Raw genomic sequence first — 70,843 nt, forward strand, 5'->3', positions numbered from 1 at the left:
TTATAATTCGAGCACTCCCCAAGCTGACAGATCCCCAGGTTAACCTGCTGTTTTGACCTGATTTAAGAATGGATTTGTCAATTATGGTTCTGAAATGTGACTTTTAAATGCCCTGTCATGTTGTGGCACTGATCAGGGCTGGAGGGCTGTGAATGGAGTGGGGTGGGGCATCAGTCTGGGTGTGGAGGTGCTGTTTTTACAATTCTCAACTCTGAAGAGGTTAACTTGGAGATTTGTCAGCTTGGTCCACACTGTTTCTGAGCTTATTTTCTCTTCTGATCTAACCCTGGAACTAGAAGAATGACAGTGTTCTGGACAAAAACAAAGCAGATGTGGGAAGATTGGAATAGAAAGGAAAGTACAAATTCAGTGTAGGCAGAGCAGAGTGTTTCCAAAGCCCTGGTTTAGTTGTTTCCCTGGCCTAGATAAGCACAAGGCAAAGGGACTTCTGCTCCCTTGTGCTAAGATTTTGTTGGGTCAGCTTTTAGCTGAGCATCTCTTGTACAGCTGAGCTCTATTGCTGTGGCCAAGGGGACTGGCCACAGTCACTTATTAAAATGGTGAGGAGAGGATGTAACAACAGCCTAACCCATTAGTGATTTTTTAAAAAAATTATTCTAGTTATCTTGATCAAAAGCGGGATTGATGGCAAGTTGAAGCATGCATCTGACCAAGGACTTGCCAGGATAGTTACACTCGTGCCTGTGAAGGATGTCCCACGCCTTGGCATGCAGCAAGATATGTTCCCAGCACAATTCTTACATAACACAGGCTGCCCCTCTCCACATCCTTTCCTTGCTGGTTTGTCAAGCCCTGTTTTTAGAGCTGACACTGCCCATGCTGTCCCTTGTCTCTACCATGGGACAAGTCCAGCCTCCTGAATTCTCTTTCCAGCCCCTCAAGGAATAAGCAGCAGTATTTAAAGCCTTGGCTCCCAGGAAGACCATGTTGGTTGCAGTGACTGCACTTAACTACAGCAAGGAGTGAGTACTACAGGTTCCTCTGCCTCACATGATCCTTGATCTGCTCTTCCTCTCTCTTTTCAGATCTCTCCCTCACTCTGCTCTTGGCTGGGGAGCTGAACTCTTAGGACTCTTCTGCTTTCTAACAGAGCAGCCTCAGCAGAGCAGACCTGGCTGAGACACTGTGGCCACAACACAGTTTGTGGCACACCACAAGCTCCAGAGCTGGCCCTGCTCCTCAGGAACTCCTGGGTCCCTCACCCCAGCACAAGTAACGGTGGTGAGGATTCCTCTGAAATTGTGTGAGTGCATACCCAGGGGAGGTGGCTGAGGCACCTCCTGTGGAACAATCTTCAATATTGCATAGTTTTCATTCAATAAAGGTCAGTGTTTGGGGATTAGGTGTCAAGCACGAAACACTGGAGCCCCCAATTCTGTTGTTGTTGACAGGGCAATGCTGCTTTAAGCAATTACCAGGCCTCCACTGTAATTGTGACTCTCATGGTGTCACCACTGCAAGGGTGGTTCAGGCTTGAACCTGGACCTGTAATTTAGTGTCCAGTTTCTGTGGTGTGTTTAATCCAGGCCATCTGGCTCAGCTGGTTTGCAGCCTGCAGCCTGATTCATGTTTTTGTCAGACAGGTAGCCCAGCAGTGCTGCAGTATCACCAAGTGCCTGGATAAGGCAGATGTCCCCCCAGAGACCCTCTAGGGAAGGGGATTTTGGCTTCCTACAGTGCTAACACTCCTGGGCACAGCTTCCCAAAAGCCTTAGCAGCAAAAACTACCTGTGAGCTCTGTGTGCCTCAGACCTGGCAGCTCTACCTGCCCCTGCTTGTGCCAAATTTGCCTCGTCTGCCACAGCAGTGACATGCTCACAGCCTGGGCATGTGGTTACTGGTGATACCTCATGCCCCAGTTTCCAGGATGGGTGAGGAGGGTGTCCTTGTTTGACTTAAGCTACTTATGCAATTCAAGTGGCAAATCTGTAAATAAAAGCTAAATTCACGCTGTGCTGATGGCTTATTTATGCTGGTATCATCCTCTGCCAGGGAAAACATGCATGATTTTGTACTGGAAGTGCTGACATACTTGACCCTCAGTCTGGGGACAGGGTTTGTGTCCCCTGTCCTGAGTGGGACCTGCTGCTGCTCACTTTCCCTTGTGCTTTTTGAGGCAGCAATGCTCTGAGTGCTGCAGGGGTGGTTAAACCAACACACAGCAATCCCCCTGCCTTTCCCCAGAATCTGTGCTGATTCTGTTCCATCTGTTCCCTCTCCCTGTGCATGCTCTGGGTCAAACCATGGCTGACCCAGCTCCAGCACTGCTGGGACCCAGTCCTACCCCAGGATGGGCTTCAGCACTGTCTAACAGGCCCAGAGCAGGAATATTGCAAACCTAAGAGTCCCTTATCATTTCTGCTCAGAAACCTGGCAGTGAAGTGCACAAGGACTGCAGCTTGGGTTTACCAGGCTTGATGGTCTTACTTTAATGCAATAATATAATTCCTGCTGCCTTGCACCATGCTTGTTGGCACTGTTGGCCTTGGGTGGCAGGAGTGATGTGGCATGCAAAATAAACCTCTCTTAGTGCTTTTCCTTCCCCTTCCCCTTCTCTGCCACTTTGCCAGGATCCTCCTTGACAAATTAACCAATACTTTCCTCTGCTGGGGGCTGAAATAATGCTCTTCTTGTTTCCTGCCCTGTGATCTGTGTCCTTTCCAATGTTACAGCAGCAGACAGAGTGATGCTGGGACAATATGCTTGGGGGAGGGAAGATCTGAACCAGGAAAGCTGCAGGCAGAGAGGGCATTGTTCCTGGGCTGGGGGCTCTCAGGCTGGGACTCCTCACCTGCCTCAGGCTGTGCTTCCCACTGCCACGCTGGCTCTGCTGCCTCTGACCTGGGCAGTGCCCTTCAGTGCTCCTGCAGCCTGGAATCACCCGAGGGAGCACCCAGGGGTGCTCATTCCAGCACTCTCAGGAGAACATTTCACCCACTGCAAACACCTGAGGCCGAGCTGGAGCAGCTCTGGGAGCTGTGCTCCAAGTGCACCAGCTCCTTCCATCCTGCCTGGCTCACAGCAGCTGATTTCTTGTGGGGCCCTCTGCTCCACACCATGGGAGGAGACTGAGAATGAAAGGACCCAATTTCCTACAAGGAGCTGCTGTGTATGTAAATGTAATGCTGTGGATGGATCAATGTAAAACAGGGAGCTCTGTAGGAATAACAGCCAGACACTGAATTCTCTCTAACTTGTGCTGCTTTGCTTTCACAGAGCACAGTCAAAAATGCCCTTAGTGGCCACCTTGGTGTTCCCCAGGAGTCCTCTCTGTGCCTGGTCGGCTCTGAGAGCGCTTCCCTGGGAGCTGTCACCGTGCCTGCCTTGGGGAATGGTTTTAGTGCTGTATTTTGCCCTGTATTTCCCAAGACACAGATCCCAGGCCCTTCAAAGTTTGCAGTGCTGAGGAACTGAGCCCCACAGGAATGAAAAAAGGGAGATGAGCACAGAAAAGTGCAATAGACTCGAATGAAGTGAGAGACTGCTGTAGGTTCATTTGAGCAAGAGATGTGCCACTACCCTTAAGAAATAATTGTTAAGGAGGAAGAGAGAAGGGAATGGGAAAACTTAAAGAACCTGAAGTAATTTAAGATGCTAAAATTAATGACTATTAGCTTCTGCTTTGGTGCTCATCCTAGCACCCTGAAGAACAATCAAGTATCTCAATTTTCTACTTAACTAGTGCACTCTCTCCATGCAAATCATGGAAAACTATTGATGCAGCAGCAGCACAAGATGCCCCTTCCACCCACCTCCTTTTGAGAAGAAGACAGGAATGTGTGGGTGCTTCCAAACTGGGAATGGGTTAGATAATTCCTTTGCTGAGCTGAACTCAGCAGGATTGGGGTTTGAGGTACCGGGGTCCACATTGTGCTGTCTGCTGCTGCCAGTATCAAGATTTTGGAGTAAGGAATGGGATGTTGAAAGATATTGTCTGTCTTTGGCACAGGGATAAGAACTATGTTTTATTAAGTAATGGTAGTACAGTACAAAAATATGATTGTATACAATCTGTGAAAAATATGGCACCACTGAATACAGCCTTTTCTCCTTTTGTAAGTTCCTTTCTTTTAATAAATACGCATTGTAAATGCTTCTAACCTTTTTTCTACCAGCATTGGGAAATGAAATAAAGTCTTTAAATCACAGTCAAGATAAAGGGCAGCCAACAGTGTAATTTGAATTGTCTTGGCTTTGCTTTAAAATGAAAGACCTTCAGAAGAATAAGAAAAATCTTCCAGAAAAGTCTGAGGAAAACAAAGCCAAAAAAAGTTCTCACATTGGAAGATGTGAGAATATTCAGAGTTTGAAATTGTTTGATGATTTTAGGAGCAGTCTCCCAGGTCTGACAAGAAAAGGCTTCTAGGACAGGAGGATTGGGGTCACCACCAGGGCCATGGAGGGAATGACCTGAGTGTTCCCAGCAGCTGTGGCTTGGCCAAGGCTGAGCTCTGCAGTTTGCACCATCCCTCGTGCTCACTGCTCTGTCCTGGACCCTCTTCAGCACCTCTCTGATTTCCATGGCACTGGGATCCCAGATGGAGCCGGTGTTTAAGTGGGAGAAACTTTTCTGCCTGATCAAAATATAGTAAGCTGGTGGTTTTTTATTCTCGACAATTGTATTTATGTGTAAGGAAAAAGAATTCCTGCTCACAAAGCATTACATCTCCAGCAACATCTGGAAATAATATTTGGGATAAAGCTCTCTTTTTCCAAAGAAGCTGAGGGCAAATTTTTCTCTCTTTACTGCCAAAAACTGCTGGTTTTTTCAGAGGTTTTTCTTCTGAGACTCATTCTTAAGAAGAGATAACAATTACAGAGTTGAATTCCATCGATATGCCTGGAACTTACCCTGCAATATCAAACCTGTGCATTCTTACTAATAAATATAATTGCTGGCACCATTAAAGCAGCCTCCTTTAAAGATGAGATAAGCTATCAAAATGAGTTCTTTTGCAATACAGAGACTAAACACAACCTGGTACAGACAGCAAAAAAACTTTGATTTTGAAAACTACCCAGACCTGCCAGGGGCTCATAGGACAGTCTAAAGTCTTGTCTAGGTGGTGAAACTCTCTGGCAGGACATCTCTGGGACAGTTGTCTGAGCACTGTCACACCTTCACCGAGACTCCCCCGTTTCTTGTTGGGATGTGAGTGCTGCTCACTGCCACCCTGCAGGCAAAATGGCCCAAATGGAAACTGGCTGCTTAAGGAAGAGAAAATAACACTGCTGATGGTGGGCATCAAATGTGCCCAGAGCTTGGCAAAGCTGAACTGGAAGCCGAGACAGGCTGGTAAGAGTGTGATTCTTATTTCAGTCCCTAAACATCCATGGGCTCCACTGGCAGCTGAAGTGCTTCTGTATGGACAAGAAACAACATCTTTCTGATGATTTTTAGTCCCTACATGCCTTCCTCCAGCCTTATTCAGTGCCCAGAAGTGGCACTGGAGCTCTGGTGAAGCAGGAGCTGTGACATAAGTGCATCTGCACCCAGGAGGTCTAGGATGGACACGGGGTTCTTCCATGTACAGCTGGAGCAGAATGAAGTGAGGAGGAAAAGTCTTCCTCCCCCTCGCTCTGCTCCTGCCCTCGGTGTCTGGGTTTGATGAGGACCAAAACTCAGCTAGGTGGGAGGATGGTGCATGGGATTTGTTGAGCTGCAGGCAGCTCCTTTAGGAAGGAAACCTGCAGCCCTGCTGTGCCCTGGGGGGGTGGAAGGTGTGTGAACCACGGCCAGATTGCCCCACTCCAAAGAGCAAGGTCCAGGCATTGGGACAGGGTATTTTTGCCCAAATGACAGCAATTTGAGGTCATTCACCTGCATGAGGAAGGAGCTGTGGTATGTGGGTTGCCAAGCCTCTGCTGTGCTGCCGGGCAGGGAGGGAAATTCCCTGGGTTTGCCTTTCATCTCAGACAAGGACACACCGTTTGAAGCATCGCAAACCGCAGCTGGCACAGCCGGCCCTGGCGCACGCAGGGAGAGTTCAATAATTCAGCAAAAAAGCCCAGAGCCAGCAGCAGACTTGGGCTCCAGCCAAGGCTTGGGACGTTGTCCCAGCATCAAATAACGCCTCTGCTTGAGATCTCCCTTCCTGGGAAAGCACCGTCTGCCAGGGGAAGGAGAAATCCTCAGCCCACAGGTTTTCTGCTGCTCCGGGGGGGGGAAAGGGCTGATGTGCTGGTTCAAGCTCCCACTGCGTGACCCTGTGACCTCTCCCTGTCTCAGCAGTACAAAGGGACTCACAAAACTGGGTGGCCTTTGCCAGAGCATTTGCCCTAGTCCACACAGTGATCACTGTGGTTTTATTCTTTTTTTCTCCCTTTTCCCCTCTCTCTATTCTTGTCCTTTCTTTCTTTCTTTTTTATTCTTTTTCTTTTTTTCCTCTTAAATAAAGTGTGTTTAGTGCTGGTGAAAGGTGCTGAATTGCAGCCTTGCAGATGGATGTTTCTCTACCCAGCCCCAGCAAGCCCTGGTGTTTTCTCTGGTGTTTCTCCTCCTGGCATCATCCCTGTGCAGGACAGCTGGCAGGTCCCAGGCTCTCCTATCCTCTCACCTGCTTCTTTCTATGCTGGCTGGGACCCCCATGGATAAACACGACTCCAACCTCCCATCCCAAGCTTGGGAGGTGCTGACCTGGGCCAGACTGGACTTGGCAGTGCCCCAGGGCAGTTTGCTGTGAGCTATCCCAGCCTCTGCAGGAGGGAGCCTGTCTGCTCCCACAGCCCAGCTCTGCTCCCATCCTGAGCCTGTCTGCTCCCACAGCAAGCAGCAGACCCCCAGCCCAGCTCAGCTCTGCTCCCATCCTGAGCCTGTCTGCTCCCACAGCAAGCAGCAGACCCACAGCCCAGCCCAGCTCTGCTCCCATCCTGAGCAGGAGAGGGAAGACAATGGATGCACCCTGTGGGTGCCACTTTTCCCTCTGCCTTCTTCTGATGCCCAACCCAGACCTGACCCCAAGTGCTTCAGTGCAGACTGATTGTCTCCTCCTCCGTGCTCTCTTTCCCCTCTCTCCCTAAAGTGCAAACAAACACAACAGAGTCACCCCGGGTGCTGCAGCCAGCTCACACCCAGGGGCCCAGAGGGACAAGTGGGACATCAAGCCCTTGGCTTGCCCACAGGCCCCAAGTCAGGCTTTCAAGTAACACCCTAGAGGCGTTTGGCACATTTGTCCCCACCCCAAACACACCAATGCCAACCTGTGCTACCACCTGGGCAAAGAGAAACCCCTTTGCTCACCCCTTCCCACCTCCCTCCCCCCTTTCCCCATCCCCACCAAGCTGTGCCAGCCTCCCCACACCTCTGCCAGGCAGCAGAGAGGGGCAAAGCAGCCTGCTCCATCTTCCCATCCGTGTTAAAGGTAAATGCAGCACCAAAATAGATACAAAAATAGAATTTTGGGTCCGTCGGCCCCGCTTCACTATTAATATAACTGCTATGAAATGTCAGAAAATAAAAGCTACTCTCTCTATACACACCTGCCCCCCACCCCCTATACTGACAGTATTGCCACACGCCCGGTCCTGTCAAAACAGGGCATCAAGATGCCTGTTTTCTCTATATTTTAAATACAATTTCTTCCATCCCCCCATTGTAAACAAACATGGCAGAAAGGGGTTTGGAAAAAAAAAAAAAAAAGAAGAACAAACAATCAAACAAAAAACTATTTTAAAAATCCTTCATCGTTTCTAGTGTTCTGAATAAGATTTCTGCCTCCTGGGACTGGAGTTCTGCCAGGTTGTTTAAAAGGACAGAAGGTACCTGTGATTTCTGATGAAGGCCCTGATGTCCTTCTCGGGTTTCCTTTGGATGCTCTCTGGTGGGGATGAGAGAGATAATGTATTTGCTTTCCTCTATGCAAAAGTCACAAAGTGTTTGATCGGCAAACTCGTGACTAAAAAAAGTAAATATATAAAATAAACAGCAATCCACAGCCTCTTTCTTAAGTTTCCCCATCTATCCAGTTTTCAAAGTGCAAAACCTAGAGAAGCACAGAATTATTTTCTTGAGGTGCTTTTCCCCTTTTGTTAGGGCTTTTTCCCCCCAAGTGCTTGACTGGAATGGCCTTTCTATAGCAAAAGTCAGATAAAGCGTAATTGCAGTAGTTTCTGCACATGGAATCATGAATCATTCCAGTGACTTGAGAATCTAAGCTGTTAATAGGCTAAAAAAAGGATTTTTTTTGTTGGTATTTTTTTTCTTTTGTTTTCTTTTTGCATTATAATTAAGCATGAATATATATTACTATATTACACTGCTTGGATTGCTGGAGCAATCCACACCTTCCTATGCTGTAAAACTAACTCCCACCCTGCGCTCCCCAGATCAAGAGCTTCTTTTCTCCTCCCTGTGCCAGTTGCCCTCAGTTCACATGATTAAAAGTCCCTCCCAGCCCCCCTCCCCACTCTTTTTTTTTTTTTTTTTTTAGTAGATATTGCCGCATTCTTAAATTCATGCATTGCTGCATTGCTATTGCACATATATAAAGGATCGCTCGCTCCCTCCCGGCTGCTGCTCTCCCCTCACTGGTTGTGCACGTCCTCTCTGCGGACGATCTTGTAGATGATCCAGTAGAAGATGTTGAAGATGAGGAAGGCCATGGGGAAGCCGATGCGGGAGATCTTGTCGATCTTCTTGGCCCTCTGGATGAAAAGCTTCCTCATCTCCTCGGGGGAGCGCGACGGCGGCGGCACCGGGTTGGCCGTGTTGTTGTTGTTGGCTCCCTTGACAGAGATGCCATCCTTGGCCTGTAGGCAAGCTGGCCCCATCCCGTAGGCCGTGAAGTTGAACCTGCCTTCGCCGGCTTCGTCCTCCTGGAACAGATTGAGCATGGGACTCTACTTAAAATGAGATATAGGCAGTGCACCCTCGCTATAAGGCTCTCCGCTGACAGCGTCCTGCTCTGCACGGGGGAGGTGCTCCCACCGTGCCCCGGCCTCAGCACCCCCGGGCAAACCCCCTGCTCTTGGGAGACCAGCCTTATAGAGGGGTGCCAGCTGTGTGATGCACAGATGCAAATCAGGGGATCCAGGCACCCCGTGGAGAACAGGACTGGTTATTTCCACCCCGTTGAGGTCTTGGACATATTGAAGGGCTTTGTGGCACTGCTTTCATTTTTCCAGTTGCATCCCCTGTTTTGCTTCTGCCTCTCCCTATCCCCCCCCACCTCCTATCAGCACCTTCTTTGCTTTGCCTGTGTGATTTTAGCTTGCCCAGAAGGAGAGGGCTCCATGTAACTCACGTAGCCAAAGCTGCAGCTGCTTCCTACAGAGTTACATGGATGTGCAGGAGCCAGGAGCTGTCCAGGAAAAGAGCTCTGCAGGCAGCGTGCAACCAGCCCTCACTCGCCTGCCCACAGCACCCCAGAGCCATCCCCATGAGCCAACTTTTAGGTGAGGAACTGAAGTGCCCTTCTGTGGGTCAATGGTAAGACGTGGCTGCTTGTGGTAATGCCATTTTTTGAGAAAAAGTAGAATTTGTGTTCCGATCTAAAGGCAAATGGTGTTGCTGGTTTGTTTTTCTTTTTGGTGAACACTTTTCTGGAATCCCAGAATGATTCAGCCCTATTTTGTTGAACACAGGCATGTAATGACAGGGAAAACCAAGTTTGGCCCAAGTAATTCAAGCAGTGAGTTGCAGAGGCAGAGTCAGAATTCAGAGTCTCTTGACTACAGGTCACCAAGGCTAATTGTAGACCAGTGGCACCAATTAATCATTAACAGAGACTGATCCATGCTGTGTCCCCCAACATTGACCCAGCTGCCTGCCCACTGTGCCCTGCTGCCCCTGCCCCTGTCCTTTGAAGTGTCTTTTCTGGATGGCCCCTGCATCCCACGGGCAGCTGTGTGGGATGGAGGAGCAGGGCACAGAGGACGTTGCCATATCTGAGCAAAACAAAACTGCCCAAATAAAATCAAGTTCTGGCTTTCTGCAACATCCAGAGCTTATGGACTTTCTCATCATGTCTGTAATGCAGGGGTTCAGGTAAATCTACCTCTGCTCTTTTCCCATTGCACAAACAAACACTGGCACATGTCTGGCTTAACCTAAACCGCTCAGTCCTTAATTTACTGGATTTTTTTATCTTTTCATTGCTGAGGGGCCACTGGCTGTGACTTTGTTTTGGCCACTGTGGCTTTGTTTTGGTGAGTGTTGTACCAGGGTTAGAGAAGACAATAGTGCCTTTTTCAAAGTGCCATGTCAAAGGAGAAAGGCAAAGACATCACCAGCCACACTGGGAAGTGTTTCCAAGTACACTCCATGTGGGTCTGATGATGGTGTCATTTTAACCAGACTGGTCCATACCACTGCAACATCTCACTTTTTTAGCCTGGTGTGTCATGCCTAAACCAGTCAGAGCTACTCAGACAAGTCAGGACATCAGGACAGAGCAATTAGTGCCCTTGGCAGCTGCATTAACCCATTTGCATATTAGCAGTCAGCTTAGTTTTCTGATGAGCCTGCAAACCTTGTTCATTTAGCTTTTGCAAGTGTTTCTGTTTATGCTTTGCTCCGATTCAATATCTGTGAGTTTGGGCAGGGACTGTGCTAACAGCCTTGTGTTCAGTGGAACAGCTCTGGCAAATGTATTTTAAACTCATCTGTGTATTGGTGGCTTTTTTTTTTTTATTGTTTTATCAACAGACTGATCTGCATACAACAGCACAGATCCAGAGACAGGATGCCTGAATCCAGATGAACAGATAAATACACTATGGAGGCACCCATGTGGGTGAGGTTAGCTCTGCCTCTATTCAGCAGGCTGCATCTTCTGAACCAAAGCTTTGTTGATTTTGGGATGGCAGAGCCATGCTCTGGTCAGACAAAATCAATTTGTGCTGAGGGTCTCATCTATGACTTCTTTTCCCTTGCATTTGCCCAACACTTTTCATCCCTGGACCTGACTGGATTGAGCACAAATGAACAATTATCTCCTGCTTTGCAGAAGGGATGACTGAAGCAGAGAGAGAAATCCAGAAAAATACAGGGATTCCTGTTCCTCAGCCCCCACTTTGTCCTGGAATGGTAGCAGTTCTGCAAACACACACTGAGAGCTGCTGCAGGACAGGTTAGACCCTGGGAAAGACCTTTAATGGCTGAGACAGTGAAACAATGGGATGGGGGTGGGTTTCTGGATGGGATGGATCATGGAAAGTAGACAAACACCTGTAAGGAACATTTAAGGCAGACTCTGGTGGTCACCTACAGGCTTGCTTGAGATTTTCATCAGCAAAATTGTCTTTGTTTTTTCTGTCCTAGCAAATGTACTGGGTTTTAATGCTCTCCTGAGGGCAGCCTCTCAGGTCTGGTGCTGAAAATTTCCTAACCCCTTTCCTGATTCTACCAGTTAAATAGGGACAGTTTTTAAGTGCCTTTGGCCTTGTGATCACAGACATCTTTTTCTTTCTTTCTAATGTGATCTGTGAGGTGAAGTCTTTGCTGTGGCAGCTCAGCACAAAAGCTGTTGGAGCCCAGGCTGGGAACAGTTGGAGCTGCATGCATGCTCAGACTGGGATTGGGATCAGCCATGGCAGGTAAGCATGGAGCAGGCTAAGGCTAAGAATAAAGCTCTTTCCTTCTAGGAGGAATTTGCAGTCAGTCTGAGAAGCAGATGCTTTTGAACACGGAGATGGCAGAGACAAAAGAGGTGTCACTTACCTCCGGGCTGCTGCAGGCTGTGGTGCTGGGGGTGCTGCTCTCTGACAGACACCCCTCACCTCCCTGCTTGCCTCCCCCAGCCCTGGCTGCAGATTCTGGGGAGGAGAACTCACACCAGAACATTGCTGTGTGAAATTGTCCTGTTGAGAACAACCCTTTTGGCTGGGACTGCTTGGCTAACTAGCCAGACCCAGCTTGCTGTGCTCCTGTGCTCAGCAGGCTGTCAGAGCAGACTCAGTTCACTGAGGCAGCCCTTGGTTTTGGTGTGTGAGCCTCCTTAACATCTCACACAATACTGGGGACTTCCCTGGGGGCTGATGGCTTGGTTCACTTGACCATGGTGTTCTGCTGGCACAGATTTCAGCTGTGTCCTTGTGTATTACCTTATGATGCCTCCTCTTCCTCCTGAACCTGAGCAGCTCTTTGTGCTGCCGAGACACGAAGTTGACGGCAGCGTACTCCAGGAGTGCAGAGAACACAAACAGCAGGCACACGGCCATCCAGATGTCTATGGCCTTCACGTAGGACACCTAGGAGTCAGAGAAAGAGGCAGAAATGGGGTGGCTTCCTTACCCCAATGCATTTTTATTTAGTGTTTTACATGGCTGGCATCTGCTCTTGGAAGCCAGAATCTCGCTCATTTAATGTGAATGTGTTATCAGGTCAATGAAACCCCTCACAGGTTCTTAAGTAGCAATAATTCCACAGCTTTTAATTTATTCAGGCCTTGACTGTGATTGTTTATATTTAATGAAAACAGTAATCCACCATAGCAGAAGCCCTTCATAAAGGGAAGTTCAGTACTATCATAAAAGTAGGATGGTCAAATGACTAAAAGCTAAAATGTAGAGTGCACATCCATGTCTGGTTGTTGCAGGGGTCTGTAAAGTACAGATCTCTTGGTGACTGGGAGCTGTGTGAGTGCTGAATCCTGGGGGAAGTTTTGCTGCTAGTCACAGGGAATTTACAACTTTTTAAGGGTGAGACTGGAATTTGTTCAGTTTTCCCTTAAACTGGAATTGTGCAAAGGCAGCAGGAGGATCTGTGTAGGGATTTCCTTAAGCACTGCCCCCAAAAGGAGCATGATTTCCCTGGTGAAGACAAGGGTGTTCCCTACCTTGGGCAGTGATGCTCGGGAGCCAGAGCTCTGCGTGGTCATGGTGAGCACGGTGGTGATCCCCAGGCCCACACGGGCAGGTGCAGCATCCATGTTGATCCAGAAGGAGATCCAGGAGAGAATGACAATGAGGAGGCTGGGAATGTACATCTGGATCAAGTAATAGCCCATCTGCCTCTCCAGGTGGAAACGAGCTTCTATACAGGTGAACTTGCCTGGGGAGGATGGGAGGTACATGGAAAGTTATTGGTGAGGCACAGTGAGGCTCGGGTTCCCTGCCAGGATCTGGGAATTGTCCTTGCATTGCCTAAACCTGGGTCTTGTTAGGGGAGGAAATGAGCAGCTGTTGTCCTGGGCATGTAGTGATAGGACAAAGGGGAATGGCTTCAAACTGAAAGAGAGAAGGTTTAGATTGGATATTAGGAAGAAATTCTGCCCTGTGAGGGTGGGGAGGCCCTGGCACAGGGTGCCCAGAGAAGCTGTGGCTGCCCCATCCCTGGAAGTGTTCAAGGCCAGGCTGGGTGGGGCTTGGAGCAACCTGGTCCAGTGAAGAGTCCCTGCCCGTGGCAGGGGGCTGTAGCAAAATGGTCTTTAAGGTCCCTTCCAACCCAAACCATTCTAGGATTCTATGAACATTAACATGGCAAAGAAAGCCCTTTGACAGTATATCCTTTGTCACTTAAATTTCAAAGACAAAAGAAGGTTCTAGGAGACAAGATCCTAACCAAACACCCTGAATTGATGCAGTTGTTACTGAGGACAAGAGGGTTTTGCACATTTATGTCCCTTAGCTTTTCATTTGGTCTATATGTTTCTACATGTCTGTTAGCTCTGGAAGTGTAGGACAAGGCCAGAGTGCCATCAGACAGAGCAAGAGACTGGCAAATGCACAATCCTGAATTCCTCTCTACTGAAGCCCTCAGTTAAGGGTTAGCAGCACTGACCTGTGTTGTAGTGCTTCGTGCAGTATCTCAAGTCTTTTTCTTCTTTGAGGATAAACTGAGGCAATGTCAGCCCGTCAGCAACTTGCACTGCTCCTTTTTCTTGCCACTCAAATATGAGATCATTCATTGTGTAGCCAACTGTTGAGAGGAAGGGACAAATGTCATGTGAATCAGGTTAAATACTGGTCTGGAATGGGACAGTTTTGCAGAAGAGGGCTGGGAGGCAGGGGTGCATCCTGGCCTTGCTTGACAGTGCTGTCATGAACGGGATTTGGGTTGAGGCAAAACTGCTTGTTCATGTACTAAGAGCCAGGCCAACCACTTCCACTGGAGCTGCAATGGATTTTCTGCAACAAATAACATTTTTTTTCTTGAATTTGGCTTGCTGAACTGTTTCCTACTGTTTCCAACTTGACTTCTTTCTCTGGAAGAAGCTCATCATCTTTCCCTCCTCTGGGATAAGCAACATGTACAAATGGCAGATGTTCATCCAGAGAGAAAAAATCCCACTTGCAGCTGAGAGCACTTTCACTTCTCTCCTGCAAAGTGAAAGGCCAATGTAAACACAAGCAAGCCAGGGCTCCTCTCATGGGACCTTTTGAGGTTTGGCTTCTCTAGCAAATGTCACATGCTCTGAATGAATGGAAAATCCTAAGCAACAGCTTCTCCAGCAAACCTCCAGTGAAGGCTGGGCTGGAAATGGGTCACAGCTGGGAAAGGACATGGCAGGGGAGAGCAGCAGGGAAAAGAGGCTGTCCCCTCTCCAAAGTGGGGGTGTACACAGGACTCACAGCTTTCTAACTGCATGATGCACGTCTGGACGTCCATGGGGAAGTTCTTCAGGTCCATGGGGCAGGCCAGAGTCAGCGTGATCCTGAGGAGAGAGGAGAGCACAGGGAATGCCAGAGAGTGGGCACTGCTGAGGGCTGAGCCCCTCAGACACACCCAGCTGGGGGAAGGACTGACCATCCATCACCTCCCTGCCTGTGCCCTCACTCTGGCACTGGAAAGCAGCAGAAATGCTGAACATTTGGGTCTGTGTTGCCATTGCCAGCAGAGCCTGCTGCAGATGGCATTTCATGGCAGTGCTGTTTGAGACTGTGTGTAATGAAGGGTTCCCTCACCAAACAGTTCTGCTGCCTTGGTTTCCTGCCTTGCCTCAGGTTCACAGCCTCAGGTTTTCTGCTGGATTAGCAGAAAGCCCAAGCCCACTCTCTGGAACCCCCAGATGCATTTTTTGAGACTGACACTGTTTGTAAGTCTCTGAACAGAACATTTCTGTGTCATAAAAAAATACCAAAAAGAAGTTTGATCGAGAGCATATGTTTGTGTATGGGTAAAGAAAGACTTCAGTGGGATTTTCTGCAGGAAAAATGCCTTGTGCTCAGCCAGTATGGACTCCTGTATCTTCCCAAATTCCTGCAGAGCCCTTGAGACCTTTATTTCTGTCCCCATTTTCTACTAGGTGCAGGCTGCATTTTCTCTGTTATATTGCTGTGCTGCTCTGGACCATGATCTATGCTTAAAATGTTTGGTTGGTTCAACAAGCTGATATGAAATTATTTGCTCCAGATAGTTAGACTTGAGTTATTTGGTTTGATAATGTTGAAAATGCTGTTCCCTGAAGTGTTTAGGGTTTTCAGCTTTTTGCCTTGATGTAGAAATAGCAGAATTTCCCAGGAGACAGAAATTGAATTTTTCTATCATCAGACCTACAAGAAACTTATCAGGAGGGGAAGATACTTTAATTTAAAATCTTATGTTAGAAATTCTCAGTTGAAGTTTTGAGGCATGTTGGGACAAGAAGATGTGACAAAGCCCACATTCTTGTAAATGCCTTGTCTAGAGTTTGATTATTGCAAATAGTAGTAGCAAAGAACCAGTTAGAAAACGGCAGAGCACCTTATAGAGATTTTTTTTAGAGGGAAAAACTATTTTCCCTTCTGGAAATCCTTTGCATTTACAATGTGCTCTTCTTAAGGAATGTCCTCTTTCTTTTTAATTTTCACAGGAAAATGTGCTTACAAAGAAACCTATATTTTCATCTGGAGATGAGTGAGACTGGAAAGTTGTTCTCCTGTGCATTAATCCCTCCTCTAACAGAAGAAAAGAAGATAAAAACCTTGGTGGAGTCTTGGTGGAGTCGCCTCACCTGATGCTGTAGAGGACGTTGCCGTTCCGGGAGATCCTCAGCAGCTTGTTGTCCGTGGTGATCTCGTGGAAGTGAGCCCCCTTCTCGTTAGCAAAGAACAAGTCAGGCTTCCAGATGGAGTCCAGCATGGAGGGGTCCAGGTCCAGGGAGTCGTCGGGGTACTCGTTGTAGGCCAGCCGGGGGTCGTTCCACTGCTGCCGCAGGAAGATGTTCACCCTGTAGTCCTGCACACAGACACACAGCAGAGCTCAGAGCAGCCTCCAGGGGCTGCCAGCACTGAAATGGGCCCAAAAGGAGCCAGGCCTATGGTTCCCAAGCTATGCCAAGTGTTTTTGGTGTTATTATTTGGTGTTATTAATTTTTAGCTTCGTAGCTTGCAGCTATGTCATAGCATGAGCAGCTGCCTGTCTCTGCATCCCCCTGTTACAGCAGTTGTCAGCTGTGTGGGAAGTGTCAGGACCTCTCTGTCTGAACCCTGGGGCTGCAGAGACAACGAGCAGTTGTGGAGGTCAGAATGGCCACTGTCAGCAGGAGGATGTCCCAGAAGATTAAAGTGGGGAAAGAAACTGAAACCAGTTTCCTTTCAGTGCTGAGCTGTCCCATATTGTGACTATGCGTGGTTTCCTCAGCCCTGGGAAAGGGAAATGCACAGTGAGGTAGGTTGTGCATGAAAGAGAAATTCCCCATGTGTCTGCTAATATAAGGATAACTCAGATGAGCTGGTGGGAGCAGCTGCCCCTGGTTAGAGTTTATGAACAGGAAAGGGATATGCTTGAAATCTGCACTCGTAATCCTGAGTGTTCTGGGTTCCCCTCTCTAATGTCAAAATGCCATAAAGGCAACAGATTTTATAGGATGACCATCTTCCTTAATTGAAGGTAGTCCCTCAGCACTATGCAAAATTATACTTGCTTCATAACCACAAGTCTTACAGCTCCCCTAAGTTCCCCAGGTTAAGGCTGGCTGCTGAGGCTGAATTCAGACACTACTGGAAAATTAGAAGCAATTTCTCTTCTCCCTGTCTGACCAACAGCTTCCCAGGGTGATCTACACACTCCTTTTCTGACTTTCAGATAAGAAAGTGAGCCAACAAATTGAAACGGGGAGAGGACGTGCCAGCCATCAGGAGAGGGGTGAAATCTCCACAACCATAAATTAATTGACATTTTCTAAGTATAGAGGCAGACTGCGTGTGAAGAGCAACATATAATAAACCAATTCCACTGCCCAGGCCCAAATGAATAGTTGTTCTCATGATGAAGGGTGTCTTTGCTGCCTTCCTAACACGAATGCACTTTGAAGACTTTTATCAGGAGACAGTTAATGGAGGGTGTTTGTGTTTGATGTGCTTGCTGGAGTCTGACACCTGCTGCAGGCAGGAGAGAGGCTCCCCTGGCTCTGCCACCAGGGCTGCTCTTCCCACCTGAAGAACAGCTCTGGAGCTGAAGGGTGCCTGTGCAGGAGAGACTTCCTGAGGCTGCTGCTGCCTCAGGAGCTCCCCTGACTGTGGAGCTGCAGCCTCTTGTCCAGGAGGACACGAGCCTCGTGGTGTCCAGTGGCACTGGGGGCTGGGGGAGGACTGTGCTGGGTGCTCTGTGCTTTGGAAGAGGCACCCCCTAGCCAAGCACACGGTCCAGAGTCTGTTTCAGGCACCTTGGTGCCATCTGCATCCTCAGAGAGCAGAAGCTGCTAATGACATTAATGATTGTGACAACAGCAAATGAGCCACGGGCTTGACGCTAAAAGGAGCAGACCTCTGGACATAAAAAAGAGTTGCAACACTCTTTCCTGTTGCTGATATTCCAAATGTCACCTTGACAAGTCCTAGTGCATCCCTCTGACTTAATTATTCATCTCTGTCGACCCTGGATAATATGTCTGGAGGAAATGAGAATAGCTGGGGACAGCTGGGGACCAGGGCTCAGCACAGGCCCATCACACAGGCCTGGAAAAGGAAAAGAACCATCAATTCCCACTTTCCACAGCAGGCAGCAGCTCCCAGAACTACGTGTTTATTTTCAATTCTCCCTTTTCTGTGTGTTGCAGGCAGGGGAAATCAATGTCACTGACCTAATAGGTAGAAAGCAAAAGGTTGTTTTGCTTATTCAGCTACAAATAAGCTAGATGCTAGCAGGTCAGCTCCAGTTTGGGGCTTCTGTCATGTACAACACAAATTAAACTCATGTTTGGAAGAAACTTCAGTGGTAGCTGCCCAGAAGTGTGCTCTGCCTGATGGAGCAGTAGAAGGGGGGAGGGAGTAGAGCCAAATTCCCTACAACAGCCTGAGTTACTGTGGGAAGCTTTGTTCATGGAGTAAGTTCACTGCTTTGGCTGCACACCTTGCCAAAAGGACAGGAAAGGGTGAGATAGGAGGTGTTGAATGGTTCATGTTGCCACCATAGCAGGCAGGAGAGGACACAGGAAGAAGATAGCCATAGTCCTTGTCACCATGGGGAGGCATCTCAATTAAATGCTTGTGGGGCAGGTGAAAATTAACTTCTCACAGTGGATGGCTGTGAGAAGGCCCCTCCTAACTCACCCCCAGAGTCCTCATGTCCTGCTGAGAACAGCCCAGGGGCACCTTGTGAATCTGTGGTGTGAGAAACTGCACCACCTCCACCCCAGGGATGTGCAGCAGCCTGGGGAGTGACTCTGGTTTGGGTCACTCTGTGCTCCTCCTTTGGAGACAAGTGTTTGCTGTGGATATTTTTTGTGTTGGAATGCAGAAAACAAAGCATTTATGTTGTGATATAAAAAAGCCAAGGACAAAGAAATATGATGCATGCACTGAATGCAATTCTCTGGCTTTGACATTTCAGGGCATTAATATTTTACCTCTGTGTGTGCATTTATGCAGATCTTCCTACTCAGGGAGTTTATTCCACAGTCCTGGCCTGCCCACTGAGAACATGATTTTCTCCCAGATGCCTTTGCCTTTATGTCCTTGCCCTGCAGTGTTGAAGGTTCTGAGCAGTGTTTTAGGTTTCTTGTGTCCAGCCTTATTTGAACATAAATGTAAAACGCAGCAGTGTGACTGCAAACTGGACATGACACTGCCTGAGGAGCCAGCAGAAGGCATGAGAGCAGTCAGGGCACGTCTGTGCTGTGACACAGGCTAGGAGAAGGGTTCCAGTGTTCTGCACCAGCTGAGGATCCTCTGTGCTGAAAGCTTTGTCCTCAGCATTGCAGTCAGGCTCAGAGGTGATGAGCCAAGCAACGCTCATTCCTTGGCTACCTGGAGATATGCAGCATTTCTCCTGGATGCTGCTATAGGACATCTTCATTAGCATCCCCAGGAAGACACGGTTATTCCTAAATGATGGACAGCATTGGCCAATTTCTGATGTGAACTTTCAAGCAAAGAAAAAAAAGAGGTTTGACTGGGGCTGCAAACTTGGCAAAAAAAAAAAAATCTCTTTCTCCATATCCTTCTTATCCCTGATGTTCCTCATTTGTGTGCCTATCACATCCAGGCATTGATTATCTTGTGCAGCCTGCTCCTCTGGCTGGCTTGGGAGAGGGGAGCAGCAGCTCTGAGCAGTGGAGGCATTCAGGAGCTCTGCAATTTGGCACAAAGGCATTTTGCTCCCAAGAGGGAAATGACACAAGGCAGGAAGAGAATAACTGGAGTGATCAAAGTAGTTCAATTTGATAATGCTGAAATGAAATTCTGCTTAGTGACCTCGCAAGGAGACAAGGAAACAGAAGATCATTGGAAACCTTCCCTTCCCAGGATCCCATTCCCTGACACCTTCTGCTGGAAGCAGAAGGGATGGAACCTCTCAGGACACTCAATAGATTTTCCCTCCTGACTCAGGGGTCCTGGCAGAGCAGCCTCTGCACTGAACAGTTTTGGGGAGAGATTTCCCCTTTGATAAATTTATATTTTGCTGATGAATAAAACAGGGTAGAGTTTACCCCTGTTACCCCCCTCTACCTTCCTTCTGAAGGGGATTCTGGGACCCCGCCTGGGCAACAGAGCATGAGGGACTTTATTAGCATTGAGTTAATTCTCTAGAATGGGGATGAACAAATATTTTGAAGGTAATAACCTGCCTTGCCAAGGAGCACTACAGCAGACTAAAAAATCCACAAGCACACCAGGAGCAGCCCTAGGAGGGGTTAATAGCCAAGTGGCCAATTTGTGTGAAACCACAGGCAAGGGGAGGAGGAGTCTGTGTCAGAGAAGGGCAGGCACCTGGTGAGGAGTGGGAGCTGTACCCTGGTGCTTAATAAGTGTGGGGATTTTTATGCTAGAACCCAAAGCAGAAAAGTGAGGAATATATCTCTTTCTGAGCCAATAAAGCTGCTGGGATGTGAGTTATAGCCAGCATCCAGAATTGCAAATGTGGGTATTTAGTAGTGAGGTCTTTTTTTTCAGCTTGAGGGGGTTTTGTGTCCTTCTATTTAAGTTGCACGGTCCTATTTCATGGCTTCTTTATGTTGTTTTTTCTTTTCCCCCTCCCTTCTCCATTAGTGCAAAGGCAAACTCCAGACACAGACAGCTGGAACCCTCCATGGCTAACCCTGAGATGGCAGCAGACTGTGAGCTGTTGTGAAAACCTTTTCATTTTGTGTTGTGTGACTTGTTAGGTGCTTATCATCTCTGTGGGACTGATGGTTGGGTTTAAGAATGACTGACTGCAGGAAATTTTCCTCAGAACCTAACTTTTGCTACAGCTTTGTGCATTGAAACTCATATCTTTTGCTGATTTCGCAGTGAGTGGGACCAGTATTAAATGTGTGACCCCATCAGAATCTCTGCTGCACTGGGGTTTGTGGGTCTTGATTGAATTTCTTGGTCTGTTTTGCAGGATGCTTTGTTTTCTCGTTGGAAATCTCATGTGCAGCTGTCTCTGAACAAGCACTTAACATTTGGACAGTTGCAGCCTCCAGCTTCTCCTGTCCTCAGGAGATGCTGGGAGCCCAGTTGTGCCTGTGCTGCAGCTGGCTGGAAGGTCACATTTGCTTTGCTCTTTTCAGATGAGATAACTATGGCATGAAAGCAGCAGAAATGAATTTGCATATTTATACTGTGTCTAAGGGAGGCTGTCCCAGCTTCTGTGATTTTTCTTTCTTTTTCAGACTGTTCTTTGCTGTGTGTGGATCCTTTTTAAAAGAAGAGTCTAGAAAAGCTCATCCTGACTCCAGCTGCTAGCACTGCTAGGTGATGATATAAAAATATATTTCTTCTTCTCCCTGTGCTTCCACTGTGTACAAAATGTTTCCAGCTGCCCAAGCCAGTGGAAGACCATAAAACTACAGCTGAGAGTGAGCAAGGGCATTGCCTAATTTCAAGTTTGCTGTTAAAGCAGGGAGTTTATTAATGAAATGCTCAGATAATCCTATCACTTGCCTCATGCCCCTAAGAAAAGCCAGAGCTGGTGCAGTTTATTCACTTAAAACCCAAGACCTGTTCCCGAGGTGCTTCACTTCCATTTATTTGTAATGAGGAATTTCTGCATTTGCTGTAGGTTTCACAATCTGGTATGGCTGGGGAGTCGTTGATGCTTTTGAACAGCAAAAAGGGATTTAAGAGCTTGTGTTTGGGGGTTGTTTGGTGTTTGTCATAAAAATAATTGGAGAGAGTGGCTGCATCTTGCACTTGTCCTTGGGAATCCCTTGCTGTTGGATGCACTGCTGCAGTGATGCCTTGGGACAGGAGTGTCTGCACTCATCTGGCTGCTGGGGCTGGTCCTCTCCTTCCCTTTGGAGCCCTGGCTGGGCTCAGGGATGTGTTCCCAGTCTCAGCCTCCCTTGTCCTTAGAGCTCCAGGCAAGTGAGGCTGGATGCAAGCTCTGAGCTGCAATCCAACATAAATGTCCAATCAATTATGTGCACCACTAGAGGCTTTTATGTTGGGTCTCCAGCTCTGCAGGATGCTTAAAGGAGTTACTTCCCTTGCTCTAAATCAGCTCTGCCTTAGGAATTCAATTTGGTGGATGACTTTGCCTTTTAATTTTTTTTTAAGTTCCCCCTACCCTTGCAGCAGTTTTCAGATCTCCATTTCTTGCCTCAATCATTTTGAACCTTTGTGGGGCAGATAGCAGCTTCCTGCCCACTCTGGGGAGTTTGTGCCTTCTCTTGGCTGCAACACATTTTCTTTCCTTCTGAGGTTTGTGGACCCAGCTGTCTGCATCCAATGCCTGGGGTTTTTCTATTTTTCTGTTCTCCTCTTCCTCTACCATCCATGAGGCCTCAAGCCATAAGTGAGCACTCGCCCTCTAATTTCTCTAATCCTGTGCGTGTTGAGCTCGTGGTTTACACTGATTTATGATATTCAACCAGTGTAAACTTAGAAGGGAGCAGTGGTATTTTCTGTAGGAAGTATCAGCCCACTATGGAGATATTTTAAAGCCTTCTCTAACTGCATGTGGGTTACCCATAAAACCCTGTGACTTCTCCTGCAGGTAATAGTAATGAAATATAAGGTGATGTAGTACTCAGACCTGAACCTGACCTTAGAGTGCCTAATGATGGGGGTTTAAAACATAATTTTCTTTCTCTTTTTGGGCAGTGAAGCAGCTGGGGGAGTTTTGCCATCATCAGTCCCAGGAGTCAGTGATAGGCTATGGTAAAACACTGATTTGCCCCTCTCCATTTTGCAAGCTGCCACCCCTTCCTCTGATGTCTGACCACTTGTTCCACTTGTTTGAATTCAAGATGGTCAGGCCTGTCTCAGAAGCCCCTCAAGACAGGACAGTGTGTTCTTCCCAGAAACTTTGTTGGGTAGCTGACCCTGCCTGCTTGTCCTGCTGCAGGGAGGGATTGGCTGCTCTGCAGAGCAAATCCCAGGTTACAAATCCCCAGGACCTCTCCAGCGTGCTGAGATCTCCTTTTCAGCTGTTTCAGTACCTGTGTTTCTTGTGTTGCTGTTGGTGTTTACAAGCAGAGCTGCTGCTCCCACACAGCAGCATTAGCTCAGGCTGTGTGCAGTGCTGCATCACCCTGACATCTGGGCTGGCTTGTCAGAGCTGCCTCGGGTGTTTCCAGGCACAGCAATGTGCCCACAGGGTGTTCTTGCCTTCCCATGGGAATGGTTTTTTTCCATGGAAGGCTGCCTATGAAGTGAGTGGCATCTGGATATGATAGCAAGTCCCTGCAGCGTGTCTTGGGGGTGAACTGCATCTCTCTTGTGCTGGTCTGTGCTCATTTTATGGAGCATCCTGCTTACAGGGATCATGTGGCATCTTTGGCTGCTCCAGTGCATCTTGCAGTGTGGGACAGATGCACTGACACACACGTCACTGGAATGTGCTCTGCACATTGCACAGATCCTCTGTGGGCTCATCCTGCTCCCCTCACTCTGGATTGGTGTGTGGGAACAGCGTTTCTTGCTTGTAATGCCAGAGGAGGTGACAATAAACAGTGAATTAGGAACAGATGTGTATTTCAGTGGCAGTTCTTCCTCTTTTGCTTTATATACCATGGGGTCCATGCTACACTCCTCACCTGTGAGCTCTGACAAATCCTGCAGGCCAGACAGGAAATCTGTTTCCTTGTGCTTGGACAGAATAACAGCTTTTGTTTTCTCCTCCACTACCAGAACTGAGCTGTCCCAACCCAAATATTTCCAGCAGAATGATGAAGTGTCAGAGGAGCCTTATAACCTGAGCTGTGGCTCTCCTCTGACTGTGGTGTGCATGCCAAGTCATTTGTTCAAGTCAAGGGATGTGATCTATATGCAAAGCCTAAAACTTCCTGCCTGAATGCACAAAATGCCTGGAGCTGGAGCCTTGCATTCTTCATTCAGCATTTTTCTAGAAAAAGAATTACCAGAGGGTAATTAAACACCATATTTCTGGATTATCTTTAATTAGCACAGCAGTAAGGCACAGTACCTCCAGAGTTTTCCTTTGCTGTTCACTGGTTATGTCACAACCAATCTTTAATAGTTTTCAGATGGAGCAATTATCTCCTGTTCTAGTGATCCTCTGCTCCTAGTTCCTTGCCAATTAGATACAGCCTTTAGCCATGCTCACTAATTTTGTATGAAGTGAGCCCTAACTCAGAAATATTGGTTTTGATTTTCTACTAAAAATCATTGTCTACCAGAAATATGTCTCCAAGAAAACAATCCTCTTGATCATTTATATAATAATTATCTTAATCTTTGTGAATCTGAAGTCCTGGTGCAAGCTGAGTTTGAGTTCAGCTGATTTCCCTTCTCTTTGAATCCAGATTAATTTTGGATTTATGCCCACTTAAACACAAAGTATCTGTAACTGTCGCTGAGCTTGGAGCCTTGGGCAAATCTTCAGACAAAGATTATTTGTTTTCCTTTCTGACCCTTGTCCTTTGCCCATGGAGTGTTTTTGTAAAATGTAGATGGAGACTGTGTGATCTGCAGCTACATGAAATGAGCCTTGTGTGTTGACCATTAATTTACTCAAACTTGGAGTAAGCTTGGGAGCACTGAGTATTTTCCCCTGATCACTCTGAGGAGAAGGGTGATGCTGCATTTTCTGGGAGTGCAGTGAGGCTGAGCAGCTGTGCTGGGATTTTTACTTACCATGGTTGTTTCTGCAATCGAACCAAAGCTGTTGATGAAAATGTTGCAGCTGACGTTCACTGGTGGGCCTGCATGACAAACACAGATTGGAACAGCAGTTCACTGTGTGCTCCTGACACAAAGGGTTCCCACTCTGTGGAGATAAAACCTGCTGTGGGAACGGAGTGACTGAGGGGTGAGCAGGGGAGCAGGGCCAGGGTGACCCAGCCAAGTCTAGTCCTGGTTCTGACACCAGTTTGTCACCAGCCAGTGCTGTCCTCTGCCTCTGCTTTCCTGTTTGGCAGAGTTTATAGAGAATTGTTCAGATGAACAGGAGTAGATCAGAGCCAGCCAGGACAGTTTCTAGGTATCCTGACCTGGCTATATGGGTGGCAATCTCACCTTGAACTTGATAGCAAAGTATCCCAGAATAGAGCTGAGAGACAACTAGCTTATTTAGAGCTAGACCTATGAAATACTCATTGTTGCTGGACTAGGATGATGTGCTCCCATCAAAGGCAGTGCAGCAGAGTGAGCTGTAGGGATCAGGCTGGCTGAAGCAGCAATTACCCCACATGGTGGTGGTGTGGGGGAGCTGATACTGCCTGCTTCACCCTCCGCATCCTCAGACAGCAGGGTGGGACTGGCTGCTCAGCAGGGTAAATCCCAAAGACCTTTCCAATGCCCTGAGATCTCCTTTTTGGACGTTGCAGTACCTGTGTTTCTAGTGTTGCTGTTGGTGTTTCCAAACAGAATTTCCTGTAAACCCCAAACCCCAGGTGATGATCCTGATCCAGGCTGTTAGGGCTCAGAGGTGGGTGGGAGAATTCAGAGCTCTGCCAGCAGAATTCTCTGGCTGCCCTGTTAGGGCAGAAGGTAATCCTGGTCTCTGGGCCATGCCTCTGCTGGGCTTGATTTGTTTCAGACCAAAGCTTTGCTCACCCTGCTCATATTGGAGAAGTTAAGGGGTCTCCAGAGGAAAGGAGTGAGGGTTAAGGGATGAGGAGATTGTGGTTTGGGGGCATGGGGGTCAGTCTGGTTGTGTGGTACTGATGCCCAAAGGTGTGACTGGAAGTGTTTCACAACATTGCCTGGAAAATCTGAAGTGGGAATGCTGCATTTACACAGAGGGAGATGCCAAGAACTGCAGTTCAGCACAGAGCAAAAAGCTGGGGAATATTTTGGAACCAGGGTACACCTGCTGCCTGGCAAACCTGTGGCTTGGCTGCACATAATGAGAGGATTTTTGTAGAGGGTTGAAGCAAAAGGGGTCTCTGCTTTGGGGGCTGCCAAAAACTACTATAAACACTGCCCAGATGTGGTGGGGAAAGGCAGCCCAGGCAGAGAGCAGAGACACTGCCCCAGGGACCAAGGCCCCCTTTTAAACCAGAGTTAATCTCCTATCATCCCTCTGACAGGTGCTTCTGGGAAGATAAGATCTGTGAAAGTAGAGAGCATGGATTTTCAGATTATTCCCCCATTTTCCATGGAGTCAGGGATGGTGTCTGCATTTCAAACACTGCCTGGTGGCTCAGCCTGCTGGGGGAGTGATGTTCCTGTTAAGGTCACATCTGCAGTCAGGCAGTTGCTGCAGCATGAAATACTGGGGGGGAGGAATGGCTTTAACGAGAGCCTTGTGCCTCTAATCAGTGCAAACTTCCTCCTGTGTGGAAATTAATGGATTTTCCTGATTACTGAGGAACATTTGGAGCTTGGTTTTCTCCTCTTCATTTCCCTTTTTTCCTCTCCCACTTTGGCCTCCTCTGAAAGTTTGTGCCCGTCCCCTGCAGTGGTGCTCTCTGCTGGGGTTTTCTTGGTGTGAGTGCCAGGCAGTCTGAGCAGGCTGCTGTCTAACCAGCCCCAGACAGGCACTGCCAGCTCAGAGCATCTCACACTGTTCAGTCTGTGCAGCTTTCTCCAGACTGTTAAACACTGGCATGAGCTGAGCTGCCAGACACAAAAATTGTATTTTTCCCCCCTCCTCCTGCCTTTACCACCCTCTCTTATCCAGAAATTTATCCATAGGCTGAAAGCACACAGTTAACAGGATTTAGTACTTGTTTCATCCCCTCTGTTGAGCTCAGGGGCATTGTTTTTCTGTTCTGGATCCATTCATGAACCACATAAAAGGTTCTTGAATGTGTGATTCCCCTCCCAAAGGGCACAGTGTAAGGAAAACACTGAGCTGATCTCCTGGATGACTGCACATGCTTGTGACTGACAGGTATGCAATATTTTGGTGTCCCTGACCCAGTGCTGACATAAAGCTGAGTGTGGGCTGGGTTTGGCCCCGTGCATGTGAAGGCTCCTTGGGGCAGCCCAGCTCTTGTTGAGGCACTGAGCTCTTCTCAGTGTGTCTGAGGTCAGCCAGGAGCTCCCTGCAGAGTTTGGTGTTTTTTGGTATTTTTTTAGCCTGTGAGAGGCTCTAGCAAATTCCCTGCCTGCCACTGAAATATCCCTCCTCTGTGCTGGGATGCAGCTGGGAAGGAAGGGAGTTTTCCAGCAGCAGGGATAAGGGCACAGCCTGGGTGAGAGGTCCCCTGCCCAAAGCCTGCCAGGTTCCTCTCTGTCCCTGCTTGAGTTCCTGACTTCATCCTCCAACTTAACCCAAACCCCAAATACTACTTATTTATTCTCAGAATGTGAATCCACAGCTAAGTCTAGACTTTACAGCATTTACAGAAAAGCTGCAATCTCCTTTTTGTTAATCTTCCCCTCCCCAAAAATCAATCTGATATGGATCTTTGGTATTATTTGCATTTAGATCTAAGCAATTAAAACATCCTTATGAGTTACTGCAGTTAATTTAAATGATGTGCTTTGAGAGCTACAACCCCAAGCTCTGTGAAACACCTCCTATGCTTCCCATATAAATTGAAGCCTGATTTATGTGTGGGAGGCTAAGCCAGCAAAACTGCCCTGAGGGGAAGGTGTAGTTCATTGAAATAAAACTGAAATTAAATTATCTCAAATAAAAATGCAATACAGCTGCCTTCAGCAGGAAGTGAATGTATACATTTCATTAAATATTAAAGTTTAATTTGTGCATGTGCATAATTTAGAGGTAGGCAGGTTTACACAGTGGTATTTTAACTCCTTGTGATTTGGATAAGAACAGCAGTGTCCTCTGTCGACTGGTTGGTTCCTGGGACAGAGGGTTCCCACCTTTCTTTGGGTTTAAAAGCCCAGCACAGAGCTTCTTGTTCAAAGCTGGGTGCCAGGTGCTGTCACCAGTGATTAATGGGTCCTGGGAGTGCTGTCAGCCCTTCCAGTGGCTCCAGGGTAGAGGGAAGTGGTTGCAGGAAACAGAAGAAGTGAACAAAAGGAGCTTTGGAAATGGCTGGGCTGAGAGGGGCAGGTCCTGCTTTATCTCTGAGTGTGATTTGGGGCCAAAGAGCCCTGGGATAGGGAGCTCAGTTAAAAAGAAAGGGAAACAAAAAATCATAGAAGGGTTTGAATTGGAAGGATCCTTAAAGATCCTCTGGTTCCATCCTCTCTGCCCTGTGCAGGGACATCTTCCATTAGACCAGGTTGGAAAAGTCATCCAAAAACCCCGTCACAAAACCCCACACCTCACTTGCTAGCAGAGGTGTTTTGAGAAGAAAAGAGGTTTTATTGCCTGTGCCAGGGCCTGACTCAGGGCTGCTTGTCTGCCACGGAATATGGGGCAGACTGGAAAGCTGGGTGGGAAAAACAGAGCAGTGTTGGGCTTAAGAGCCCCTTTACTGTGGGGGACAGGGATGGGTTTGGGCTGCCCCTGGCATCTTGTGGAATTTCTTTGGAGCTGATGGGAGAGGCTGAGCTTAGCTGCAGGGGCTGTAAGGGGGGAACACTGCCTGCCATAAGCAGGTGCTGTGGGCAGTGACTCCAGGGGAAATGAATTTTGGGGATTTTATCTTAACCTCTAAAAGTGTTCAGCTCCCTGCCAGTCACTGCTTGGTTTGACAGGGCCTCTGATCCCTAAATTGAAGCAGGGACTGGGGGGCCCTATGTTTACAGTATGTGAAGTTCTCACAGGGTTGTTTCCACTCTGACATTTGTTGATGTCTTTCCAGACATCTACAGGGATCCATGTGCCATGTATCTTTATACTACATACTTTGTAAAAACAGAAATATTCATATTCCTTATAGCATCAGGAAGATATTAATGAGGATTGCATGCAGTTTTCAGTCCCCAAATGAAAAAAAACCCGCTGGTCTTTTTGCATACCTTTAAAATTTGGTCTGATCCTGGCATCGTATCCCGAAGTTCTCCCCATCAACTTATCCAAGAAATCGGAAGGAGACATGGGTTTGGGGGCAGATCTAGCTGCTGCTTCAGCTTCCTTGGAGGCTGCCAGGCTGTGTAAGTAGAGATAAAGAGGAGGTTTCAGTGTGTATCCCATGCTGGGGAGGGCTTGGGGTCCAGAAACAGAGCAGTCAGCATCTTATTCCTGCTGAGGCAGGATGGGTACCCATGTGAATTCCTAATGAGGCTGGTCTCAGCTAATTTGTTTGCCCAGCCCAAACATCTCCAAATACAGAATCCCAGCTGCCACCAGAGTAGAAGAGAGATGATGAGCAGTGAAAATCCTTTTGTGAGTTTAGGTATAGTTTCTTGGTGTGCTGCTAAATTACAAATGTGAACTCTGGCGCTGAGCTCCACAGGTAAAATACACTCTGAGATTAGCCTTGGGCAGCAATTACTGCTTAATTACAGGGCAAATAGCAAGGAGCATATTCAGTACTGTGACAGTATGATTTTCCAAAAGGCAGGTAGGATCAGAGAAATCTGGAGTGTGAGGTTTAAATGAGCATCACATGCTGGAACAGCTCGTGCAGAGCCTTTGGGGCTGTAGGGAGAGGGGTGGTTCTGCTGATCAGCCCAGCCTTTGCTGTCGGTACCTGCACTGCAGGCTCTGAGTTCAACACAGAACTGGAGTGTCTGGAGTGTGATACTGAAATTTTGCTCATGTTGGGTTGAAGATGAGAGGAAATGGAATCTTTGTGGGACCTGTATGGACTCTGGGGCAGAAAGAGTGAAATTACAAATTTATCTGTAGAAGACAGAAACCCATGGCTGGCAATGCACCTTCTGGCTGGCAAGATGTGCAGGGTGATGATTTGGGTTTAGGAAGTCTGTTGTTGTCATCACACAGGAGCAAGTGACCCTTGGCTTTAGGTGCTCATTCTCAGCTGTGCAGGAAGGTTTGACTTGCTAGAGAGGAACAGACACTATTCAGTACCCTCCCTCTGCTTGTATGGCTCCTACTTGAACATCAGTCTGTTCCCAGGCTGCAAGCGTTGAGTAAAATTGCCTAGATTATCCCAAAAATCCCCCAAATCTCCTATACAATGTGCTTAGGGTGAGCCTGTGGGTTCAGGTGCTGGGTAAAGCCTGCAGGCAGCACTGCAATGCAAATGTACAATGAGCCAAAGGAAGCTGCTCAGGGGGAAGGGGGGCCATTGCTTCACACTCTGCAAAACTCCTGATTTTTTTTAGGTACAAAGGCTGTGAGGGAATGGTGAGGAGTCCCTGGCAGAGAAGATGGGAGGTCTGAGGAAGTTTACAACAGACACAAGCTCTTTGGCTACACGTGTCCTCACAAATGACACCAGAGCCCATTAACAGCATGAGGGCCTCACCTTGGGAAGTTTTGTAGTCAAACCTGCAGGATAGTGCTAAGTACTGACACAAGACCTTTTGGGAAGAATTTGGGACTGTAACTATGCATGGTATTAAATGTGATCTCACCCCCTAAGCTGAGCTCTTCCAATGCAAGTTTGAGCTAAAACCTCAGAGACATGCTGTCTTGACAAAGCCTTGATAAGAGCATTTTGAACCATTCAATTCCTCAGAACTTAAAAAAAAGTCAGATAGGTTTCAACAGTGCTTGGGTGCATAATTTCAAAATCAGGAATGTGGTAATCTGCATTGCATTTTTCTTTTCTGGTGTCAGCAGCAATGGCTTGCCAAGCCTTGGTTTTCAATCCTGCAAACTCACAACTGCAGTCTGGCTCCTTTTACAAGTTGCAACAGAGTTCTCTGATTACTGGATTTTTAACTGTTAAAAAAATTTAATTTGCAGCGAAGAGGGGAGATTAATTCCGGATCACTTCCAGTGAAAGCCTAAATCCAGGATTTAATTCACTCCTTTGTGTACTCCCAACCCATCACCACACTGGATCATATCTGAAGAGGCTGATTCTTTCTCGGTGGTGACCTGCCCAGGTGTGGATCTTGCTTTTCCTACAACCATTTCCCCTTTCTTGTCTTGTCCCCATCTCTGCCCCAAGAAAATGCAAAGCAGAACCAATGTATTTCAGGGGTAGATGGGGCTGTGGAATGGGTGACTTTTTAAATTTAATTCGTTTTTAGAAGGAAAGCAACAGGGCGCAATTGATTTGCAAACGCAGAAGAAAGCTGGGAGTGGGAGGACAATCAATACTGGGCTTGACTACTGCATTCCAATGGAGTGTCTGCATGGCAATGAGTCCAGAGAAAAGATTTCAATTAAGCAGCAAATGACTTGGTAATCAAAGACTTCTGCCACTTCAGCAAGATGCCAGACAGTGCAATACACTGATTTCTTCTCACTAACTGTAGACTGGATGAAGTATGTGTAAACGGAAAATGTGTGTGGGAGGAGAGAGGCAATACAAACCTAATAAGCATCTAATAATCTTTAAGTGGAAAAAGATAATTAGAAACTGCAATTCCCCTGGCATTTGTTTTAAAAAATGAGGTGGAAAAGCACAGAAATCGGTGCCCATATTTCCTGTAAATTCAATGTGAAAGCCTCTGCTGGATATATTCACCCCACTTCCAGTGAGGGAGTCTGTATTTCTTAGGTGCCATTTTCTGATCCTTTCTGCATCAAAGCTGCAAATAAATTAATTTGATGGGCTCAGTTCCTGCATGGAAATAAATATTTGGATAACTGAAGCTCAGAAACCTCTGGGAGAGGACTACCCTCTCACAGCCCCCCTGCTTTCTGCAGCTTCGTGCCCATCCCTGTGACCAGTCCCTGGGAGCACCTTTGGGGATGTGCTGAAACTGTCACACCAGGCTTCAGTGTCTTGATGCATGTTTTAAAATCTGTCTGGCTGCTGCGTGGTGTTGACCTGGGAATGGGGAGTTCTGAGTTCCCTCCCGTTTCTGTTTGGTTACGAGATGCTTTCCTGAAACTTGACTCCCCCTGGATGTAACAAGAAAAGACAAGGAAGCAGTGCACAGGGAGCAGCAAAGCCTTTCTAGAAGCAGGCAGCTGAGTCTACTCTCTGTCTTAGAAATAATGGCAGAAAACACCCCTGGGAGCTACAGAGAGGCTGATCCATCCCACTGATGGATTCCAACAGAGCCCCAAAATCTTCACTCTGGTTGTGACAGCTGAGCTTTGCAATGGCAGCTAAGCTCAGACAGCACCCAAAAAATCTGCCAGCTTCCTCTGTCTCCCAGGACTGTCTGGACTAGTGTTTTATGCACTGCCTTTGGAGCTTCCTGGGATTTTCTCCATCCCTCAGTCCTTCCAGAACACCCTCGAGAGCCCCACAGGACTGTTCATCTCCTGGCTCAGCAGAGATGAGGAGAGGGAAATTGCCAAGTGGTTTGAAAATTATTGGTGATGGAAGAGAATTGGAAATTTAGTGTGGGTTGTGTTACTTGGAGAGAAGATTTACTCTGTGAATAAACAAAGGGAGGCAAAGGCTTTAACAAACCCACGGAGGATGGAGTTTGGTGTAAGAGTTGTCTGAGCCGAGCATCTCGGCGCATTCTAATAGAAGGCAGACAGAGGCTTATCTTATTTATGCTGCTGTAATCCCTAGTGGATCTGGCTGAGAAAGTGCCATCAGGCAATCATCACAGCAGCTACAATGGGAAGGATCTCTTCAAAGGGTCGATGAACTAGCATAATCTTTTGTGATATTAATGCTGGTGTGTAAGCAGACACCAGCAAGCCCCGGGGAGGTCCAGCCCACGAGCAGGATGTGACAGTGGTGGAGATGAGCACCCAGCAGATCAGGATTGCATCCCTTAAAACAGAGCAGTCAGGCTTTGCAGGGCACTTATTGCTGGTTTTTCTCAGCCTATACAGGCACTGTTTACTGTGTCTGCATCATTTTGTTTCAGCTAAACAGATGATGTATCCTTATAAACAATTATTTGGTTTAGAAAGTGGCTCTTCTGCAGTCTGGATGTGTCTGTTCACTTGATTCCTGGCTCCCCAGTTGGCTGTTTCCTTCTCTTCCTCCTCCTATTTGCAGGATCCTTGAGCAATATTTTCATACTTTCTTTTTTTTTTTTTTTTTTGGCCGTGGCCATGGTTGTCCATCTAATTAAGTCAAACATCACAAAATGCCCTGTTCTGGCTGAATGCTGATACTGAGAAATACATTTTTCTTTTTTTTTATTTCCAAAGAGGAGTGATGAAGGAATTTAATTAGCACAGGGCCTCTATTCCCTTGTCAAATAATTTAATTGTTAATCATTAATTCTGAGTGTAGAAAAATTATGTCTGGCAGCAGAAACAAACTGTTGCAAAACAAGTGTTTGCAGAGGAAATATTTCTCTGCAAAGTGTGGAAGGCTCAGGTCCCTGTGAAAGTAAAGTGGTGCCACTTCTCCAGAGAAGCTGGGGAAATATAAAATACCTCACCCCCTACCCTGGCTCTGTGCTGCTCAGCAAAGGTTTCTGAAGGGGTTTGTTTGTTTGTTTGTTTTAAATTTTTGAAACACAGCAAACCAGAAACCTTGGCAGGGATGTGTTGGGAATAAAGTTCAAGTGAGCTGCCTCTCACATTTGTCCTTCAAATGTGACGTGTTCTTTCAGTAGCTATCCCAGGGGAGGGAAATATCCATCATGTCTGAGGCAGGCTGAGGTGTGAGGAATAACTGCTTCCCCCATTACCTTCAAAGCCAGGCTAGGGCTGTGCTGGGCTTGGGGACACAGGAGAATTTTATTTTATTGACTCCAGCAGGCTCTGAGAGGTGCAGTTGAGAACATCAGCTAGCACAGGAAGGCATCGTGCTGTCCATGATTAACAAGTGCAGCCCAGGGGAACTCTCTTCTTCCTCCTCCTGGACCCTCTCCCTGGGCACAGAGGCCTCTGAGCAGCTCCTGGGGCTCAGCAGAGCCCAGCCTGGATTCAGAGGCAGCTGGGGCTGCCTGTCTCCCTCTTCTCCTCTGCAGCAGGAAGGACAGATTGTCCTGGCAAACAGAAAAAGGGGCAGCCCTAAACTCTGCACCCAGACATTTATTTCTGACTGCTTACCAACATGCTTTCTGGAGAGGAATGCTGCCAGACCCTTGCTGGGAAGGCTTGGCAGAGACTGCAAGCAGACTTTTTATTTTAATGATTAGATTTACTATCAAAATTAATAGCACAATCAATATTGATATGCAATTCAATTAAATAGGATGAAACTCATTGCCTGCGTGTTTTTCTCCATCACCTTGTCTGAATTTCTGGCCTGCAGCATTGGAGGTGGGAAGGAGATGGAATAGTGGAGGTGTGTGGGAGAAGAGAGTCCCAATGCTGAATTTTTGGCCTATCCTGTGCTGAGTAGAAGGAGCTGTGAGTGATACAGATGTGCTGGTTGCACAGGAGTGATCTCCATCACTTGGTCGTGCTCAGCTGCCAGGGTGTTACAGCCCCTGGCGTGTGGGTATGGGGTACTCAGGGGTGAATTTTAATGTTAATTCTCACAGGTGGGAAGGGAATTTGGACATGGTTGTTTTCTTAATTCAGCTGAGTGTTTATGTAGGAGAGGCAGGGAGCAGGCCTGAACAGGATAGGAAAGCAGATGTGTCCAGTGAGACTGGAGAAATACGGAAATTGAGAACCTGTGGAGAGTTCTGACTCTGAGAAAGAAAAGGGCAATGAGCTGTTATTTGTCTCCATTAGTGGCAGGAGGATGGGGACAGGTAAGAAGGAGTAGGCTTGTTAAATGTTTCTGTCCTGGATGCTGTGCTCTGTTGCTGTGAGCTCTTTAAACCAGTTCTAGCTCTTGCACCAGAAGTAACTGCATTGCAGTAGTCACAGGATATAATCAGTTAAAGTTTTAACCCAAAGGATCCCAAAACACTCTCAAAGGTCCTGCACAACCCATGTTGTCACTGGTCCCAGTGGCTGTACATGAGGAGAGGACTGGGAGGCACTTTTTAGTGAGCCTCAGGGAATTAACCCTCGATGGTCATTCCCATCCAGGGAAAGCTGTAACAACTTTACTGGAGTGAGAAAAATCTCTTCAGACTGCAGCATTCTGGTGTCTCTGTGCTCCACTGCCACGTTCCTGCAGCCCATGGCTCCTCTGCCATATGGCAAAACACTCTGTCCAGAACTATAAACCATCCCAATTACACTGATTAACTCTATGGAAAGACACCAGCACTTGGAACATTTGCTGACGCTGCCTGGACGGAGCAGTAAGAAAATAATAAATGACTAGACAATTGGCTGGGGGGAGGAGAAATCTGCATGTTTTATATAGTTTGGAATAGCAGAGAGACACCAGTAAAGTGTATGGGAATAATGCTCAATTTTGTGCTGGGTCTCTGCTCCTCACAAGGATTGTTGTTGTGTGGTCACTCTTGCTTAAAGTATACTAAAAAGTGTTTGTTAAATTAATTTTTGAGCCACAGGCATTATATCTAGTGACTTTCTCAACTATTCCCTCTTCCAGAAGGATCTACAGCTCTTGGAGCCCATGCAGTGACTTTCTGGTGATGTATGATCCTAAGCCTCTGAGACAGGTTTGAAAACAATTCAAACAACAGAGAAGCATGAGTCAAATCTCAGGTTTTTGAGACAAATCCAGCAAACCCCAGCATTGATTCTTACCTGTGCCTATACTGAGAGGCTTACAAAAAAATAAAGTCATAATTGCTTTTTGTTTTTTTGTTCAAAAACAAAGGGGAAAACATCCTTGCAAAGACAAAAGCATGTGTCTGTAGCTTCACACACTAACTCTGAATATTCCTTTTAAAGTCAGGAGGGCTACTCAGATATTCAAAGTCGTGCATAAACAGCCCTCCTGAAAGCAGCAAATAAAGAGGGAAAATGTCTTAACAAGACGAAACTTCATAATCTAGGTAAGAATATTCTCTTTGCTGATGTGCTCCTGATTTGGTGTTTGGACTGAGAGCTGCAATGGGAACCTCAATTGACGTCAGAGGGTTTTAGATCACAGACCAGACAAGTGTCAGAGAATTACGAGAAATCCTGGATGCTCTTCTATCTATAGCTCTGCAGCCGCGTGCTCGGGCGCGTTTTCATCAGCTCAAATAGCTCGCGACTGCAGCTTTTTAAAAATTAGTTTTAGTTTAAGGATTCATGCTGCTCGTTAAGAGCGGGTAAGGATGTTGTAACTTTTTTTTTTTTGCTAAATCAGAAGTGTTATGAATAGAATTCTTTTAAGAGATATGACATGTGGTGGTGGATTTTATCTTCTGAAATGGAACTTTTTGCTGCAGATCCTTTGAAGAGGTCTCCTGAGCTAACCTGAGTAACCTACCTAAAAAATTCCGTGTCCTGGGGTAAAACCAGGGCTCTCTGATGAATTTTGTGCTGTGTAAAATGAGTTGTGTGATGAGAGCGCTCATGTTGATATTTTCAGATGGAATTGATCATTGCAACACAACTACCCTGCTAGACTTGAAGGTTCCCTCTGTGCCATCTGTGATTCCTGGTGTGATTCATCAGTTTATTCTTGAGCAATAATGAAACTCCCAGATTGTATGGCTAAGCCTGTGTCCCCTGCCCAGGAGGGATTTTCTCCTCCTCACTCCAGGTCCCCTCTGGCTTTGTTTTGTCAGGGAACTGAAGAAACCAAACTACATCTTTTCAGCCCTGGTGCAGGGAGAGCAAGATGTGTTCGATGAGGCTGCTGCTTTGTCAGCCCCACTGCTGGGAGATGATTTCAAAGTCCACAGCTCTGTGTCAGGGTGTGATGGATGGGGCTGGAAGCTGGACAATACTTGCAATTCCCAGGCCCATGGCGTGGCAGGAGAGGTGGGATACACACGTTTTGGGTTTTAAATGAGATCCTGGGAGACCTGGTGCAGAAAAGAATTCTGTGTTGTGTGTGAGTGTGCCAGCAGCTATTGTCCTGGTCAGCAATGCTTCCAGAGGGTGAAAGCACTGGGAGCAAACAGAGACAAGATTGTAAATATACCCCTCAGAAAGTCACTTTTTTGTCCACAACCTGTCTTCACATTCTTATAAGGAAAGGTTCCCTCACCCAGCAAGCCAGAGGTTGTCCACTCCTCACTGAGCTAATACCTGTGGTGAACATACCCTGCTGCAATGGGGGGCTGAACCAACATTGCACAGGCACTGTTGGCACCAGCAAGGACATTTGGGGCTAGGGCTTTGTTAAAGGATGCTGATAACAGCTGGCCCTTGCAAGCTTTCAGGTTTTATAACTCCCCCATAAAAGAGGGGAGGAGGGGGCTCTGCCCAAGGCTTTATACAATGCATCTTTTTACCGGCATCAGCTGAGATAAAAGAATGAAAACAAAATTGGAAGAAATCAAGGAAAGGTGAGCAAACCACGGTTTTGTTTGGATTTCCTGCAGGATTCCTGGCTCAGCTGCGTTTTGCTGCTGAGCCGGTGGCGCGATCCACCCCCGGTCCCACTCGTGCTGCCGTTTAATTGATTTGTGTGTTTGCTCCGGCCCTGCCGGGGCTGGGGACGGGATTTGCATTCTGGGCGAGTGGTGGCAGGCGCCGCTGGCAGGGCGAGGGGAGCTGCTGTCGGCAGCTCTGCTCTGAAGGCAGCCCGGGATGATTGATGGCACTGCAAGCCCTGCCGCTCCAGCCATGCGACACCGCTGGGCTTGGCAACCCCTGGTGCTCTGTTCCCTCTCCACCCACCCCACAATGAGGCACTGAGAAACACAAGAGGGTTCCCTGGCTGTCTGCTAAGGCACTTGGGTGTTTTGCCTTTTATTTCCATTTTTTTTTCTCCCCTAGCAGGCTATGAGCATCATTGGAAGAGTGTAGAGGAAGAAATCAAAAAGAAAGCAGGGGTGCTGCTTTCCTTTGTTTTGCCCTCCTCAAAATCTAAATTTTGCAGGGCTTGGTAAATTTAGGTTTCTCCTGCTCTTCTTCCTGGCCCTCATACCCAGCAGAGGTGTATTTACAGGATGCCAACAGTGCCCATGTGCCAGCCAGACGTGGTGCAGTCCCCACATCAGCAGCTCACCGTGGTGCATTGTAGGGATGCACTAATTGCCTGCATAATGGGAAAAGCTCAGCTCCTGTGGACAATGGGTGCACCTGCCTCCATTTATTTCTGCTCTCTGCAGGCCCCCTCTGGGCCTTGGCCTTGCTGGGGGGAGGACAAATATTGAATTTCTGGATTTTTTCAGTTTTTGTGCATTAGTCTTTTGAAGCATCAGAGAGATTTAAGAGAAGCTTGGGGGTGTGTATTTGATCAATAGCACCAGATCAGCACTTTCCCAAGAGGGAACTGTAACATTTTGCACCAATCTTGCCTAAGAAATCCCAGTGCAAACAACCTCCTCTGGAGGGCAATTGTTTCTGTTCTATCTGCCTTTGTGGAATACTTTGGGAGAAGGGTAAGAGAAAAGAAATTGGTGAATTTTTTTGTCTCTTTAAAGGGTACTGATCTGTTGAATTAGTAATAGTTTATTATACTGGATGAAATGCAAAAGTTGCTTTTTCCTGGGCTGTGCAAGTAGGTCTGGAAGTCAGCAGCCAGACAGTCTGGTGTTTAGTTCTCTGATCATGACTGTTAGTGATCCTTCCAGTGCCTTGCAGGAGGAATTCCTATTTTTCTCACTCCTTTCTTTTTGCTTCTCATATCCCAAGATGATGTTGGGTTTTGGTGTGTTGTTGGTTCAGGTTTTTGTCCTTTTGTTGTATTTTTTTCCCCAAACTAAAGTTATCAAAAGTTCTTAAAATTACTTTTTTCATCCATCAAAAAATTGAATCAAACTGTGGTGGGGAGGATATGTTGGAATGACATTTTTATCTTTTGAAAGGTTGTGATGGATCCTTTCTCTAGGTAGGTGTGAGGTGCACAAATGCAACCATAGTTCATAAAAACCCCAATGATTTGTGTTCTTGCTGATAGATAAAGGTCAGTAGAAACATGCCAGGTAATGAGAGCAAAAGGGTAATTTACTGGAAATAGTGAAACCTTGATTTAATGTGCCACAACAGTGAGAGCTGATACTGGCAAATAAACCACATGAAAGTCATAATTTGTAAACAACCTATCTGTTATCTTAACACTGATCACTTTGGGGTCTCAGAAAAGCCCCAGGTTATAGAAAATAAGCAAGTGAGAATAGGTGATGTGATTTGACATAATTAAATGTTGCGAGTTCATGTGATTTTTAAAGCATGATTTATTTTTTTAACAACCTTGTCTTTCATCAGTACCTAAATAGCAATTATGTTCATTAGGTGGTCTGACATCTTGTTCTGGACACTGGAATTTGGAGAGTCCTTTTAACCTGCATGCTGGTATGAAATGAGGACAGGCCTGTCTGCTGGTTTCCTATTGCAGATGAATGATTGCTGCTTGGTGCTGGGATAATAAAGTAATTTAATTTTGGACATTGATTAACTTCTTAATTCAGATGTTGGGTTCATTTTCTATCCAGGTCAGCTCATGAGGGTTTGGTGAGATGAATTTCTTGAGCTCACAGGGGATGTGTTTGCCCAGGACCAGGGGGAGCTGCCCTGTGCTGTTGCTTTCCTTTCTGGCTGGAATCCCTTGGTCAGCAGCAAAGTGAATTCCTGAGCCTTTCCCTGTGCTGTTAAATCTGGGACACTTCAAATATGAGGGCTGCTGACTTGCTTCATATCTAGGGGTCTCTAACACCTCTTATGGGGGAAGGAGAACAAGAATTCCCATGCCTAAATTCTTGTTTTTGAAGGAAGTCTCTGTAGTGCCTTTACATGTGAGGGCAGGGACTGACCATCCCCTCCACACCTCGATCTCTTTTCAGAAGCAGCTCCTCCCAGGTGTTTGAACAGTAAATCTCTGTTCTGCCAGTGGGACTTGCTGCAGTGTGGGGTAATGTTCAGAGTGAGCCAAGGTGGACAGCCAGTCTACATTACCTAAAATCTGCACAGCATCAGTGCCTCAGAGACCAAAAGTGTTTTATTAGTCCGTGTAAGAAACTTCAGCATTTGTTGTAATGGTTTTGATAAGCAACTTGGTTATTTAGGGTTTTCCTGCTCTTTGTACCCAGCCTAAGGTGGGGGGAAAAGAATGGGGTTTTTTCACAGACATTTTGGAGCCTGTCTTTTGCTCTAAACCATGCACAGAGCAGGTCTAGAGTTGTTTAAGGCAACTGTTTGGCTAAGAAGAAGGTTAAGACTAGGCTGTTAGAAAATGTTTTGTGTAGTTTGTGTTGATTTGTCTTAAATGCAAGAGTCAGGATGGCTGGATCAAAGTTCCTGCAGAAGGCAGGGTCCCAGACACTGTGCTTTTCATGCAATGACATCAAATTAATCTTTCTTTACAGAACCATTTATAAGGGTTTCTAGAATTGTCTACGTGGTCGCATTTTCAAACCTTGGCTCTGTAACCCTTTTAGCAGGGTCTCTAATGGGGTTATTAAAGGCTGCAGACCATAGAAGCCGAAGAGTATCCTTAGAACCATCTGGTCCAAGACTTCGCTAAATCATTTTTATTTCATTGGGATAAGGGACTCTGCAGAGGCATAACAGGTCATAAGGCACAACTTCTAGTAGATTTTAGTTAGCACAGGGAGAATCATCTGTGACTATTGAGAATATGTTACATCATTTATCTTGTGGCTCTGGAAGTCTCTGGTTAGGGCTTCACTCTGTAGTGTTACCTCTCCCTGCAGAGCTGTAGCAGGAGCCTTAGATATATGGTGCAGGTTATTCTTCTCATTCTTCCCCTGCCTTTCCTCTTGTGGTATTTTCAAGGAGATGAAAGCAGCAGCTCTCCAATCATCCCTTTTACTTGCCAAGAGAGTTTTAAGGGAAGATTTGTTAATTTTTTTTCCCCCCACAAAGCTGAGGCTTCGTGTTCACAGTGGCACCTTCTTGTTGTTTTAACAACTGGCAGTGAAGAGCTCTGTTACTGACAGGGGGGAATAGAAACACGCCAGTTGGAGCAATCCAGTAGGGACTGAGGCTGGCAGCAACTTTTAGCCTGTGACTCACTTGGAGCAGTTGCCTTGAATCACTCCTGCTAGCTGACAGATTGTTGTTCAGAAGGGGCCAACCCTGATTTTGAGTCACGAAGGCTGTGCTGCTGATTCCTGATATTAGGACCAAAATCAGGCCCAGAGATTTTCAAAGCCTCACAGCATAATGTCCATTTAGGTGAGGTGCCAGTTCTAGGGCATCTTTTCTCTTCTAATTTGATAAGGGTCATTCCTACATCCAGCTTACACAGTGGTGTTTCTGGACCATTACAGCTATTAAAATTTAATGGTATCACAGAAAGTCCAGGCAAGATCGTCTCAGGATAAGGGACATTTTGTTCTGCATGAAGGAATTCACAACTGAACATTCAGGGTGTGTAGTTAGACTCTGGGAGAATGATTGATTGTAAATGTCTCCACAGATATGAGCAGGACATCTGGAAATCCTGATGTCCAATATTGCCCCAAACCATCCAATTTATTTTAAAGAACTAGCACTTTGCTTTACCTAGATATCTGTAAGGAAAGCTTGGTCAAACAAGCTGCCTTCCTACCCCATCCCAAGCCAGTTCCCATCCCTGCCCCTATCCAGGTTCCCAGTAAAAGCCTGAGTCACAGCTAAGTGACTGCAGTCTGAGGAGGCAGGTAGCAGGATGGGAAGTGCTCTTCCATAAAGAAAGGCATGTCAGAATAAGCCACATATCACAAATGCTTCTAAAACACCCCAGCTGGAACAGAAACAAATATTATATTGGCAATACCATAATGTTTGCATTCACACACCAGCTGTTACTCCTTCCCACGGGGTCTTGTTTTTTAAAAGGCTGGTGGAGGACATTTTTGTTAAGCAATAAATCTAGCCTTAATTTCTGTATCGGCTTATTTTCCTATATTGGATTATTTTCCTATATTGGTTGTATATAATTTCCCTTTGAATGCTAGATTTTCTTCTTCTTCTTAATTTTTAAAAAGATATTTGTGTATTATATGTGCCAACACATAAAGGATTATCTTTCCAGAATATTTTTGACAGACTGACAATAAAGCATGGTGCACTCTGTAATTCAAAGCAAGGCATACTTCTCTTATGGATTATTGGATTATCAGCTTTGGGTTTGTTAAGCATCATGTATGACTGAGTGCAGGAGTAATTGGCACACTAAATTTATGAATGACTCTTAATTAATAAACTTCTCTTACTGAAACTGAAATAGCAAAGCTATTCCTGGGCTAGAAAGCCTGTTAAATTTTTGACTTGTAATAAATTGAATGCATAACACAAAGTGGGAGAGAAAAAAAGCAAAACATTATGTAGAGTCAGGTCTGAGCAGGAATTACTGATTTTTTAAAAGTGTTTAAAAATGGTTGCAGTATATAAACTAATTTGATTTCGTAGTTTCCCTGTAATTGAATTAAAACATTTTCAAATGTTCTTAAATGTTGATTTTGGGGGAATTAAAGTTCCAGAAATACCTTTTGGATGCAACATGATATAATACCACGTATATCCTAACACTACAAACCTTTGCATTAGTATCTGAAGTGACTGGTTTACCAATGCTCACGCGTGTGGTGTGAAGCACAATTGTGAGCAGGATCTGCAGGACGAGTGTGCATCAGTTTCACTGTTCTGGCACTTCAGAGGAGACCCGGGCAGAGGCTTCAGTACCAGGGACATAGCAAATGCAAGCCAAACACTCCTCTTTTTTTTCCAGTTACGTGATTTTCCTTTTGCTTTCTGGTGTTTTTGTTGTTTAGTCTTGTTTGTTTTGTTTGTTTTTTAACCCAATACTTCCCCACTGTTGAACTAAGAGTTTGTTGCACATCCTTTTGCTTCCACAACACATCCCACTGTGTTGTGCAGGGCTGCAACACACTTGTGACTAAGATGAGAAAGGATGGCTCTGAAGTGTTGGTTGTTGGGAACTGCTTCTCAGAGATTGGTGATTTTAGTAATTTCTAGAGCTCTTGTTTTACCTAACATAAACATCTACTGCTCTGAGTTCATGAGACAATCTTGCTGCTTCTGAATTTCTGAGGAATTACAGGAAAAAGTGGGGATATTCCAATTTTTATACTTAGAAAGACTTCTGTGTTCAGAAGGGAAGAGAATGCTAGCTCAAAGTCTGTCCAGTATTGGCAGGTCTGCTACTGTGATTCATAAAATAATAAGTATTATGCCACTGATTTTATGCAAATGACGTCCCTGTTTTCACATTAAACTACAAGATGAGACTTGGGCAAAACACAGAAGTAAGAGTCACACAACTGAATTGAAGGCTGAGACAGATGAGCAAGTTCAGGTCACGAAAAAGGGTTTTTTCTCCAATTGCCTATATCTGGTGTCTCTCACTTGCTACAGCAGGCTGCATTTTTCATTGAAATATAGAAGGTTCTACCATCCAATCTTTTTGTTCATTTAATAAAAGCACTGCAAGGATAGATGGACAAGAAGCAATTCTTTAAGACTAAAGCTGTTCCTTCTGTCTTAGACTTAACGAGAAACTGAACACATCTAAACCAGAGTCAAAATACAGCTGGATGATAATGGGCACAATTGGAAAAAGCTCCCCCCCATCCCCTTTGGCTTTCACTGAGATTCTGCAAAGAAAGAATATTCAAAACAACATGAAAGAAAAAAAAAGTTGGGAAGGAAAGAGATAATTCTTTGCTGTCGGTGATTTTAAACACAAAAAAGCTAAGGAAAGAGCATGAGCCTTCAGAGGCAGGTACTGAAAGCATCCCACGGAACTCACCTGCAGTCTGAGGATGGGGAGGGGGCGAGGTGGGAATATTTACCCGGGCAAATTCAAGTGCAGCATTGCCAGCCGCCACTAGCTGTCACTTTGCAAGCAGCCGGGGTCGGTGTTTTCAGCACTGCGGTTAGCGAGATTGCGGTGCTAATTAAACGGAGTAACTCCCCGAGCCGCGGAATGTCCCAAGCCCGGGGCTGTGGGAGAGCAAGCCCGAGGCACCGAGGGGAGGCAAAGGGCAGCTCGGGGCAGGGGACAGCTGCCATTCCCAGGGGCTGTGCCCCGAGCTGGGCTGGGCACGGCACTCATCCCGGCCGCGCTCCGCGCGTACAACCGACCCTTACCTGAAGAAAACGATCGTCTCCCACACGTAGACTCCGAGCGCGTTGACGTTGCACATTTTTCCAGCTCTCGCTGTTGTGGTTTTTTTTTTTTTTTGTACTCCGTGAGGGGTGGGCCGGTGGGGTTGGCCAATAAAGTACCCGGGCACTTGGGGAGAAGCGGTGGGGAGAGCGAAACAGCCCCAGCGCGGCCGGGGCACGGGCGGGCGGCTCCGCTCAGCACCGCGGCCAGCGGCGGGCGGGGGCCGAGCTCAGCACCCGGACAGCGCCCGGCGAGCCCCGCTCGGCACCGCGGACAGCTCCGCTCGGCACCGCGGACAGCTCCGCTCGGCACCGCGGACAGCTCCGCTCCGCTCCGCCGCTGCCTCCGCTCGTCCCTCCTCCGCCGGGGCCCCCGCGCCGCCACTGCAGTGCTGCTCGGGGCCGGGGCTCCGGGCTGCCCGCACGGAACCCTCCCTTCAGCGGGATGTCGCTCCGGACATCAGGCTGGCGACAGGGGCGGACGCAGCGGGTGTAGGTTTGCCATCAGGGTGCTGGAGGTGAGGTGGGAGCGGGGGAACGAAGACCCTCAACAACCCAGGGGTTAATCTCCGCTGCTGGCCGGCGTGTCTTCCTAATTACATCCACAGGAATTTGTCGGTGTGGAGCCGTGCTGCAGTCCCGGTTGTGTCGCTTTCCTGCCCGCCGTTTGGCTGCTGTTGATTCCTCCTTCCTGGGCTTTTTTCCTCCCGAATAAGTTATTGCTGCTGTAGGGAAGGTGTCCCATTGCTCAGGGCTAGAGTGGAGGGGAGCAAAGGGGAAGTTTCTTGGGAAGCACTTCCATTGTGCTGGGAAAGAAAGTGGCTCAGTGTCCTCCTAATGCATCTCATCTCCCCTCTGCCCTCTCTCCCCTGCTAGGACTCGCCAGATCTTGGGACTTTCTTGCTGCATTAATTTACTAAACTAAGGAAAAAAAAAAAAAAAAAAAAAAGAAAAGAAGGGGAAAAAAAATGAGGGGGAGGTGGAGAGAGGGAAGGCAGAGGGGAGGGGGTAACTCAGCCTCTCCACCATCCCAAGGCCCTCCTCTTAGCTGTGCTCATTGGTCTCGGGGCTGAAAAAACTACTCTAGGATGTGGTTGGATAAACGCATGTTGTTCAGCAGAGGCCGTTAACCTTTAAAGCGCTGATACATTTTGGTTTATTTCAATTTTTTTAACCTGAATTGCTGTCTTTTTAAGAAGTCTCTGAAATCGTCTCCCTTGACAGGAAAAGCGAAACGTGCCTTAAATCTCCATCTCGTGGAAGATCTGCTTGGCTGGCAGCTGATATGTGTTGCTGTTGGCTTTTAAGGAATATCTCTGCGTTGTGTTTCTTTTGTTGTTTAGTTTTGATTTTCCCCCCTCTTTTCTCTTTGTTTTGTTTGATTTTTTTATTTTTTAATTTTTTTTTTTTTTTGGTCTTTTGCATTTGGTTTTTCAAAGAGCTTTGGCAAACACCAGAGCCATCAAGGCCAGGGCAGGTAAGGAGCATTCAGCAGTTTCTTATCACAGCTCCAGCTGTGCTCGCAGGGTGCTGAGCTGATGGTTGGGATGGGGAGGATTGGGCTCCTTGGTCACTTTGTCAGAGTGTCACTCAGCTCGGCTTCTCATCAACTTCTGAGAACGGAAAAAATTATCTCTCCTAAAAAATCCAGGATTACTTTTTTCCCTCTATTGTCCCTCTGTAATGGGATTATTCTTCTTTAAGTTCTGTTTTGTTTACTTGTCTTGTGCTTTGCGGAGCCTCCCACGGCAAAGATTCGCTTTTAACCCCTGTTTAGCTGTCTTTAATCTATTCAAGGACTCTTCCTATCCCACACTGAAAGGTGGAGGACTGCTTTCTCCACCACTATTGTAGCCACTTCAGGCTAGGAAATAACTAAGTTTGTCTTCTCCTTTTGGGTTGCATCTCACAGGACCTTACTGCCATACTAAAATTCACCTGATGTTTTTGATCTTCTGCATTCATTTTTTTTATTGTTTTGGGTTTTTTGCTTGTTTATTTTTTGTTGTCTTTGTTTTGTTTTAAAGCAGTCTGTTTATGTAGTGAAGCAGACAGAAATATCCTTTGGGTCACCATTCAACAGAAAAGAAAGACCTGCTTGGCTTCTAGCCACTGGTACAGTGGGAATTTAATCGGATTTACTCCAGCTCCTGGGTCTCGGTGTCTGGATAGATTAATAACAGGCTCTGATTTCACCTCGTGGAGATTCCTGGGGACGTGATTGCATGCAGCATTTCCTGCCTGCTGCTTGCTGGCTCCTTGCTGTCCCTTCTCTCCTGACATTTATCCCCACATGGACGAGCCTCTGTCACTGTGCTTGTCCAGCCCCTGTGTGCTGACAGACCAGAGGAGGAGCTCCAGACTGAGCGTTAACAGCACCCACAGAGCAGGAAAGAAATGGTCATTCCCTGTTTCTTTTTACTGGGAAGCAGCACAAAGAGCAGGAAGCAGAATCATCTCTTGGCATCTGTGGGTTAATTGTAGAGGCTGTCAGCCTTCCTGTTCCCTTAGAAATGGAAATGGACTCTGTAAGGAGATAGGAATGTCTCATGAGGTATTTCCCTTGCTTGCAAGTTCGATCTTTATACCAAAGATCTTTGATCTTTGTCTCCTCTTGTCCCCCACTTGCTGTCCTTGCACTCACTTGGGCCAGGGGAGCAGGAGGGCTGTGCTTAAGATCAAAAAAGTAGATAAATATGTGTGTATATAGGATGAGTCTTCTCGGTTGTTACTATTGAAGGGTCTCAAAACTGCTTTTCCAAGAGGAAAGAACTTCTCTGCTTTGCTGTCATCTCTCCTGGTGGTGATGGTGACCAGGGAGCCCAAGGACTCTTCTGCTGATATTCAAATATTTCTCCCTGCTGGAGATGAACAGGAATGTTATTTGCTTTGACATTTGGAGAGATGGAGGGAAAACCAGGTTGCAACAGAGATTTGGAGCAGGTCTAGGCATTGAGGTGATTTACATCAGGGAGTAAAAACAAAATAAATGTGAATTTAAGGGATATGAGTTTTCTATGGCTTATCAGGATGACCCCAAAAGTTACCCACACATTCTGCTTCACATTTTTGTCTATGCTGTACTATCTCACTCTTAATTGATTGCCTTGGTACAGTGCCCTGTACTGTGCTATGTGAACATGTCAGGCCTTGGCCAGGATGATTTCAGGTCCTTGGAATTCACATCCTCTGATTTAACCCTGGTGATTCCAGAAACAGCCTCACTGGTGCCCATCTATAGTTTCTGTGTTCTGTAGTTCCTGATGTTCTTCCATCTGTAGATATCTGTGATGAAATTTCTGGCATTGGTTCTGTACCGTGCCAGATATTTAGATGTTCTTCTGTTCTTCAAGAAGTTAAGGGCAGATAAACTGGAAATAGGTCTGGGGATTGAATAATGGCTGGAAGTCAATTTTATCACTGTTACTTTAAGTCACCCTTGTCATCAGATACTTCTCTCTCTAGGTCTGTCCTGGCTTCCTCTTAGATCAGGTTTTAGCTTTCTGCTCAGTTTTGCTTCAGTGGTTTGTGATTTATTTTTTTAGGGGAAAGGTTCACTTGCCAGGTCTGTTCCTTTTCAAGTAGAGTCCAAATGGTTTTGAAAGGCATTAGTCTTTCTCTGGTAGCACTTGTACAAATTACAGAGTTGAAGATAGCTTATCATTATGTCAAATGATGCTCTTAAAATTAGAATTACCTGCTGCGTGTTCATCTTGTTCTTGTTTTTAGTTTCAAAGTAGATGAGTCTTGTAAAACTCGCTTGTATGTGAAATTGTCTGGGAAGATTCTTTGTCATCATCTCTCTGGCCTGTGAGTGATGGATTCTTTTCAATATAAAACACCACAAAGGCAATGGTTTTAATTTGTTTTTCAGCACTGAGCAAAAACTTGGGGACATCTGCTGGGAAGGGTGTGCCTGAAAACTTATAAAAGCCAGGGAATATCTGTTTCTCTGGTTTCCTTTATGTGACTCCTCCCTGATCCTTTCCCTTTGAACAAGGAATATGAAATTCTTCTCTGTGAAGAAAACTATTCTTCCTGGTAGGCTGTGGCTTTATTTTCTTTTTGATAGTTGATAGAATTGCTTAAAGACAAGGGGAACACAGAAAGCTTTGGAAATCACTCTGAGGTGACCATGCACTCTCTGATGAGAATTAACCCAAAGATTCATTCACAACTGCAAGGTGATTTCATTCCTGGCCTGTTTTCCATCTCTGGATTTTATAGGAGGTAGAGTAGTTCTGATTTCTTCTGCTTGCTTTTTAGAATTCAAAATCGGATAATAAATTAATCATGGTGGTAAACTCCTTCAAGTGGACCATGCACTGCCTTCCTTCCCCAGATAAATGACAGGATTTTGGTGAAGAGGTGGCCAGCACAGCAGTTAAGTACACTCAGCATTATCTTGGGAATACTAAATCCATTATTGTCAGTTTGTTCTTTGGAGAATGGCTAATGAGGAAACAGTGCCCCAAGAATTTGGATTGTGCTTCCCAAGGCAGAGATTCAAATTGCTACAGCAGCACTACTTGCCTTTTTGACACTGAACAAATGAAAAACAAATTTTAAATTAGAGTTAGGTTCACAGAATTTTACAGAAGGTTCTATGAAGTAATTTCCTATTCAGCTAATTTCCATGTTGAGTAAGCTATTTCTATGCTAGATGGTTCAAGTAAATACAATTTTCTTAGAAACTTGAGAACCTGGGATTCTTTTGTTTTTTCTTTTTAAGAAAGTGGTTGCTGGTAAAATAACACTATAAAGTGTTTCTGCTATAACTTTATAATTTATAAAGAGCAGAAAAAGATTCTTTACTTAAAAGATGTACAGATTAAAGTGTTCACTGGAACTAATGTAAAGGTCCATTTCCACTACTTTTGGACATATCCATAGTCTAAAAATACTTTTAGAATTGAACACTGATGAAAAGTTTGATAAATTCTCCTTTGATATGCTTTGGCTCTTTGGAAAACAGCCACTGGTGATGGGAAATCAGCAGCCCAAGACTGGAAAGCTACAAGGGATTGAGGTGAGGGATTTGTGGTGTAGGGGATTGACATTTTTGACTGAAATTTAGAACAAATATCACTGTTTGATGGCCTATAACCCACAGGTTTTTAAAATTACAGGTCCAACTATATTTGAGGTTTTGCCCTACAACTTCCTCTGCAGACAGAGCACTTCCAGGGATTGTCCTTGACCTTCCCACTCCTGGGCACTTATTTCTTGACAAGGAGGGTAGGAACTGATTTCTCAATATTGGAAACATGCACCCCGTGAGCCTGGTGAAATCCAGCCTGTGATCACAGACCCTTTGGAAGGGGAATGGAGCCCTGGGCTAGGATGACTCCATGACACACTAAAAGTTTGCAGGAGGCCGAGCAGAGATCTCGCTTGAGTGCAATGTGGTTTGAACGTGTGTCTGTCCTCCCATGTCCAGGTTAAGGCAGTAATCCCTGAGGAAGAGGAAATAAAAAAGAATGGATGATTGTTTCCCCCTAGGAGTGCTGAGTTATTAATAAATTTCCATGTCCCATCTGTCACATAATGAAACTTGAGCTGTGAGTAGTCTTGCTGAGTATCACAGCCTTGTCATGATTACAATTTATGTAGTGCCTTGCAGTAAGAAATCAGCAAGGACCTCGTAGCCCTACAAAAATCACTCTGCTAGAATTACAGTCCTAAAATAAAATTACACTCCCACTGGAAGCTTGCAGGATTTAGGTTAATTCTTTCTGACCTGTACAGAACAAGTGCAAAGTGATTTCTGAAAATCCAGAAGTACTATTTGTTTCAAAAACCTTGACCAATAAAACTTTTTTTTGGTTACATTACTCTGTGAATGAAAAAGAAGCCAAAGCTACTTTTACAGCCAGTCTTGTTAGAACTTGTTTGGTGTTGAACATCCTGCAGTTGTTGGAAATATTATCTTAGCTTTAAGTGTTGTGAAGCCCTGAATTTCTCCTGCCTTAGCTGCTCTCAAGTGCTGTGGGAAATTGAACTTTTCTACCCTTTCGCTTGTTTTCAAATGAAAGAAATCCTCTATTTATTTTGATGTGAGCAGGCATCAGGTTTTGCAGGGGTATAGAAGGATATGGGGCAGACCTAGAGCTGTTCCCATTACCCTCTTCATTCCTGTTGTCTTGGAATAAGCACAAGCAAAATAATAATCACTGAACTGACAAAACCCCCCCACCTCTCTCTCTCTCTCAAAAAAACAAAACAAACAACAACAACAAAAAAAACCAACCAAAAACACCAAAAAAACCCCCAAAAAACCCACCAAAAAACCCCCCCAAAACCCCCCCAAAAAAACCAACAAAAAAAACCAGCCCCCAAACCAAAAAGATATAGGAGGATAAAAAGGGAAATAAATGGAAACAAATACATTGATCACTTTCATTGCTTCACTTGTCTTGTGAATTCAATAGAGGGTATGTGGGAAACACCGAAAGTGGAATTCTTTAGACGAAAAGTTTGACTGCAAATTACAGACTTGGAAAGGAATTTGAGAAACAACCAGTGATGCTGAAGTGGCCCCTCAGTGTCCAAATGCTTAGACACAGGAGCATCCTCTTACATGCCCCAATTCACTCACAGGACCAAGCAGCAAAATTTATCTTCTGGAGTGAAAGAAATAGTCTGCATTTTTTGATTATCATTATTTTTATTTTTCAAGCTTTTGGCAATAGGAATATTTGCATGTCAGACATCTAAAGGGTAAAAGGAATCCTTGTAAGATCCCTCTTCTTTTAAACATTGCAAAGGGGCTGATCCTCCATGCATTTTAATGAAGCCCTTTGGCTTTTGAGGGAGAGATATGGAATCGCTCCTGTTCAGGATCTCAATTGCTCGAAGTGTTGATGCTAGGCTGGCATTCACATTGCATTAGCAAAAGAAAGGGCTTTTCACCCATCTGAGGTGCCTCCAGGACTGATAACACTGCTGAGGTGTCATGTATCAGTAGGGACTTCCCTCCGTTAGAACGTGGAGCTTCTCTCAGTATCACACTCCTCTTGATTTGTCCAGGTTAGTTACTTTGCTCACGTGGGAGTGGCAGCTCTGGCTGTTCCATTGCCATCCAAAGCAATCCTGCATCCCTAGTGGGGTCAGCAGGGAGTCTGAGAGGTCATTTGGCAAAGGATTTATTTTGTTTAATTGTTTAAAACTGTGGCCCCGTGGACTTGCAGAAATTTCCCTGAGCATCACTGACTTGGGTTCCTTGTTTGGTCTTCACAAAAGCATCTTGCTTTTGCCCCTGCATTTTAGGCAGAGACGGCTGAAGTAGGGCTGGGTTAATAAGGACACCTCTGCACTAGATTTACTGATAACTGTTCCTGAAAGTCCTAGAGGGAGGTGAAAGGCACCATTTGAAGATCTCAGCCGGGCTGTGTGAGTTGAGATGCTTACCTCACTTAAAATCCTTGCCTCAGGTGCAGTATCTCGTGCCTCAGGTGAAAGACACAGAACAGAGAATTTAACACATTTGCGAAGTTGCTTGCTATTGCCTTGGGCTACCTATTTCTTTGCAGCTTGCTGAGCTAAACCCTGTGACAGATACAAGGCCTCTTTCATGCCCTCCCTGAGCTCAGTGTTCGCCCAGGGCTTGGATAAATCTTCCTCCCTGCCACCCCCAGGGGGCTGCGAAGGTTCTTTGGTGAGTTTTGGTTCCAACGTTTTGTCTGACACACCTGATTCACAGCTGGAGGAGGGGATGAGCATGGGCCACTCGTTGGGTTCAGCAAAGGGAATTTGGCAGCTCTCAACACTGGCTTAACCTCTGCCAGATAGGAATGGAGGGAATGCTCCTCTGTGATCAGATTCTGGTCACAGCACTTGATAAAGCTCCTCCTCTAAATGACTGCCACCATTAATGGATGGAATTCCCTGATTTTCCTAGACACTAATGATTGACTTCCTCTTGCACAGTGAGTATTCTTACAACTGCATGTTGGAGAATCTTAGATCACGATTCCTTCTACTCTAACTGCAAGATTGCTTTTTCTGCTGGAATCAAAACTCTCTTCCCTCTTCAAATTATTAAAATCATGATGGGTTCTAGTGACTCTCCAGGCAGACAGTTTCTGTGTCTACAGTTCAGCTGACACAAAACCAGAGTGCTACTGCTCACAAGTTTTGCAACATTTCTCTGTTGCTGCCTTTATATGCCATGTGCTGGCAAAGCCCAACATTTGCAAATCCCTGCAAGCATCAGTGGCCTGTATTTATTGAAAGGAATGAATGCAAAAAACCTCAGGGTGTAAACAGAGCAGATTTTTGTGTGTGTGTGTAAAAATACACTAGCTCTGATTTTTTTTTCCCCCAAGCATCAATACAATTCTTTGTAGTAAAAAATCGGAGTGTTATCATGAATTTTCCCTTTGGATAAATCAGAGAAAAGAAACTCCAGCCCGTTCATCATGCTGCACCACGTTGGCATTTTTGTCTTCTATAGCTTTCCCTCCCCATGAAAATAGTTCTCTGCCAAGACAATTGAACCGAAGTGATTTATGTAGTCTGTGCAAAGAGAAAAGGCTTTGTGATTTCAGGGAAGACATGGAAACACCGGGGGTGAGAAACAGCTTGGCTGAGACATGGGAATCACAATCCTCTCATTAAATCTCCATGCCTATGACCAGACTGGCCGCACTTTGCATTTGCTGCCTGATTACCGAGTCTATGAAGCTGCTGTCTGGAAACAAAAAGCTGTAAATCAAAGCAATGGGCAGCTTTCAAAGGGGACTGGAGGAGCTTGTGCTGCCATGCTCTCCTTTGGCTCATTGTCTGAAGGTAGCAGACACCAAAACCTGTCCCTGCACACTCCTGCTTGCATTTTGAGGTGCAAATATAACTTGGCTTTTTAACTCTTCATGGTCATTTCTCTTCATGGAAATAAATCTTCCATCCTCCTCCCAGATGACTTGTCCATGGGAAAAGCAGTCCCTTCAACTGATAGAAAATTTCGCTTGACACTGTGGGCTGTGATAGGGAGAGAAAAGGAGAGAGTAGCCTTGGTTTGAAGCAGTTTAATTCAATATTAGGCAGAACTTTGGAGACAATCACCTGACTCCTCTGTGGACAAAACCACTGGAGATATTTCTGATATCATGCTCTTTGTACTCACAGTATTTTGAGTGGAAAAGCTCTATCAAAGAGCCAGAGCTTGGTTATTGAAATAAATTTTGGAGAGCTTTATTGCATTGGCATGAGCTATGCTGATGTACTTCTCTTGGTATTTGAGAAGTGGATGAATTGTCTGTGAAGGAATCGCCAAAATATGATAACATATATATAAAACTACATTTCCATATATATATATATATAAGTATATATATGTATATATGCACAGATATTTTTGTACCTCCAAGCCATTCTTTGGAGACTGACAGGAAAAGTACTTCCAAATCTGAGCTGTGCCACATATCCTGCCTCAAGGATATTCACATTCATTCCTAGGAATATCAGAGAACTTCCAGTCTCTCCCACATAAAATTGACAACCAATGAAGAAAAACTTCATTGGACTTTTAATCAGGAAAATACTCCTTTTCTAAAGTCTGTGAATTGAAGCTCTGTCCAATTTATTGAATTCCTCTGGCAACTTTTTGGGCCACTTCAGGGCTTCCAGAGGTGAACTGCCAGGGTCATTACTTTATCTTTATCCCACATTCAAATAGTCTCCAGATCCTGGAGCTGAGCCACTCCTCATTTAGCTGATGTTCCTCAAAAACCCAGGGAATCCTGGAAGGTCTCTGGCAAGTCTCAACATTCCAAAAAGCTCCAAAATTTTGGATATGAGAACTTGAAGACTGTGTCGATTACATCTGGGGTAGTCTGTTCTCTCAAGGATGTGCTCTAGCAGTTGTCCAGTTGCAGGGGAGAAGAAAGTTCTGAGCACTTCTGTGAACTTATGGGAACTGAGCTTGGCTGAAGTTGGACAGGTCTCACTGGGAAGTGTAAGAGAAACATCTCCCAGCCCTCTGGATCTATCTCTCCACTCAGAATCACTGGGAACTGGTTAGTGCCAACAGAAATTATACACAAGGTGCTTTTTGAACATTGGTAAAAGACCATCTTTTCCTCAGAAAGTCTGCACTATTTTGATGGAAGGCTGAGGAGGAATCCAGTGTGAAATTGCCATAAGAGAAGGTGAGCAAAGTTAAATGAAACAGGGTGTTAGAGTGGGCAGTCTGACACGCAGGCTCTGCTCCTGGCACTGGATGATGTGATGCATTTATTGTCTAATAAATTCCAGTTAGCTTTGCACCAGCTATCCATAGAGGGTGTGCTTATACTCTTGGATAAAACCTGGGCCCTCTGGGACCTTGTCTGTTAAACAGTTTGTTGGCCCAATAAACTGGCTCACGTGGCAGTGCTGGATGCTAGAAATCAATACAGCTGCTCTTGCCTTGTCCTAGCACAGGAAGGGAAAGCTCCAGGGACTGATTAAGTTCTCTTTGCTGAAAAAGCTGCTGCATCCTGAAACATTTTAAATAAATGCCATGCGTCTACAGGTAGCTCTGCATTTAATTCGGATTTTATAAGAGGCTTGCTGTACACTAAATAAATGCAACTTGATTACAAATAGCTTATTCACTGTAAACACGCATCTTATTTAATAGATTGTACATCTCATTATGCTACTGTTTTTTAATTAGTACGATGAGCTGTCACAGTGAATTGTCTTTGGCCAGGCTTTCTTGGTGTTGTTGTGACTAAATTCAGTTATCCATTTACCAGCACAGCCCCAGAAACAGTCATTTACTTATGAAATGTTTTAATAAGCCAGATAACATTTGTGCTCCTTTTCACTTGGCTTGACAGGCTCAAAGATGTTTTACTTTGTGTCCAAAGCCCTCAGTGGCATCAGCTGGCCAGCCTGTCCCGTGGAGCTCTGAGGAAGAAGAACCTCTGGGAAAGGCACATGTGGTGTGGGTGTGGAGTGTATTTGGCAGATTACCAAATTTGTAGGTGCCCAAAGATTTTGAACACCTCTTCCTCTCTTGGACCTGTGTTGATGAGGAGTCAGTGAGGGCTTGGAGAAGTTTGGCTGTGGTGGTGGCTGGGTTTGTGTGTGGTGCTGTGAGTGTGGTACTGCTGCCAGCCCCGGTGATGGTGAGTGCAAGTGACACAAGTCTGATGAGTCAGGTCTGTCCCTATGTGCCCCTTAAGGGTTCAGGACTAAAATATCACTGAGGACCCATTTGGGAAGGGAACTAGAGCTGCCTCAGGGCCAACACGTATGTTTCTTTCCTGTTCCAAGCACCAAACTGGAAGGGTCATGCAATTGGGAATGTGCCAATACCTCAAACTTGCATGTCTACAAGTCTACATCTCTATGTGTATTTTATGTGCCTGTGTTTATCACTGACCAACAAAAACCCCCTTTCCCCAAAGAAATGAAGAGAGATTCTGTTGGTTTATGCTGCCCTGTAAATGATTTGGGTGAAACTTTATGCACACAACTTGTGTGGTTACCAAATACCATTCCCAGAGGAGGAGCAGAAGGAGGGAGAAAAGGGGAACTTGCCTTGTTGGTATGATGGGAGTTAATAATCAGTTTAATTCCCCATCTCCAGCTCTTCAAAGGAGTTGCTAATAAGTGTTTGTCTTGTCTTTTCCTCCCACTCCTTTCCCCTTAGGAGCTAGTGAGAGACATAGACAGCACTGATCAGAGAAGGCGAATTGTAAAGGAGAGAAGAAATCCCCGGTGGAAACTCTTTAATCTGCCTCTGGAAAGGCCAATTTGTGTTAATAGGACAAAACTGTAACGTTTAATATTAATTATAGGGATTGGGGGAGGAGCATGTGAAGGATGGAGGCAGAGAATAGACTGGAGGGAAGGAGAGATCCCATTGTAAGAGTTTTTGCTGCTCTAGGAAACAGAGCAGCCAGATGAACTCTCTTTTTTTCTATCAGTGAAGGAAGGTTTATCTGTAGCAACTACCAGTTGAATTCTGCTGCCTTCCCACGTTGCAGATAGACCCCGTTCCTCTGTGTACCCCTGATGCACTCCTTGGACAGGGCTGAGTTCAGACAGGGTGTGTAAAAGATGAGGGAAATGTGGACTGGATTTCACTGCACAGAAATCGCTGCTCACCTGGGCTCCAGAGCACCTCAACATCTACAACCTGGCCAAGGAAAGGGACCTTCCCCCTCTCCAAGGAGTTCACCTCCAAAATTTGTAACTGGGCATTGTGGACAGAGTGCAAAGGGGGAGGAATGTTCTGAGGGCAGCAGTGACTTGTCTTGCATGCCTGAATTAATGCAGCCATATCAGTTTCAGCTCTTGCTTCTGCTGCTCATCTGAGCACTGCATTTGGCTCCTGTTTCTTCCCTCCAAAGTGTGATAAAAAGATGATAGGAGATTTAATTTCCAGAAAGGGACACCCAGGCAGGCAGGAGGATGCCAGCTGTTGGTTAGATTAATGTGGGAGGTTTTCTTATCAGATGTTTAGAGTCTGTTACAGATAAGAAATGTCTCTTAAAAAATAAAAATACATATAAATGCCCCTTTGGAGATGAAACTTCTTGGTGATGTTCCATTACAAGCAGGATGAACATGAGCTGGATTTCATCTGACCTTTAAATTACCTCCATTTTATCAGTTCCATTTCATCAGCAGCTCTTTTGAGAATGAGCCCCTACTTGGAATTAATAGATTTCTTCAATGCAGAAAGCTGACACGGGCCTGTGAATAGCCCAGGCAGAGTGTGCTGTTCCAGAAGAGATCACATCTGGAGAGAGGAGCACACTGACACATAGGAAGGGTGCTTGGCAGGGCTGTCTCTGCCTTGATAAGCCCATGTTCATTATAGGAGAAAGCTCATCACAGAGAAATGGTGACACTGGCATAAAATCCTAATTCCATTTTCTCTCTGTACTGCCAGACCTGTGGAGACAGAAGACAGATTATCTCCTTAGCATCCAAGAATAAAATAAAATAACTTCTGTAATTCTAGAGATAGAAATCAAATTACCAGGTGTGTGAAAGGGTTGGATCTGGAGATTTTTAGGGAATGATACTGGATTTTATTGTTTTCTGCAGTGCCTAGTGCTGGCTGACTTTTGTTACACCTTCCCAAGGCTGACTTTTGCAGCAAAAGCCACCAGCCAAGGGCAGCTCTTGCAGTGGAGTGGTTTCCTGGAGGGGAGCAGGGGGTGTGCTGGGCCTCCATCCCTCTCACATCTTGATCTGCCTCTTGCTGGCACCACCTCTGGGACAGAAGGAAACCTCAGAAAACATCCATGCTTTGCCACTCCCCTCATACAGCTATTCACATCCAAGCCATCAGAGTAAACAGAGTTTAATCTCATAGACAGATGTGTCCATGGGGTGAAACGATGCAGAGAGGCTCACAAGGCTCAAACCTGCTCTCCTGGCCCCAGAAGAGCTGGGGGTACCTTCTGTGCTTGTGATGGTGCTGAACTTCAGAGCCTGGTGAGGGACAGCTCCCAGGACCTGTAGATACAAAAAGATGTGAGAGGCAGGCATGGGTTTCCAGCAGAAGGTTGCTTCATATTTACCTGAATTCTTCTCCTGAGTGACCTTTTGGGGTGTGATTAATCCCTGGGCTATGCATGCACAGATGGGTTTTGTTGTCTAGACTGTGCTTTGTCATACCAGTTCCTGGCAGTCTCATCTATGTACAAGTTAAACATTTTTCTTTTCATAGTTGTACAATTAGAAAACTCCAGAGTGAATCACGGTCATAATGTCATGCATTGTCTTCCACAGTCATTTTTAGGTTCACCCATTTATTTATATTGCAGGACGTCACCTCTCTGATTGAACCTCCCTCCTTGCATCACCTTTAGGGCTGCTTCAAACAAAGATACTCCTGCATTTGGTGAGGAAGATGGAGTTTTATAATGAAGAAATTGCCTGCTGATAGTAGTTAATCTCCTTGTTTAAAGAAAAAAGACCCATTTCATCTTCTAATTTAATGATAAATTGCAGTGATTCATCAGGGAGGGAGGGTTTCATAATAGAGAGGATAATAAATGGGCTGCAGAGAGATATAAGAAAATAGTTTTGTCAAATAAGGGACTTAGGAGGGAAAAATGCAGAGCTTGAAGTCAGAATTGGAATCTTCAGAATCACTGGTACCTCTCTGTACCCTGAAATCAAATCAAGGACCTTCTCTCCTTGTCTCAGACTTGCTGCTTTAGGTTAAATTCAGATTGTAAATGATCCAAGAATGGAAATATCAACAGACCTACAACATGTCTCCAGATCCAGCATTAAAATACTCTAGGAGTGTTCTGAGTTGAGAGGACCTGTCTATGAATTTGGGTTGAACTTAGGGAATTGTTTCTGACAAGTCTTTAAGATGAAAAGATACAAAATACTTTTTTAAAATAGGGTCTGGTATTCACTTTTCAGAGATGGTGTAGGCAAAGCCACTCATGTAGTCATTTCCGTTCAGTACCATGAAATAGGATTCTTGTTAAGTTTTGGGTTAATAAAAGTTTGACATGTGTACCTGCAAATGCTGTTTAAATTTGCTGGGGACAAAAACTGGGGGTGAGACTTTTCAAAAAGTCACTGACAAAGTCCTTGTTGATAGGAAACATTTGCTTAGGAGTGAAGACACAACTCTTTTTTTCCTCCAGATAGAGGGAAAGTAAATCTGCATTTCCCTTTCCTGGCAGGGCTTTTATCGAACAAGGGACAGGCAGGAGCTGTTGATCTTTTGAGAACATCTACCCCTTCCTGTCCTTTGCTTCTCTCAGACTGAGGTAGAACATATTTCCTGTAGGGCACTTGAAAGGTTTCACTGGGGCAGAGAAATGAGATGCTTTAAAGTTTCATTTTGGTGAACAAAAAAAAAGTGACACTTTGATCAGATTATTTTTTTTTCCCATTTGAGCCAGCAGCTTAACTGATTCTCCAGGCCCCAGTGCTGGTTCTGACCAGGCACTGGAATAGCCCAACATTTCTGCCTGCCACGCTTGTGAAATGAGTGATCCTCTAGATGCTCGTTAACAAAGAGTTATTAATCATGCTTGCTTTCTACCTCCTCTGAAAGAAGAAGGTTGGGAGGTGCAATACTCTGCCTCTCTTTGCCTTGGAGGAGAGGAGAATGTGGGTCAGGGAGAGGCATCACCTGCTGTGCCAGGGGATTGCTGCCGATGAGTGTGGTGCTATTTAAGGAAACAGATTAGAAGAGGGGAGGGAGAGGGAAAATCCCTCTATTAACAAACTCATTAGTGCTGGGACAAGTCAGACCAAATTGCTCTTCAGAAAAGCACCTCTAGCTGGATTTATTATTCTCTGTAATTAGGGCCAAAACAGAATGGAGTGTGGTACAAGCGGGGCTGAGAGAGGAAACGTGTCCTATTCAAAGCCAATTATTCATAATTACTCAAGTCGAGATGTGACATTTACACCAAAGGGAGAATAAGATCACAATGCTATTTCCTCACACAAAGAGCCTGTGCTGTGCTTGCACTGTAGACCAGAAACACTTTGAGGGAGATGGTTTAAAGGGATTTGGGAGTGACAGATGAGAGGTGGGATGCCTGGACACATTTGTATGTTGACATTTAGGTCGCACCTGATGAGGTGAATATTTGTCTTCCTTGGATCACACGGACCCAGCAGCTCTGGGCACCATTCACAGGCTGGCAGAGGTCAGAGCTGGGCATCCTCAGTGAAAGAGTGTGGAAGTGACCCCAGGCCTCAGCCACAGCTGCTCTTGGGTACCACAAGGCTTTCCAGGGAGGATTTTTCTCTGTTGGATCTGAGTTCCTAGTGCCCTGCAGTAACTGCCCTGGTGTGGAGCAGCAAAGAGAGGGGCAGAGCCTCCCATAGCAGGGAACAGCAGTTCCAGCTTCATCTGCCCCAGCTGAGGAGTCCTGGCTGAGCTGCCAGCAAAGTTGTCCCTTGCAGAAACTGGTGCAGAAGGGGGAAAATCGGGTTCCCCAGGGAAATCTGCCGCTTAGTCGCCTGCCCAGGAGAGGCTCTGCAGGCAGTGGTTGCAAAAGCTTTTGTCTCTGCCTCTTCAAAGGCAGCAGCCTGAGGGGTTTCTTTGAAAGAGGCCTTTTGGTGTGCTTCTTTCAAGTGGCAGGAGATGTGTGCTTCAGCAGCAGGTGGTCAGCTCCAGCCTGAGCAGGGTGTTTGCAGTACTTGCAATTCCAAACTCCCTGAGCAGAGAGGAAACATCAGAGAGATTTGAGGCTTCTCTGTGCCAGGATGTGGCCCAGACTTTGGAAACCTCACAAACTCAAAATGCAAAATGCTTTCATCAAAAAAGTGTAGATCCACAGCTGGCAATAAAAGTGACCTTTTTTTCTTTTTTTCTTTTTTTTTTCTTTAATTTCAATTATTGATCAGAGTATGATCATCTTACTTTAGCTTAAGTCTTCTTGAGTTTAGCAGTGTATGCCTAAAATATATTTAAACAAATACAATAAAAACTCAATCTGGTGTTGTTCCCCTACTTCTACATCTCCCTCAGTGTGCAGTTGTACCCTTCACCTTGCAAATCTAACTCATCCTGTCCTTCTGTGGAGCTTTCTAACCAGCCTTGCAGGTTTACTTCCAGCAAGTTTGGATCCCCTTGGTCCCACAGCAGTCATGGTCAGGGCAGTTTGAAAGCTCTGCCAGCTCTCTCTCTCTTGGCTGGTCTGAGATGGTTTCAAACCCCCTGCAGAGCTCTGGTGCTTTCTGTTCCTTGGCTGATCCTAGAGTAGCTGTTCTGAGCCAGAAAAAGGTCCTGCTATGAAATTCTGGTCTCCAACATTTCCGAAGTGGATGTTTGGTCATTGTTGAACTCCAGTGTTAGTCCAGCGCCCTGGGCTGGCAGTGCAGTCCTCCTTTCTCAGTGTGTCTCATAGCTCAGCAAGTGTAAAAGCAAACCAAAGCTTTCTGTCTCTACCTGTCACCACTTAACATTAAAAGGACTTGATGGGAGCCCCTCTGCGTGGTGCTGGACACACCTTTGTGTTTGGAGATGTTCCTGCAGGGCAGGCGGGTGGCAGGGTGGGCTGCTGCACTCTGCAGAGGCACAGCTGCAGGGCTGGGTGCAGCACCAGCTCAGATGTCCCTCTCTGTGGTCCCAGGAGAATCCCACAGCTGCCCCCACCCTCTCCCTCTTCCTCCCCTCCAACCTTATTTAACACAAAACCTCTTTTACTTCTGATCAGTTTACTCTCCGAAGTCATTCTGCAGCACTGAGCTGTTCCCAGATATGCTCTGAGAGTACAGTGAGGGGGAAGGGAGAGAAGTTTCTTATTGATAATAACTACCTTTAACTCTAGAAATAGCCCAGCCTCCGGGGATGTACCTGAGCTGATGAAAGAATCGTTTATGTTGGTCCAGTTCCTGTGCAAAGCTTGAAAACTGACAGGAGAATAATGCAGAAAATGTCTTTCTCTAGGAAAGCAGAGCATGACTCGGTGCTTTCTTATATTTCCTTCAGGGAAAACGGGGTTAAGAGCTCATTTATACAGAAAGGAAGAGCAAGAAAAACACTCAGTGCAAAACAAGCAAGGCTAAAACTCTCATGTTATGAGATGGTTTCACAAACTAGTAGAGAAATTGGATGCTGAACTTCAGCAGAGATGAGCGTTATCAGACAACTTTAATTTTTGCTCTTGCACCTACTGAGCCAAGCATCCAGAGAGGATATGTGACATAGCAAATGGGCTTGTCACCCTCTGGAAAACACAGGTTTTGTAGCTCAGGACAGGAACCCAGAAAGGAGAGAGGATGATCCAACACCAGGAGCTTTTCAGTGGCACAGGCAAGGCTGCCATGGGTCACCCCTCAAAGGAATCAGGGACAGAAGGGGAGGACAGGAAATCCTGATGATGTGATTGCATAGAGGAGGAATAGGTGGTTGAGTTCTAAACATGTTGATTTTCTGTAGAATTAGATATATCTTGTCTGCTCTGGCTGCTAGAGACAGGACCCTGAGCTAGAAACTTCTGCCAAACTCTGTGTCAGTTGTAATTTTCTAATCAAGTTCCTACTGCAGCCCATCAGAGACAGATAAACAGATTCTCTTCAGCCTCCATTCATGTGTGAGCCATCACTGTGTGCTTTGGGGCATTCACAGCTACATAAGTACTTTTTTTGGGAGGGGAGGCAGTTGTGTACCTAATAAAAATAGGGATAATAATAGGGTGTGGAGAATTAAATAATGACAACCAAAAGAATAAATTAATAAACTGGGTTCTTAAGATTTGTAGATGTGTTTGTTTTCCTGGTGTTTCGTTACATTTGTGTGATTTTTTAAAAATTCAGCAAATGACCAAGATTGTTAAAATATGCCCTTAAATTTGACACAGTTTCAAACGGTTCCTTTTTTCTTGGTCTCATGCTATCCATTATTCTTGGTGTTTGAGGGGTCATTGAAAGTCCATAGTATCACTAGTGAATCTGAACTGGAAGAAATCCAGACTAAATTATGTCTGGACTATTGTGAAGATGGTGAAAGAAATTACACATTTTAGATGCCTTCATTCTGACAATGCTTCTGAATCTTTTTGTTTGTGCATTTGTGAGCTCTTTAGTGTCTGTGACTGCATCTTTGGGGGAGAAAAAGGCATTTCTCTGCATGTTTGTGGATGCTGTTCAATAGCACAATATATTTGGGTAGTCTCTCCTCTTACTCTGATTTTTGTGAACGTTCCCTTCTTTTTATCTCCCTTATTTTTTAAATTTTTTTTTCTTGAAAATTTAATTACAAGGATTATTTGCAACACACTTGCTGAAAGCTCCCTCCCCATTCTGTTGCAGTGGAAACAGGCTCATTAATGGACTTATTCATAATCTCCAGCCAGACCTGCCCAGGGAGATCTGTGGGCTCTGAGGTAACGTGTCTGTGCCTACCTCTGCCAAGCGGACATCTATTATTTTCTCACCTCAGCCCCAGAAATGACTCCCATGACAGAGGCACTTTGCTATACCACAATAGCCAGAGATTGCTGAATATTCATTATATCTGACTGCCCAAAGTGCTTCGCCAGCACATGGCATTGGAGCCAAGATGTTTTATTTCCTTCCTGCCTCTTGCTTTCCTCAGAGAACACGGCGTGGCTTCTGCTGGCAGCTCAGTTAACTTCCACATCTGAGCTCCTTCATTCCTGCTCTGCTTTGAGAAGGGGAACAGAGGGGAAAAACTGATTCAGCCCGAGTGCTTTAGTTCCATGAAAGTGAAATTTGCAGCCCTATTATTCTGCTGGAAGATTGATTAAAGAAGACAAGCCTTTGAACTTTGTTTCAAACAAGAGGCAGCTGTAATAACTGTAATCTTCTGCTTTATATTTCCCCGTGTGAGGGAGGGAGGAACTCCATTTACCTCTCTGTCACGGTGAAAATGAGGGATGGAGGTGGCCTGCATTCAAACAGCAGCAGCCACAGATCCTCTTTGTACCTCTCAAAAATCACATATGGCTATTTTGTGTTGTTCACTGAGACTTAAAACTGGCTCAGATTCCTTTGTGGGCTTCCAGCCCGAGTAAGAGTGAGCAGCAGAAATGGCCCGGCCACCATGGACAGGATCGTGGGCTGTGGGCTCCACCCTCCAGCTGTAAACAATGAAAATAAAGTGTATGGAAGTCAATATAGACATAGCCAGCTTTCATCTGTTTTGTAGTAGCAAATGCCAAATCCTTGTGGTCAAAGAGCTGTGTACTCTTCAGGCTTATGCAAATTTACTAAATTCCACTTTTGACGAAAATCCTCTTTTATTCACTGTCATTGTAAGAAAAGGGCAAAAAATGAAATGCATCTTTGATCGTTATGTAATTACTTGAGGATTTATCTTCATGGTTGTAGGAGATTACTTTAAAAAGCAGTTTTTCGTTACGGCCCTTCTCCCAATGTTTTGAGTGACTGAAGTTTAATCCTTTCCTCTGTCTGACTGGGTTCAAACCTGCTTTAATTGTTTCACAGAACATTTCACTGGCAATGAAGTTGTAGGCAGGGGTTTGTGCTTGTGAATGAAGGCAGAGCTGCTGCTTCAGCAGTTGTACTTTATGTGTAATTCAATATTTAGCAAGGGAAAAAGCATCTCTTCACCCCAGTGTCGGGCAGTCCTGCACCTTCTGAACAGCCAAAATACCACATCTGGTGGCCAAGAGCCCTGAGGAGCTGTGGCTTATTTGGTGGCTTGGAGAGGTCTCTAGAAATGTAAATTCAAACAGGTTGAAGGGGAAATTGAATCCCAGTGCTTTGCCTGCAGCACAGGACATGAAAAAAAACATTGCTGTTATTGTCTGATGTTTGTGGGTTTTAGTGCCTGCCTAAAGGATGTGGCTCAAATCTCTGATAACCTGCTAAGCTGTGCCTAACTGTTGTGCTAATTGTTGTCTTTCACTAATTCTTTTTAAATTAAAGGGCTCATCCAATGAATTTAGTGTTTGCACTTGCTGAGATGCTGAGCAGTATTTAACTGCAATTTTTAGGGCTCTGCTGCATTGACCGAGACTTTTTTCACTGATTGCATAATGAGATTTCTACTTCTCCCTCTACAGGTGATATTTTTTCTCCTCTAAAGGAATTTAGTTATCAAAAAACAGGGGAATGGAAGGACGAATATGCCTTATATCTTGGATACTCTGTAGAGATCCCTTTATGCAAGGTTTTATGTGCAGGGAGTACAGGCAGGAAGATGTACGTGGAAAATGTCTGTGATGGCAGTGGAGCTACTCTGTTTGATACCAGTTTAGTTTGAAGGTCTATTCAAACTCCCCTGACATTACTGTTGTAAGTTAATTCAGAATAATTATGCCACAATTTACTCTCTGTGGATCCTACAGTCAAATCTCTTCCCATTGATGTCACCTAGTTCTCAGCTCAGTAGATGAGCCATCATTGCTGGAAATGAAATTATCTAGGTTTAAAATACATTTTCCCTATACTTAAAAAACCTGTTAGGCAGTTTTAATACCAAATCCATTCCAGCTATAGAAGCAGAATGGAATAAACTATTTGTGTGTCTGGCTACAGGCATCAGAAAATCCAGTTAAAGAACTGGATTTTCTCTTTACTTATTCAATGTTTGCCTTCACTATATCCAGGCACACTTTGAAAAATAATAGGTTCATGTACTCTCTCTGCCAACAATATTAATATTTCAACACTACATAGCTGAACCAGACTTCTTTGTTTGTTTCAGTATTAATTTTTTTAATGCAAGTGAATACTGCCCTTGGCTTTGTGAGGCTCTGTGGAGAGCCTGCATTTTGACTTGCTTTGGGGTTCAGCTGAGTTGGTCAGTACAGGGGATTTATGGTTTTGCTTTCCAATTGCAAGCACATCACAAACACACCCTGGTTTACAAGCAAGCTGCAAATTTGTCAAATGGACAGCATGATAAATCTCCTGAACTTGGATGGAGGAATTATAACTGGGGTAGACGTTGCCAATGTCTTCACACAAATTTGCATGGTATTTATATATCCATGATGATCAAAAAATACACTAAATTTTGTAATAAGCTTTCTTCCCTTGTCTAGAGTTCAACTGGGCATTTTGCTGTGCAGTCTTGAGGAGTGTGCAAGTGCTGAGTAGTTCTTTCAATGACCTTTGGTATCATGAAACTTTCTTAGGAGATCCCAAAGCTGCTCTCAGAACAGCTGAATGTTCATGCTAAACCCCACAGGCACACATAAAGCAGGGCTGCAGAAGGGCTGTCTCAGGGCAAGACAATTTTTTTTCCTTGGCACCTGTGAAAGATCATTTTCACCATTCTGCTTGCTTTGCCCTTACTTATTGTACTGCCAAACTCCGAGGTCCTTGCCTGCATTTTCTCATCTTAGTGAAGTTCCCTTTCCCTCCCAATCAAATCAGTTTGATCTGATGTTTCTGAAGCCTTGTCCTTGCCAGGTCTCTGTCACTCAGGTGTATCAAACCCTATGAGCCCCTATGGCTCTGACTCATGGAACTGAAGGCTCAAAGTGGTGCAGCAGCCCTGGAAAACAGCAGAACTCAGGGAATTAGGGAGCTCTGCCTTATTCAGAGATGAAGTTAGAGGAAGTGTGGTCAAATAAAACTTTGCCTGTCAGCCATCAGTGGGGGCATGGAAGGTGGAGCTTACAGAGCAGTCGGGCACTTGCAGATTCACTTGGTAGCTGATTTCATTTGGACAGCAGGGGATGGATGCTGGAAATCTCCTTGTGTTGCCACCTTACACAAAGGATTCAGATTATTTACCTTGTTAAGTTTATTTTTTTTTAAATAAAAATTTCCATTTCCTTTGATTCGAGAGGATACCAGTGAGGAGGTTTCTATGTAAAAAAGGCTATTTTTGTTTATTGAGCATCCTGCCCAAGTTCAGTGCACCTCAGTGAAGGTCAGCCCTATGTTCAGCCAGGTTTGGCTACAACAATCACCACATGGGTGTCCTGCATGAAGAGAGACACAGGAAAACAGCAACACTGTGTGAGGGTAGAAGTGTGTTTTTCATGAGTGAACCAGGCTGGACACAGAATTGGGAAGTCTGATGAAAGTGGAGAAGCCACAATGTCAAAAAGAGGCTGAACTATCCAGGTGATGGGAAATTTAGTCATATTTCAAGTTTCCATTTTAGATGCTTTACAGCCTTGGAAATTTATTGCCATTGTATGGTTTAAATTTCAAACTACTTTAGAACTAACCTTGGGATCAAAATGTTCTTAGATTTAATTTTTTTCTTCTCCCTGGGACAAAAATATTTAACTTTTGGTGGAGCAATGCCAAGCTCATACCTATTATGAGCCAGTATATTTTTAGCTAAATCACAACATCTATGCAATCGTTTTTTTTTTAATTTCTCATACCAAATACAGGATTTTTTCCTTCAAAAGGAGTTTTTGAATAAAAGCAATTTTTATTTATCAGTAAGGAATTAAGTCCCTGTTGGGGTCCTTTGATTTCTTCAGTGAACAAAAGGTAGGGCACAGGGGATTTTTAATTTCATGGTTTGTTTGGTATTTCAGAGGCAGTGAACATGAGTGGTTAGTTCAGCTGATAGAGGATCAGAAATCACGATGTGTTGTGTAGCTTTTATCAAATTTTTTAAGTATTCTTTTGCTTTATTAACCCCTTTATGATAGGGTGTTATTTATACTCTACTTTAAAATGGGAATAAATCCTCACAAATTACAAATTCACCAAAAAGTGGTAAAAGATAATAGATAATAAGTAATTTAAAGCACAAAAATAAAAGGGGATGTATGGCATTTCTTCATGGATTGATTCTGTTAATCCACTGTTTAGGGAAGGAGTACTAAATGGTCAGAATAAACCCCAAAGCACAGCAATATTTTCTCTAACTGACCTTTGGGCATCTTTCCCTCATTCATAAGGGAAACCTTTTTTCTAGGAAATTCAATAGAAATATAGCAAATACAACAGAAATAAGCAAATAAGAGTGCTGTGAGTCCTTTCCTCTCCCACACTGCTGCTCTTCACTAGAAAACTCTGTACCTCCACCTGATAGAAAATCTTATCTGACCTGACAGCAGCTGATTTATTTACCAGCTACAAAAGCAACATCAACAATTCTGTTGTTGGGGAAGAGAAAATGCTGCACTAGGAAGGTGATAACCTAGAAAGGGATATTTCTGCATAGGGAATTTTGATTTTTGGAAGAGAGAAGGAAGAAGTTACTTTCATAGGTGCAGAGGAAGGTCCAGTGAGCAGGCTCTTGCATTTGTGTGATTCTTGAAGTACTTTCAAATGTCAGATTTTCTGCACCGTGGTGCTGGGGAATTGTCCCTACTCAAAAGAGTGTACCAGAACTGCAGAGTGTTTGTTTTGGACAGGATGTTCTTATTTACTGCTGCTTGTAAAGCCTCTGGCCCAATGGGATTCCCTGCCTTGCTGACAGGAAGATGTGATCCCTGTAAATATTCCTGCTGTTCTGCATGCCTGCACTTGCAGCGTTGTTGGGGTGGTGGGAGAAATCAGTCAGAGCACCAGTAAAACCCATGGGCGGGGATGTTCAGAGCTGCCAGTTCCCCGTGGGCACCCAAATCCCCCAGGCAGCTTTGGTGATCTCAGCCTGTAATTATTATCAGTAAACATTGTGCTGTTGGGAGCAGGTGAGAGCAGCTAGGAGGAGCTGGCGTAAATCCAAGGGATTTATATGCCACCTTATTATCACAGTAACTGTGTCAGGAAATGGATGGGGTGTTTTCTTACTGCACTTCACCACTTCAGTGACTGAGACACAGAAAAGCCCAGAGTCTAAGCAGAAATCCCTGTCCATTTGAGAGCCTGAATAGAAATGTTCTGTATTCCAGGCCAGTGCCCTAACGTGCAGCTCTCCTCCCTTGTTATCATGCATTAAGGGAGAGATGGATGATTTCAGTATGTCGTTTTCATAGGAGTGTTGACATTCCATTATTTTCTCCTGTATTCCTATGAAATAATTTCTGAAATTCTTTCTTGTAGTAAATTAGGCATTTTATAGTTTCAATTCTTTAAAAACAAGGCTTCTTACTGTTTCTACATTAATCCATGCTATTTCCAATTCTGATTTTGTTTCATTGTAATTTTGATTTAAAATAAACCAATATTTTAATTCAACCTCGTGATTTGTCCCAAATCATCATCCTCAACAAAAATTGTATTTGTGATTGATTTCACAATATGTCCATGTGAAAATAGAAAAGTGGAAATAATATCAGTGAACTGTCAGCATTCCAAGATAAAATTAAAAAAAAATCCAGAAGTACGAATTCCCAAAAGCTCCAGGGTTTTTTTCATTTAAATTGATATATTACTGAAACAATCCGTTTTGTGCCAATAGCTTTCCCATAGTGAAACTGTTGAGATGAAAAGATTGCAGCCAATGTTGTCTGAGACCAGCTAAACTCTCACAAAGTAGCTATAAAAAAGTAGCAGCAATATTTTCACAGCCATAACCAGAAATTCTCCTACAAAGCCACTGCAATGCAAAAGTTTTGAAACAGAGCAAAGATGAACATTAAACAACAAAGCTGGTATTTAGCACTTCTCTTTACCTTGTTCTGCCATCCTCTCTCACCTTGTAAACCACCTCCACGGAATCTCATCCCTCCTGTTTTTGCAGCAGTGAACCTGATAGGAGAACAGAGTGAAAATTAATTGAATGTGGATGGGTAATTGTGTCCCACCTCGATTCCTCTGCTGCTTGCAGCTCTGTGGTAGCCGAGTGCCTTCCAGGAGTGCAGTGAACAGTGCAGCTCACAGCTGGCACGTGTTTGTTCTCTCATCCCTCCTCGGGGGAAATCACTTTCAGTTGAGTGGTTTGGGAGGAATTCTTTCTAAATATGTGCACATGGGATGCTAAATATTTGCTAGGAAAAGGCCAGGCCAAATGAATTCCTCCTGGAATGGAGGAAAATGGAGTTTGTGAGGATTATTTTGTCTCAGGAGTTAATATTGTAGTAATTGGTTGTTACCCGCACAGGGATGTGGTGTTGCTGCCACAGATGCAGTACTCCTTTTGGGAGGCTGTCAGTGAACATGGAGGTGAGGACTCACAGACTGAGAGAGGAGGATATACAGTGATTTAAATGAAAATATTGACTCCTTACTCTTCTTAAGCAGAAGAACTCCAAAGCAGTGCCCTGGCTGGGAGGCAAATATCACTCATGGAGTCTCACACAGAAATGTCAGGATGCAGGTGATTGTGTTCTCAGAACTGTTCCCAAGTTATCCAACATGCAAGGTTGAAACAGGACATGTTCCTCCTGAAACACTGAGTCTCCAGGGTGTTCCAGGGTAGAGAATGCCTCGTATTTATTGCCCTGAACAGAATTTTTGCATGTCCCCATATGCAGAGCTTTGTCCCTGACAACTGCTGGCATCTGTCTCCCTCTCAGTGCTCCCCTGTGGGACTCCTGGTTGTGCTCAGTGCATCACATCTCTGCCTCACTGATTCTGCACTGATCCAGAGGCACAGCCTCCCTGGGAAGGGTTTTCCTGTCTCCTCATGGTGTTTTCTGGAGAGGAGAGAAGGGACTGTAGAAGGAAACAGCAAGATAAGATGGTGAGCATTTCACTGCTCTGTGTCTCAGCACCCCTAGCAATAAAAATATGTAAAATTTTCTCCTCCATTAAACTTGAGGTTCAATTTGTGACTGATCATAAGGGCAGAGTCTACTATAAAAACGGATTTTTTTGAGTGTTCAGTTAATTCGTAGCTTTAAGAATTATCACAGCTCTGAGCTGGGTTTTGCTATACATCCATGTTTGTCCCTCATTTCCTACAACAATTTGTTTTTCCTGTGAATAGAACATTTACAGGCACCTTAAGCACTGTTTTCTTATACCAGTGTTTTTGTTTAGGATACCAAACAGACTGGGGTGACATTTTTACTGGCTTCTAAATAACCTCATGTAGAATTGAGTGTCTTAGCAGTACAAGTTCTTCTCCAGGAAGCTTGTACCTGGGCAGTGCATCCTGTAGTGGGAGAAATAATCAAATTCAGCACGGTTGGGTGAAAAATATAATCAAAACGAAGGTGATTTCTTCTTCATGTAGCTTTCCTGCCTTTCCTTGCCCAACATCTGCTGGATTGCTGTGGTGCTGAGCCCCTTCCTGGCTCTCTGTGCTCTCCTGCTCCTGGTCCAGAGCATCACCCAGGTCCCCAGGAGGGCTTCAGGCTCAGGAGAAACTGCTGTGCTGAGAGAGGATTGCCAAAACAAACCCTCTGGTGCCTCTTTGTAGTGGGATTAAAGGTCACAGGGAGCTCTTGGGAAAGGATGAATAGCCTGAAGGATTGGCACCTTCACCTGATGCTTTCTGTGAATCATTGGACACCCAATTATAAAGTGAGCTTGACTTGTGAGGGTTTAGCCCTAAAACAGGCTCTGTTCCCATCAGTGGGGAAGCCATGGCTGTGTGCAAGGTTCTGGCTGAGGCTGTTTTTGGGAAGGCTGAGTGTGTTCAAGACATGGTGTGGGGGAGCTGCTGCTCCCTTTCCCTTGCTCTGTGACTTTCATGCATTCATACAGACTACTCTGGTCTCTAACAAGCTTTCCCAAAAATTGGAAATGAGCTAGAGGGGAAATTAAAACTATCAGCTTACCCTCAAATGCCCTGTGAATATGATACTTTTTTTTTTTTTTTAATAAAAGCTCTTCTAGATGTAACAAACAATAATCTATCTTTCTCCAGGCTATTGACTTTCCTATAGAGAACAATGCAAAGCAGTGTCCTTCCTGCAGCAATCACAGAGGCTGTTAAACACCACCTCCTGGGAGGACCTTGTTCTCATC

General features: G+C 45.3%; 1 protein-coding gene across 4 annotated transcripts; it reads right to left on the reverse strand.

The window, feature by feature from the left end:
* Positions 1 to 7,438: 7,438 nt before the first annotated feature.
* GLRA1 (glycine receptor alpha 1) lies at positions 7,439 to 46,231 on the reverse strand. 4 transcript variants are annotated; one of them, XM_063413712.1, is made up of 9 exons: positions 43,622 to 46,231; positions 28,597 to 28,727; positions 24,406 to 24,473; positions 15,894 to 16,117; positions 14,533 to 14,615; positions 13,742 to 13,879; positions 12,798 to 13,012; positions 12,064 to 12,210; positions 7,439 to 8,859 (listed from the first exon to the last, which is right to left on the reverse strand). In XM_063413712.1, exons 1-9 carry the CDS (start codon positions 43,675 to 43,677, stop codon positions 8,545 to 8,547), a joined length of 1,377 nt encoding a protein of 458 aa, XP_063269782.1. In that variant the 5' UTR covers positions 43,678 to 46,231; the 3' UTR covers positions 7,439 to 8,544. The 4 variants fall into 4 exon arrangements, with proteins under 4 accessions (XP_063269782.1, XP_063269783.1, XP_063269785.1 ...); XM_063413713.1 differs by lacking the exon at positions 43,622 to 46,231 and adding an exon at positions 11,413 to 11,428 and having other exon boundaries at positions 7,439 to 8,825; positions 28,597 to 28,675; XM_063413715.1 differs by lacking the exon at positions 43,622 to 46,231 and having other exon boundaries at positions 7,439 to 8,832; positions 28,597 to 28,690.
* Between the last annotated feature and the right edge of the window lie 24,612 nt (positions 46,232 to 70,843).

This window comes from Prinia subflava, chromosome 16, assembly GCF_021018805.1.
Source record: "Prinia subflava isolate CZ2003 ecotype Zambia chromosome 16, Cam_Psub_1.2, whole genome shotgun sequence".
Lineage (NCBI taxonomy): Eukaryota > Metazoa > Chordata > Aves > Passeriformes > Cisticolidae > Prinia > Prinia subflava.

Coding starts and splice junctions, on each gene's coding strand:
- GLRA1 (XM_063413712.1), bottom strand. CDS start 43,677: ATGTGCAACGTCAACGCGCTCGGAGTCTACGTGTGGGAGACGATCGTT. Junction 16,118..24,405: donor CGATTGCAGAAACAACCATG/GTAAGTAAAAAT, acceptor GTCTGTGTGCAG/GACTACAGGGTGAACATCTT. Junction 13,880..14,532: donor CATCATGCAGTTAGAAAGCT/GTGAGTCCTGTG, acceptor TCCTCTCAACAG/TTGGCTACACAATGAATGAT.